This window comes from Cornus florida, unplaced genomic scaffold, assembly GCF_030987335.1.
Source record: "Cornus florida cultivar Cherokee Brave unplaced genomic scaffold, ASM3098733v1 CherokeeBrave_3.0.0_Hap2_Chr03, whole genome shotgun sequence".
Lineage (NCBI taxonomy): Eukaryota > Viridiplantae > Streptophyta > Magnoliopsida > Cornales > Cornaceae > Cornus > Cornus florida.
Window position 1 is genome coordinate 40,548,169 of NW_026775573.1, and position 72,089 is coordinate 40,620,257.

The 72,089-nt window shown below is 33.8% G+C and overlaps 3 protein-coding genes across 3 annotated transcripts; 2 read left to right on the plus strand and 1 right to left on the minus strand.

Annotated features, from left to right (window-relative positions):
• Nucleotides 1-8,978: 8,978 nt before the first annotated feature.
• LOC132298755 (aminotransferase ALD1, chloroplastic-like) lies at nucleotides 8,979-16,390 on the minus strand. The gene is made up of 10 exons (XM_059795124.1): nucleotides 16,255-16,390; nucleotides 16,102-16,148; nucleotides 15,911-15,984; nucleotides 15,317-15,433; nucleotides 11,960-12,022; nucleotides 11,554-11,658; nucleotides 11,075-11,125; nucleotides 10,210-10,530; nucleotides 9,898-10,104; nucleotides 8,979-9,469 (listed from the first exon to the last, which is right to left on the minus strand). Exons 1-10 carry the CDS (start codon nucleotides 16,317-16,319, stop codon nucleotides 9,176-9,178), a joined length of 1,344 nt encoding a protein of 447 aa, XP_059651107.1. The 5' UTR covers nucleotides 16,320-16,390; the 3' UTR covers nucleotides 8,979-9,175.
• A 9,823-nt stretch (nucleotides 16,391-26,213) lies between these two features.
• On the plus strand, nucleotides 26,214-29,314 carry LOC132301488 (laccase-14). The gene is made up of 6 exons (XM_059798738.1): nucleotides 26,214-26,303; nucleotides 26,466-26,617; nucleotides 26,682-26,926; nucleotides 27,173-27,301; nucleotides 27,801-28,745; nucleotides 29,184-29,314. The coding sequence occupies exons 1-6, from the start codon at nucleotides 26,214-26,216 to the stop codon at nucleotides 29,312-29,314; spliced, it is 1,692 nt and encodes a 563-aa protein (XP_059654721.1).
• A 21,700-nt stretch (nucleotides 29,315-51,014) lies between these two features.
• On the plus strand, nucleotides 51,015-51,560 carry LOC132301489 (uncharacterized). The gene has a single exon (XM_059798739.1). It carries the CDS (start codon nucleotides 51,015-51,017, stop codon nucleotides 51,558-51,560), a length of 546 nt encoding a protein of 181 aa, XP_059654722.1.
• Nucleotides 51,561-72,089: the final 20,529 nt, after the last annotated feature.

Consider the following 72,089-nt stretch of genomic DNA (forward strand, 5'->3'; position numbering starts at 1 on the left):
GCCAGTTAATCAGTATAATTTAAAATTTAAAACCCAATTCAGTGAAATAGTTAAACCTTTTAATAGCAAATATGTTCAGATGATAGAAGCCAGAAAAGTAAGTAGTATTACCCATGAAGGAACAGAATGGAAATTACCTAAACTTACTACTACACCTAAAAAGATTCCCGAAAATAATATGACATATGTTTCAAATAGCGGAGATGCTAGCATAAGGTTTAGTAATTATAAAAGACAAGACAATTTAGTTGATGATACTCAAGAAGACTTCTTAACTACACTAATAGAGATAGAATCTCCTGACAAAATAAATGTCCTTTATGATATATTAGAAGATGAAATTCTAGAAAAAATAATGCACGATTTTGATAACTTAGAATTTGAAACCTTGCAAGACAAGTATCCAAAACCTAAATACCAACTTATCGAAAGTATTTATTTAGGACAAGGAAATAATGATAATATTAAGAAAAATATTCTAAGAGTCGGATTAGAATCTTTCTATACAACATTAGAATTAAACACAGTCAAGGAATTAAAGGTAATAGAACATAGAGAAGGGAAAGCACCAGAAGGGTCAGAATCTCATTCAATCGACCAAGAAATGAGTGACCAAAGAAAGACTAACACCTCAGGCAGTAACACCTTAAGTGATGAATTTACTACAGGATAAAGATTAAATCCCTCACGTGAAACTTATGTCGAAAATAGAAATATACCAGATATGTACACATTAACACAATATCGTAGACAATATGATAATATACCAGCGCAAGCATCAGGATCAATATTAGACATAGCACGACACGATCCCCAAGACTGGGCAAAGGTAATCGAAAATTGGGAACAAGTTTGTATTAGGCAATCTATTTTGACCAATTTTGATAATAGAACTCAAGCCTTAACCTATTATGAAACCTTATTAAGAGGAACCATTCATGATTGGTGGCAGGCTTATAAAGTAATTTATCCAAATGATTATGCCATCTTACGTGATAATTTCACCTTTCAAGGCTTTACAAGCCTTATTAAAAAGGTTTTAATTGGTGAAGACAGATTATTAGATGACACCTTAATAAAACAAAATGAAGCTTTACGTAATTTAGAATTACTACAGATTTGTGATTTTAGATACATAAAACCCTATACCAATAAGTTTTTTTGAGTATTTTGCAGTCACTGGTAAAACAGGTGATAAAACCTTACTTGATCGATATCTTCAGAAGTTACCCGGAAGCGTAGGAACTAAAATATGGGAAAAATGGTTAGAAAACCCTAGACGGGATACTCTAACCATAGGAGATAGAATTAATTATGTATATAACATGTTAAAAGCAGAATGTCGACAACGTAAAGAGTTTAAACAAATTTAAAAATAATTTTATTATACGTGTAGACAAATAGATTTTCTACCCCAGTATGGGCGTATGCCACAGAAAAATTATAATTATAAGCATAGTAAACCTAAAAAATATAATTTGCGTAAAAGCAAAACCTACAAGAACTTTCATAATAAAAAACCCTATGTTAGAGCTAAGCCTAGGCAATTCAGAAAGTAGCCTTGGTATAAGAAACAAAAGATAAATAAAGATAAAAAGGACAACAAAGACAAGGATAATAAGGTAAACACGTTACCCACAAAAGAAAGACATTACAAATGTTTTATTTGTGGAGATCCAGGACACATTAGACCAAATTGCCCTCATCGATACAAACAGAATCCTATTAAAAGGATACAAGAAAAGATCAACATACTGGAAGCTATTGAAGAACAGATAGACGAATTATATGAACTAGAAAGTATTATGACTCTGACGAGGATAATGAAAGTATATATAGTATCGAGAGCTTAGATAGTAACTTTGATAATGATAAAGACTTTGAACAAGGGCTTTATTCATTAGAAGATTTCGTTTACACTATAAGTAATCCATCATGTCAGTATAACTTAGTTAGTTTTCAATTTTCTTCTTATAATTGTAAACAGTGTAATACATCTACTAAAAAAGGTCATTATTGTGAAAATCATTGCAAAACTTTATTATGTAATAATTGCTATGAAGATAAGTAAGAAGATATTTTAGTTGAATCTATAAATTCTATATATAAACCATCTAGTCTAATTCAATTTCCAGTAACATTAGAATTTAGAGAAAAATTAGTTCAAACTTCAGCTATGCTTGATACTGGCGCATCCAAAAGTATCATTCAAAAACATTTAGTCACAGACGAAGCTTTAGTAAAGTTAAATTATAATGTTAACATGAGCCAATATAATAATGAAAAACTTCCAATAACCCATTGTGTTCAAAACATTCCTATAGTAATTAATAATGAAAAGTTTGTTTTACCCCAGACTTATGTAGTTAATAATATTCTTAGCACCTATGATTTTATCTTATGATTAAATTTTATAAACTCACTTACCGGAGGATTTATGTATACCCCTACAGGTTTACAGTTTTTTAAGAAATGAACCTTTATTCCATCTAGAGATCCTTATATCCCTCAAAAAGATAAAGGAGCTATTACATATGTTAATACTTTACCTATGACAGAAGAAACGACTGAAAATTTATTTGATGTATCCGAATTTTTAGAAGATGTTTCTGAAGCCTTAATGTTTCTTAGTCATTTTAATGAACCAAAGATTTTCCTTAATAATAAAGCTATATTAAAAAACCCCAAGCTAAACATCGATAATCTCATAAGATTAGCTGAAACCATAGAAATTTTAGGTGAAGACCCCTAGAAACACTGGTATAAAAATAAAATTGAAGCAAAATTAAATATAATAAATCCTTTAATAACTATAAAGACACAAGATAATCCTCATACCTTAGACGATCAAGAAGAATTCCAAATTAAAGAACTGTTATTACTAAAAGTAATAAGAAGAAGTAATAGTAGACATAGGAGTTCAACTTTTATGGATAGAAATCATGCCGAAATAAAAAGAGGAAAGACTCGTATGGTTATAAATTATAAAAGATTAAACGATAATACCTATGATGATAGTTATAAAATTCCTAATAAAGATGTTTTAATAAATCGAATCCAAGATAGAAAATGGTTTTCTAAATTTGACTGTAAATCAGGATTTTGGCAAATCCGAATGGTCGATGAATCTATTGAATGGACACCGTTCACATGTCCTGAAGGACATTATGAGTGGTTTGTTATACCTTTTGGATTAAAGAATGCACCACAAGAATTTCAGCATAAAATGGATACTATATTTAATAAACACTCGAAATTCTGTTGTGTTTACATCGACGATATCTTAATCTTCAGTCAAACTAAAGAAGAGCATAGAAAACATCTTGAAATTATATTCAATGAATTTATAACACAAGAACTCATTATAAATAGTAAAAAGATGATATTAGAAAAACAAGATATTGAATTCTTAGGTTTATACATAAAAAATGGAAAGATAGAATTACAATCTCATATTGTTAAAAAGATTTTAGATTTCCCTGATAAATTAGAAGAAACCAAGGTGTTACAAGCATTTTTAGGATTATTAAACTATGGTTGTAATTTTATTCCCAAATTAGGACAATTAGTAGGACCTTTATATTCAAAACTTGGAAAACATGGTCAAAAGTATTTCAATACCCAAGATATAGAGTTAGTTAAAAAAATTAAAAATTTAGTCTCTCAGTTAGAACCTTTACAACTCCCACTTGAAAAAAGTTATAAAATTATTCAAACAGATGCATCAGCTCAAGGATGGGCAGGATTACTTCGTCAAAGACTGACAAAAGAATCTTCTCGAGATGAAGAACAAATTTGTCGCCATACTAGTGGAACTTTTAATAAAGCACAATCTATTTTACCCTCAACAAATCTAGAAATTCTAGGAGTAACCAACACTATTGAAAAATTTCAGATTTTCCTCGACAAAGAATTTCTTATACGAACAGATTGTGATAATATAGTTAATTGCACATAAAGCAAAACAACAACGGATATCTGCTAAGCAATGGATTTCATTTATTGACTGCATTACTGAAAGAGGTTTTAAACCTATATTTGAACATGTCAGAGGAAAAGATAATTATTTAGCAGATATTCTATCTCGTTTACTAATCGATTGTTAAATTTTGCAGGAATGAAAATCAAGAGCAACAATAGCTATAGCCTTATACCAGGCACATCTAATCCTCTTTTGATTATTCAAAACCCAGCTCAACAGTTCCGCGCTGGACATAATCTTTTTCCTGACCAAAAACTTATTTTGGATAATATTTGGTTTTCGAGAAACAACCCCGATAGAACCCTCGTCAGAAATCTAAACACCTTAAGCGAATATTTCGTATCATCTAATAAAGCATATCAGAACTTACAACAAGAACATGAGATGCTTATATCTCATTATAAAAATTTAAATTTAGCTTATCAAAAGAAGACAGCAAATCCCACAGAACTAACTCTTTCTGAGCAACGAACTAATGAAGATGAAAATCTTCAGAAGGTTTAATTTCTGCAGGTACAAACCAAGTATGCCAAGTTATTACTCATATTTTGTCCCACATACAGAGAAATCCTGAGACAACAAGTTAAGCTCTTTCCAGATGACATCAAAGATCTTATCCTTGAAGAAATTAAGTCAGATGGGCTCAAGGAATGGGTTGATATCCAAAATTACCTCAGATACAATAGTCCACCCAAAGGCACCCGTTATAACTATACTTTCATACGATTAATACAAACAGGCACTGACATACCAATAGCCATTATCTTGTTAGATATAGACCCCATTTTCTTTATGCCTTTTGAAATACCCAAAAAAACCATTTTCTCTACCAAAACAACTATTTGTTATTTAAGCAAGCTGTTAGAATTAGGAATGATCTATAGTGTCACCATACCCAAGGATACTCCCTTAGAATATCTAAATTCTTTATGTAATTTTCCCAACCGTTTAAACTAAGCCATTGCCTTCGAACAAAAAATAACAAAAAATTTCATGCCAGAAAGTCCAATTCTCCTTCAAATCCACAGTACTCCCCTAGAATGGGTAAAAGATGGAGCTATAATTTTGGGACAATATCAAATTTACATTCATTCTGATCCTACTGAAGTCAAAATTCTTACCTAACATGTTGATTTTGTAAATAACTTTCGCAATGAGATCGAACCAGCCACCTTTAACCATTTGGTGTACTATAAAGCTTATCGACAAATTAACCCAAGCTACAATCCTGGTTTCAGACTCTATGATCATAATATCAACATAGAAATTTTTGTTAAAGCAAGAATTCCTCATGTCATTAAGTCTCCTCCAGAGATTGAGATATCCCTAGAAGTTGAAGAAATAATAAATAAAGAAAAGATGTTGTTAGAACAGTTTAATCTTGCTTATAGAAATGAAGAAACCAGCTCACCAGACAGCACTGATGAATATCTGGCCCGCATGCACAGAGGAGATATCTCACCAGCTAACCCAACCGACAAAAATTTGGATAATATGCACGAATTTTGAGAAAAAGTAGATTCTCCACAGCCTAAAGATAAAGGCAACTTCAGCATCCAAGAAAAAGTAGATCCTCAATAGTGTCCAGTTAAAAGCAGATCCACCGAACGCAACAGCAAAAGTAGATAATTTTCAAAAGACGACGTCAACAGTTCAGCAATAATTCATGTTATCTTATCTCTAAAGCATCTTGAATTTCCATTATCCATGCAGCATCTTCAAGCTCAACCGCCGATTCATCCCTCTCTTTTGCTATAAAAAGAAGCCTCTCTGCTCATGAAAAAAATCATCTTTAGAAGCCATCAAGTCTCGAACCATCAAGCATCCAGCCTTCAGTTTCCACTGTGTTTTCTTTTGTGATTTCCTTCAGTATATTTCCTTTGTAACATATAGTGTGAGAGTGTATCCATGTATAAACAGAGTGTATCCATGTATATATTTTCCATGAAATAAATCATCCAGTTTGCTCATGTTCAACACTTTGCTTTTCTTTATTTAGTATTTTCAGTACTTTCGGACAAAAAACTTTTGTCGACAAAAAGATCAAATATATAGATTTTATTTAGCCAGGCAGTGTAAATCCTAGAATTTTCACATACTCCAACCAGTACAAGTAGCCTTAGTTTGATTTAGCAATTTCTTCTGTGAGTTGACTCAAACTGTTGGCATGTTGGCCCCGTTTTTTGCCAGTGTTTAGGCGTTTCTATAGGGCGTTATCAGAGCGTTATCAGGTTCGGCAGTCATTTCTGTGATTTAATTGTTAAATTGAAATTTGATTCTATGTTATTTTGCATGCTTCTATCTGGTCGGATCTGTCTCAATTTTGGTATCAGAGCTATACTGTTTCGTTAAATTTAATTTATATATACGATCTTTTGTCTAAAGAAGTTTATAAGTCTACTCTATAATCTTAATTTACCATAAAGAAAAGAAAAATATTAAATATTTTGTTCAAAAGACCTTGCTGTAATCTTATTTCATGATCTAAGGTTTTTGTTATATTAAAGTATTACTTTGGGTCATTTTAGTAATATAAGTTTTTTTGTGGTATAAAGCATAAAGTGGGATTCATTTTAGAGAAATATTCTCTAGGTCAATCCCTTTAGAGAAAATCAAGACTTTGTTTCCATTTTAGAGTAATATTTGGGCCTTAAGCCCATGTATTAGTAGTAATCCCAAATTATAAAATTACTATTTTACTTAGAAATTTTTTGATAAATTAAACAAAAATTAATGAAATGGGTTGATTCATAAAACAAAGCTAAAGTATACAACTTACTTTTGCGAACACATAAGATGTCAATTCGCTTCTACAAAACGCAGACCTCAAACCAGAAGACAAAAATTTCGAAGTTTTGTTCCTGATTTAAGAATTATATATAATTACTAATAAACATTTAAAACACAAAACTAAATAGATGCATGCATAGAAGTCAATGAATACAGAGCCAAGAAGTTCCTCATTAAAAACCTCATTTATCTTTAAAATTAGAAAATGTCGAATTAGAAGCTTTATTTATCTTTCGTTCAGTAGAAAAAAAAAAAAATTGGGTGGAAGAAAGAGAAAAAGAGATGAATGAGACATTTTTAGAGAAGAAATTATATCTTCTCTTTCTTTGTTTGATTAGATAAAAGAAATGAGTTAAGTTTACAATTTATTGCGTCAGTTAAAAGAGAAAGAAATAAAGAGTTTTAAATTATTTTTACTATTATACCAATCAAAATTTTTAAGTTTTTTTATAAAGGATAATAATATTTAATATAAAACTTCTATAGTTTAAGATAGTATTGTAGTTTAAAATTTTTATAATAATCCAACTTATCTTTCCTCCTCTCTTTCTCTTATATTTGAAAAAACAAAAATTTGTAAATGATGAATGATGACTTATACTTCCTATTACTCTTTTTTTTACTATCTTTTCCAAGTAAGTTTGATCTTTTCATCATATCTTCCCTCTAATCTCCGTCCAAAATTTATCCAAAAAAAAAAAAAACCAAAAAAAAAAAAGAAAATTAAGCACCTAACACCAAAATTTATCAAGCCCATTTTAATAATTGAACAAGATTAAATCATATGAAAATGAAAGAATTACTCAAAAACATCAAAGCACTTGTTGAGTACAATTCTTAGTCAAAACCCACATTTTATTTTTTTTAGTCAAACCCACTTTGACAACTCTATAGTGAATAGTCTTATATATGTGCAACCAAATTAAATTCACTTAATAACATGTGGGTATGTATATTATAAAGTGAATACAAGACTTTCTCGTCTGTGTGTGTTGACACGTACATCTATACGGATGTATCAGAATTCAGAAAGTGTAATTAATGGGAATCTTCTTCCATGGAAAATGCATGTTAAAAGAGTTTTTTATTTTCTCTTTCTAGATTTTCCAAAATTGACAGTTTTGTTGTTTTAAAACATAGTCAACTATACGACCTTTTCTTAATTTTCCCTTTGGACTTGGAAAACTGCTTTCAACAGCAATGTTGCATTGTGACAGCCAGACCAATTTAATTTTCTGATAATAATTTCCAGTTGTCATATAATTGAAAAATAAAAATCAATTTCGAAATTTACATTGTAAATAGTTTTAATTTTTGGAAAATTCTTTTTCTTTTTTGAATAAATCAATAATTAAATTAAAGGTTTGAATTAGGACAGGCTTCACGCAACAACTATGGTTATTTCTCTCCTTCCAAATATGATAAATATATCTAGTAAAACATAAGTTGAAAGTAAAATGAATTGCTCTATTTCGAACTAGGGCTCCACAAAGACGGCATCCAGTTGGCCTTAAAGTTCTCACACAAAGATTAACTTGGTAATTTTGATAATTATAATCTGTGAATATGTGTTTTAACTATCTACTTTAGTGTGTTGTATAGCTTCTTGTACAAACAAGGCTCATCAATGTTGCTCAAATCCAAAAGATCTAATTGTTTCATGAAAATCGATATTCCAACTCCGTGAAGCCTGTTTAAGTCCATGGATGAACCTCTTTGCAACTTACAACTAGATCCTCTTGGCCCATTACAATAAAACCATTTGGTTGTTCCACGAAGTCAGGTGGCACACCTCACGTTACCAACCCCAACTCGAGTCAGGTGTTTGCTAAGAGCACCGGGTACTCTGGCAAACAAAAGGACGAGGAACTCACGCGCTTCGACTAGGACACTACTAATTACATTAATGAATCTCAACTACCGCCGCCTTCGAAAAGATAGGCATTTAATGTAATAGTATCTATCCTTAAGACAAAAAGACTAAATTACCCCTATTATATCCAGTAGAGCCATCATGGCTATCCTAAGAGAAGTCTCGAGGGACTTCCTCACTCGTGTAAGGAGCTGGTCTATAAATAAGGGCCGAGGTGCCCAAGCCCAGGACAAATTCTTTTGGTTGAGGCTCCATTGTATTTTTGTACTGAGATACCATCCCTGTTAGTTAATATATAATAATATTGATTTACCTTTAAAGAACCCCCACAAGCACTAATGACTAAAAGAGCCCAACTATAGCTTCACATGAAATTTATGTGAGCTAATTAATCTTTATTGCATGATGATGATACTTTAATTATACAAGTGAAAATTTAAAAATTGGGTTCCTATTACACACCTTGCTTCATGATTTTATTTAGTACATAGTTGCAGGTGTCACAGGAAACTGGAAAATGAAACATTTGTCTATGAGAAAAGGCTTTTCAGCCTCATTGAGGCTTCCAGGATACATTCTCTGTGACCAAATGCAGCAACTCTTATATACTCTTCGCCGCCAGGGCCAAACCCACACCCCGGAACTGTGATTATGTGTGTTTTTTCAAGGATTTCATTGAACACATCCCATGATCTTGAACCTGGAAAATGTACCCAAACGTACGGCGCATTTACACCCCCATATACTTGTAATCCTAGGGAACCAAATGTGTCCATCAATATCTTTGCATTCTCTTTGTAGTAGTCGACCATAGACAGCATGGCCTGAAATTTGTTGAAGCAAAATCACAACTTATTAGAGACACATTGCTAAGGTTCACAAAAATACTCATCATCCAGTAAATAAAAAGCTAGGAAGTGAAGCTTATATGACACAGCATTTTGCTTTTCCTCATATACATAGATAGATATCTATACATGTATATTTAGCATTGTGTAGTTTTTGAAAGATTTCTTCTTGCCCTTTTGAATGAACTTTTCTAAATAAGATAAGATTGAAGCAAATGATTAGTTTAAAAACCAAATACAATTCTTGTTAGTTAAAGTCCATCTGGGGATTGTTGTTGAATCACTCAAAAACGTTTTTTATTTTAAAAACTTTTTTTAAATGTATTTTGTACAAAAAAAAAAATATATATATATATATATATATATACACACACACACACATATATATACTTCTAAAATTTTACCTTGAAACCTTCTGGAGAAAGACATGCTAGCCCACCAGCCTGAGATATGTTGGAAGCACCATTGAAGCAGGTGCACACGATGCGATTGAAGTCATTTATAATGGGGAACCCATTTGAAAATAATAGCTCCTCAGGTACCACAGTCCAACCAAGACGGACTCCGGTGAATCCAGCCATTTTAGAGTATGATGAAATTTCAATTGCTACCTATGTTACAAAACAAACTCTGATGTGTTAACCAGTACAGTAGCTAAAACTGATGAACTATAATATTTTTTAAATTATATATACACATTCATAGGATTAATTTACCTCTTTGGCCCCAGGAATTTCGTATATTGATCTAGGACTTTGGTCAGTGATGTAACTAGCATATGCAGAGTCGTAAACAATAATTGATCCGTTTTTCGTGGCAAACTCCACAAGTTGCTCTAATTGTTTCCTAGAGGCTGCATGGCCAGTTGGGTTATTTGGAGAGCAGAAGAAAATAATGTCTGTTCTTGGAATGTTTGATAAGTCGGGAAAGAAATCATTCCGAGGCCCACATTTCATGTACTCAATGTTCCAATATTTCCCTGTTTCATCTTGGAAATCACCAGCCTGACCAACTATAACACCTGAATCTATATAACCCTGTTTCATATCACATGTATTAGTTAAATCATAAATATATTAGCTATCAGGCAAGTTATGTCCGATTTTCTAAAAACAATTTTCAGTTTTTAGAGAACTGAAAATTAGAAATCTATACAGAAACTCATTTGTTAGTAGTTTTTGAATATATATATATATATATATATATATATATATATATATATATATATATCCAGAGATTGATTAGAAACTTGTACAAATATTCTTCATTAATTATGATTACAGTAGCTATATATTTAGCTACTCTCCCTGCATGCACTTAGAATTCTAGAAATATAAAGAAAATTTTCGCGTGTACGACACTCGATTGTCAGGTATCTCACATAACTATAGGGTCCATCATAGTTCTCAGTGTGTCTATGACTAAGTTTTTACTCTCACTAACTCTCGAAGCTGTCCCTAAATTTATTAGAATACATATATTTGTGCAACAATTTCTCTGTATCATGTAAATAGAAAGTAAAATTCATGAATTAGTAAGAATATGAAAAAGAAAAAGAAAAAAAAAGTTTTGGAACATCACCGGAAAGGATGGGTCCTGTACCGCAATTGACACATTGGAGCCCAGAAGCAGCTGTACATATAAAATGAAATTCATAAACAAATCATTATTCTTACATTAAATATGGAGCTTTTTAACATAAGCTGCAAATCCGCTTTTAGCATTCTCTAATATTCGATTCAAAAGTTATTTGAGTGTGTCTTAGAATTAGATGTTAGAGGATTTAAGCTCATAACAACATCTCAACTCTTCCACAACACAGGACAAGCGTTATACTACATTAGATGACTCAGATCATTTCATACACTCCTCTACAGTATGTTCATTTGATATGCATTGGTGTCGCACTGCTATATTAATTTATTAAATGAGATCGAGTACATGACATGATGGTAGTTTTTTTTGAAAAATTAAAGATTATTTTATATTATAAAGATAAAGAAAAAGAAAAAACATAGAATACCATTTGTACAAAAAATGATTGAATATATTATATATACCTGAAGGCGAGAAATATCACACTGTGAACCATCTGATATAAAAACTTCTGTTTCTTTTACTGCTAACTCTCCGTAGAATGTTTCCGCAATTGCTTTTCTTAGTGTCTGCCATATATATAGAAGTTAACTATATAAAATAATAGCATCAAATGTGAAAAGAAGGCCATCTTTTGGAAAGAAAAAAAAGCAAACATATACTGAAAACAGAGAGAAAAAAACGAAACTCGCATATTTGTCTGATGTTATGTTTGAAACCATTCAATCGAAGTATAGTTAGAAGCACATAATCTTCTAATTATAATTTCAATGCATTGATTCGAAATTTCCAAACATATTAATGGTCAATAAACTATAACACAACATGTGACATCCCATTTTAGAAAAAACAAAATATGCACCATGTTACCTTGTTTCCTTGCTCAGCTCCATATCCTTTGTATCCTTCAGGTGTCGAAAGGGCACGTGTGAACTGTAACACAACATGTGACATTCCATTTTAAAACGAAAATTCATTCGATATATTTTATTTTTTATTTTTTTATCTTATTCCTTGAAATTAATTAAGGCCAATTCATTCTCTCACTCCACCACCTCATGTTATCTCCACCAATATGAATGGTATGAAATTCATAGCATACAAAAAATGAAGAATAAGAAATAAGAAAGAATGTGATTCTAGTAGAAACTTGCATCCTAGGATAATTTCTTAAGTAATGTACAATAATTTATGAGTTTTTCCTATATACATATTGTTAAGTTTTGGGCAAATACACTAGTGAATCAAAACATATATATAAATACATAAATCACACATTGTTCTTCTTTGTCGAAAATTCTTTAATTTTTTTTTCAATTAATTTTCATCACGTTGATTTATTTTAAGGGCTAATTAATATTCCAAAAACAAAACATGTTATTTAAAAGAATGGGCAAATATTGCCTTAATTATTTTCAAGTGACTGTCAACTTTGCCTTCAGACATCAATATTTTAAGGCATATGATAGGTCATGTGATTTCCACCACATAAGGAGATCTGGATCCATATATTCACACATACATACAGTGATGTTCAAGTGCTCCCTATAAGTAGGGAGAAGTATACTCACTTTTAATTGTAACCTTAGGATTTCTATGGCCAATGAAATCTTTACACTTTTTTAAGAAACTTGTATTATTTGAATTAGTCATTAATTACCATTGAGGTAAAAGGGCTACAACGGACAAATTTATAAAAGAAAAAAAGGAAATCAATTTAATTTAATACGACCTTTGAATATTTGGTCGAAGTATCTCACCATTTACAATCTGATTAATTTGTTTGGAGTATCATATTCTTGAAAGGGCAAAGTGAGAAAAACACCTTTAATTTTTTATTTTATTTTTCGCAAATAACACCCCTATAGTTTATTTTGGATATATAACTTCGTAAAATTTGAAAAAATGAGCAAAAAATAGCTTATATTGTGTATATAAATCTGTCAAGTTTGAAAAATAAGCAAAAAAAGGGGCTTAAAGTCACTGTTAAGATATAAAATTTTTAAAACACCCTTATCTCTTTCTATAATACCCTTATAAGGGCAAATTGAGAAAAACACCCTAATATTTAAATTTTTGGCAAATAACACCCCTATCCTTTATTTTGATTATAAAAGTCCATTTAGTTTTAAAAAATGTGGTAAAAGATGGCTTATGTTATTATTTCGTTAAAAATTTATTCATGTATTGCACATGGCATTTTTAAAATATATAAAAATACCATTGTCTCTTCCGATAATGTCCTTATATATATATATATACATACTTGTCATATTTAATTAGTTATTTTTACCTATTTTTTTATTCAGTTGTAGAGTGATACTTTAATTTTTTCAACATTCAGATTTTTGTTTGCACAAAAATTGAATGTTAACAAGGTTTAGAACGTATAGGAGGCTATATACTCTATATGCATACCATAAAGGTGTTTTTTTGCCAACAACCCTATATATTATATATAAAAGAGTGACAGTTTAGTTATTTCACATTTAATTAGTTTTTTTACCTATTTTTTTATTCAGTTATAGAAGGACACTTTAGTTTTTTTTAATATTCAAATCCTCATTTGTTCCAAAATTAAATGTTAGTGACTTTTTAGAACGAATAGGGGACTTATACACATTATATGTATACTATAAAGATGTTTTTCTCTCACCCTTCCTAAAATAAAAATAAAAAAAAAAAAAGAAAAAAAAAATGTACTCCAAAAAAATTTTGACAAATAAAAATTGCAGGAAGAGTATAACAAAAAAAACATTTTTGGTTTGCTAATCTAATTAATTAAACTTTTTTGGTTTGAAAACGGGTAAGGGAAGACTTGTATAGTTGTATGAAATGTCTAGTCGTGCAAGGACAAGTCTCTGCTTTTTTACATTTTTTACCATTGTTCTGTACGAATTTCTTCAACAAAAGACAAGGACATAACCGTTTGAAATATATGATATCATAAGGATTGTTTAGTCAACATTGCATATCTGTTTTGACCAATTTTATCAAACAGAACCATCACATTTAAGTAGCTTATACCATTTTATTTTAAGGTATTTTGATATTATTTTTTATTATAACAAGGGAAACACAATGATGTGATTTGTATACTATTTCTCATTTAAAAAACATGTTAATTTAAAGAAAAATTCATAACAATTGTCTCGAATGCAGTTCATGATATTTGACTCCAATTCTTATTTCATGATTACTATTTTTGGTCATGGTGAAGAAATACTCCAATTTATAATTTCTTTTGGAACCTATTTTTCTTCTCATTTGATTTAATTATAGATATGGTATATACACTACAAATGCACCGAACCTGCCTGTACTAGACTATTCCATATTAGGTATCACTACCTCCCAATAAATAAATAATTATATATATATATATATATATATCATTTAAATGCAGTTCATTTTTGTTTTTTGTTTTTTTTAAATGCACTCGTTTTAAAAAATATAAATAAAATTAAATAACGGATTTATTGAATTATAGACAATTATTTATATGTAAAGCATAGAGCGGGTACACGAATATCATTTGATCTTACCACTAAGTGTTCAATATACTCACTTTCAAAATAATATATTGAGGTTTCAAGTCCTCTCGTGTACATGTGAGTAGACCTATTCATGAATAATATTTTAATCCGATTCCTATCCAATTATTCAGATATGAATTGAAGAAAAAAATTCATAATTCGATACCTCATCGACTATGAATTAAAGGTAGTCTGATCTCGATAATGATTTGATCCGTTGAAAATATATATATATATATATATATATATATATATATATATATATATATATTGGACTGTTATATGATGCACCATCTTATATATTAATAACTCTACTCCACATAACCTTATAATTAGACATGTTAATGGATTTAATTTTTATTGGAATTCAAAATAATTAGGATTTGGATTAGAACATTCGTTACGATAACCTATTTGCGATCCGAATATAATAATAAGTTAATTAAACAAATTGGATATAGAATTGGTTGTCCGATCCTTTGGCAGACATAAACGTGAGTTTGTGAGTCTTTTGCCAAGGAAAACAAAAATATATACGGAGTATATATTTAAACTTGATCCAGCCATTTCAAACTCTATTAGGGTGTACGGTTGAATATTTTTCCTCTTTTCCATATAAATTTCAATGGTTGAAAAGAAATATATAAATAATTGACAAATATATCAAAGATGATGAGTAGACTACACTTACATCAGCCATGCTTAGAGTTATAACGTCCGGTATAGGCTGTGTGGTATTTCCAATTCCAAGGCTTATAACTTTTGCATTTGGATATTTCTTAATGTGTTCATCCTCGCGTATTGAAATCTGTTAATCAATTGTCAACTGTCAGTACACTAACAAAGAAACAATCAATATAAAGATCGAAAACATGCTAACTGTTAACCCTAGAAAATGTAAGAGTGACTGATTGATCCAAGAATCAAATCAAAAAAAGGATATTTAGCTAGGGTTTAAAACCAAACTACTAGATGAAATCAAAAAAGGATATATAGGGTTTAGATTTCTTCAAACATATACAGAAAAATAAAACACCAATCATGAAAAATTATTGGGTATAGATCTGTAATAAATATAGAGAGTTGATCCAATCCGAAGTGATTATTCCTTACAAATTAGGGTTTAACCGAGTTTTCTCATAAATTAGTTTATAAAGTTCAACCAGACTAGCTTTTGTTCAATTTTATAATTTTTAATTTTCAAAAAATAGAAAATTGTTCCAAAAAATACTGGAATAATTATATACAGAAAATATCAAGAATATATCCAGTAAGCCACACTTACCTCAGGGAACAAATAGTTGTTTTGCAGCTTCTCCATGTTTATATTCCGGGCTACCTTTGTGCAACGACGACTGACTGCACACATTTTTACTATTGATAAACCAAATATATATATATATATATATATATATATATATATAACTACAAATAATAAAATAACAATAATAATAATTGGCTCAGTTGTTCACGTACCAATTGGTCTATTTCCCTCCTCTAGGGTTTTCAAACTGCATAAGAATCTGTAGAAAAGGATGTATATATAGTATATTGTAAGGACAAGAAGTAGATAATTAAGCAATAGCTTGAAGAAGAACTGGTTCATACTTCCTAAAATCAAGGCAATACCTGGCCCTTCTAGGCTGCAACAAAATTGTATGAGGCATGACACTGCTAGCTGAAACCTTGTGCATCTTTGGGTTAAATTTCCTTCTCTAGACTAAGTCCTCCGAAGTTTATAGAAGTTGATGCGGGATGAGTACTAGCATTTATACTACCGCAGTGTTGAGATATATATATATATATATATATATATATATATATATTTTAGTGACATTCTGCATATTTGAATAAATGAGGTGCATATATGCATCATCCTATGCGTAGACCTTTTCAAGTGTCAAATAGGGTGGCCATGCTCTCAGTCATTGGATGAAGCACGTGTCAGATCGATCAATTCGCACTGAGAAATTATCAAGTATTTCAGAATATTTTAAGTTTCAAACAGGAGGGACATGCACTTAGTCATTAGATGAAGTATGTGTCAGATCGATCAATTCGCATTGAGAAATTATCGAGTATTTCATAATTTTATAAGTTTCAAACAGGAGATACATGCACTAAGTCATTAGATGAAGCATATGTCAGATCGATTAGTTCGTACTGAGAAATATATTATTAAGTATTTCATAACTTTTCAAGTATCAAATAGGAAGGTCATGCACTCCGTCATTGGATAGAACACGTGTCAGATCAACCCGTTCGCACTGTGAAATTATTAAATACTCCGAAAGTACTGAGTAATTTGGTGCATTCATCAAATAACTAAGGAGTGATTATTCTCCGAAGGGTAATACGTATTTAGCCCCCTTGACTTTTATTGTTTTGCAATAAATCCCACTTTTCTTTTCTTTCCTTTTTTTTTATTTTTTTTTTCCTCCCTGAAAGACCCCCTCAACTAACCGATGGGGTTGCCTTTTGAAATTTTGACAAAAATACCCCAACAAAGCAAGTGAAGGGGGTGTTATGCAATTTACCCAATTGTGTGAATTTAGTTAAAAGATTCTTTTTATTTTTTTTTTCACGAATACTAATATTTAAACTTAAATTTTTATATGAATCCCTATACTTTTAATAGATAAAAACATTAAAACAATAAAATTAGAAAGTAAAATTCATAGTTTATGTAAAATAAGATATATATATAGAACAGGTCCATATTCCACAACTCTTATCTAAATTATTGATTCTCTTTTACTTGTTTTCTCTGTGATCTTCTTAATTGACTAGCGTAATGCATGGAAATTTAATTTCGTTGAGTCTACGTTGTTGACTTCAAATACCATGCACTTCCAAAATATTTAAAAGAAAGCAAGTCCAAACGTATAGTAAAAGTTACAGCACATTCCAACAACCAACGCACGTTTATGGCATCTTCTCAAAGGTTTGAATAGCCTCCTCTTAAAGAAATGTATCCAAGGGTTTCTATGAATAAGTTGAATAATAGTTAATCAAGGAGAGTCAAGCTTATGTCGGATAGATTTGCGTTTCATACTTTTTTTTTGAAAATTACATCCCAACAACTATTCACGAAATTTTATATAACAGTTAATTGACAGAGTTATATTACATCGAATTACAAATAGAGATATATTTTTATACTTTTCTTTAAAAATTACGTCTCAACAAAAATTTACAAGCCTTCAGAAAAATTCACTTAATTTTTCGCTACAGTTCTCCTCAAATTCAATGGGAAATTAATGAATCCAGACCGTATTTTTTTTCAAATTTAAGATTGAAAATGACTTGAAGAGTGGAATAATCAACCTGATGGCACTAGTCGAAACATTTCTAGCTAACCAACATGGATCTTAAAACAATGAATCAAATGGTTAGAAACTATTTTGGTCGCTTAGACTTGTTCAGGTTTAAACTGAATTATCATTAAACACTTTCTTAATGTGTATTTGTGTGTGTATGCACTTGTCCACCCTTGCTTTATAGACTTTGTGTGAGGAATAAGTTCTGAAAATACACAAATAAATTAATAAAAAAATAACAAGTAAATTTAAATTCAAAAAATTATACAAAAACATATTTGATAGTTATAAAAAATGAATATTTTTAAATAATTACCTTTTTGAAAGTAAAAAAATTGGTGGAGCAGGCCAAAGTATTTGTAAGTAACTTCCAGCCAATGTTTGTTTGTCATAGCCACGAAATAGAGTTAGAGAGCTTGTGATTGTAAGTTTGTGGCTGATAAAAATATGATTTCAACAATTATTGCTGAAATTTGGATGAGGTAATGCTAATCTAGATTCTCTCAATCAATCAATGTGTTTACTCACTTGGCAAGTAAAATTGGCCCTACCGACGTCATTAAAAAGCCTGTAAGCTCTTCCAAAAGTCTTCCTTTTCTGTGAACAAAATACAAATTAAAAAGTTTCGCTTTTCACCTATAGCACGGGCACTCTTCTCATGCATTTCCTATCAATGTTGGACACTTTTTAAATACGAACGTGCGTGTTTAAAGTTTGGACACGTGTTTGATATTTCTGTAAAATGTTCAAAATTTATTTTTTATTAAACACAGGGTAAACACGGCTTGGACACGGCGGGATATATTTTGTAATTTTTTTTAAAGATAAATGAGATACCTAATGTAATTTTTTAAAAGTTTAAAAGCAAAATTTTGAAAAAATAAAATAACAACTACAACAACAGAGTATTACACAATAAATTTATTTTCTCTCACTTCCTTTCTCAGTCTCTTCTTTTCTTTAATTATCTCTGTACATGAACAAAACATTTTTATTTTTTTAGTTACATGAACAAGACTATGTGAAAAATTGAAAGTATATATGTTTATTCATATACATATTTAACCCATTATAATTATGTCTCTTCTGTACATTTTCATTTGGAATTTGGATCAACTTTATTTTTCATTTATTTTCTATTTTGTCTTATCTATATTTTTCTTATAACAAATATGAAATTATTGAAATTGGTCATGTTATTTGTTATTGTTTTATTTGCAATTTTGTATTTATATATATATATGTTTGTTATTAAGAAAACGAATGTACAAGGTTCTAGTAATTATATTTTGAATATATATATATATATATATATATATATATAAAATTTTATAGGCATATCCCCGCCGTGTCCGTATCTTATTTTTTTAAAATTTGCCGTGTCGCTGTATTCGTGTCAGTGTTTGTACTTCATAACTTTTCACACATGAAAACAAACGCAAAAAAATACTTCTTTCGTCCCACTTTAATCATCATCTTTGAAAAATGTGATTTACAATTCGTTTCAATTTAATTGTCGCTTTCGAAAAATGTAAGGTGACAATTAAAGTGGGACGAAAGAAATACGTATCAACACTTATGATATTATACATTAACTATATAGTTTATATAAACAGTATATAATCTTAAAAATTTGTCTATATATATATATGTATGTATGTATATAGATAGATAACCTTAAAAATAAAAATTTATAAACTTTTTTTGTACTTCAGGTTCATCGGATTAATAAACTCTTTATTCAAATACAATGCAAAATAAATCATAACTCAAATATCAACTCAGATCTATTGTTACTTGTTGAAATTTGTAAGTAAAAGTTTCGGGATGTACTATTCTTACTTTTGGCCTAGTGATATTTTTTTTCTTTTCCAAGTGACATGCGAAGGGTAAAATAATAGATATAGACTAGGTTGTGATATGCGAAGGGTAAAATAATAGATATAGACTAGGTTGTGATATGCGAAGGGTAAAATAATAGATATAGACTAGATTGGTAACTTGTGTCTGCAATTTGGTTGGCTATTTTTCTCTCTTGTTCCACAAATTTCTACTAACCTACCAGAAGAAACAAAGAGAAAAAAAAAAATCCCAATTAATTTTATTTTACAAGAATTTTTTTTTAAAGCAAATGGTCTATCCAACAAAAATATGAAACCGACCATGAGTTGATTTGACCTTTTGAAATAGAAATCAAAGTCTACATTATTTAATAGATGTCAATCCAAACGTACAGTGGGTCTAATATTCCAAGAAACTACAATGAAATTCTGAGTCTCATATTATTCAAGGACTGAATTATAAAATTACTATTAATTGAAGTTTTGATAAATTAAACAAAGGTTAATGAAGTAAGTTGATTCATAAAACACAAAGTAAACAACTAACTTTGGGAACAAATATGATGTCAATTGCGTCCTACAAAACCAAAAAGTGTATAATGCCTTAAACTTACACATGGACCGTTATCAAAATTCTCCGAAAAAAATATGGATTGATCGAAAATATCACATATAAAATATTATATACTTTCTCAAAACAAAACACAGTTTTCAAACCTGAAAACAAAAAATTCATAATTTTATATTCGTTCCGTTCTATTTTAAGTGTCATCATTGAAATTTGTGACTTATAATTGAAATATTAGTGTCATCATTGAAATTTGTGGGAGGCGGAGAGAATATATATACATATGCGCAGAAGTCAATGAACACAAAACGAAGAAGTTTCAGAACAAAAAATCTTTTGGACCTCAAGTTATTTTATTGTTAACATCAGAAAATGTCCAAAATCTTTTGGACCAGATGCGAAGCCTGACCTGGCCCTGTCCAATATAATATACAGTATATAGTAAATTTATAATTTATTTTAGTATATGTGAAAAATTATATATCGTTCCCCCTCTAAAGTTTTAATTTCTATTAACCTTTTTTTTCTTTTGTTTTTAAATTCCTTTAATTTTTTTTTAAAAAAAAATCAAATTTTCATTTTTGAATCATACTCTAATTTTTTTCCTTTCAAATATATCTCAATTTTCTTTTTTGTTTTTTCCTTAAAATTCTTCTTTTTGCATATTATGTCAATGTTAGTTGATTTTTTTTTTTTTTTTTTAACTGATCATATCTCCACTACTTCTTCATAACTTACCAAGGATCATTACAAGTATATTATTCTTTCACAAGAAAGTGAAAACAAGAATAATATAAATCAAAATAAAGTGCCCTAAAGAAGAATCAAGCAAAGGTGCCAGAAAGAATGATTAAACAAAGGTGCCCAAAAGGGCAAATCAAACACAAGTGCCCAGAAGACAAGTTAAGATAAACATCAAATATTTCCATCTCTTCCTTATGGAATGATGCTCACTCGCATCCTTAAGCACTTCGAAATTCCCCTTGACACTAAAATTGACAAAAAAGGACGTCACTAATGATGATCGTCTCAGTGTCAAAATCTTGAAAAAGATGAATGCAAACAAAGACAGTAGGGAATTGGTACAAAACTCAGCAATTCCAGATCCATTACCCAGCAATTAATTGAAACATTAACCGTGTTTGGACCTCAAGTTATTTTATTGTTAAAATAAGAAAATGTCCAATTAGAAGCTTTATTTAGACTTCAATTTGAAATGGCACGGGACAAAACACAGCTCTCAAACCCGAAAATAAAATATTCGTAGTTTTATATAAGATTAAGTGCAAAAAACCCTTTTGTAGTATAGATTTTGTGCACAAATAGTCTCTCTTTTTTAAAAATGCACATTTCAATTTATAAAATTTTTTTAAAGGTGCAGATAAGTGTCTCTGCCACTTTATTATCAAAATTGAAATAAAATAAATTTTAAAATCCTAATTTACCATTTTCTTCCTATTATGCCCTTTTCTAAGGGGCTCCTGGTCGCCACATCACTGTCACAACAATTGTTGGCGGCGACTCACCACCATAGTCGCCACACCCAAAGCCACCACCCCACCCCCACACCCAATACACAAAAAAAAAAAATAATAAATAAATAAATAAAATACTTCAAGCTCCTCTTTTGTTTCAATCTGTATGCTCACTTTCATCATCAAACCCACATCTCTATATTTCCCTCTCTTCATCTCCATTTCTTGCCCTAAAAAATCAATACCCATTCTTCATCACCAATTGCATTTAAATTTATCCAAAAAAAAAAAAAAAAATGGAGAGAGAGTGAAACTGGATTTGAATCCAATAGTCTTTCTGGCGATGCACAACGTTGGTGAGCAAGGATTCTAATCAGCAGGATGCAGGACAGAATGGCTGGCAAGGACGGCGGTGCTCTGATCTTACCGGCGTTCCTCGTCGAGCTCTTCCTTGTTCACCGGAAGCTCACTATAACAGGCACTTGCTCATGGAAATCCAGACTCAGTTCCTCACTGTCCTCCGTCGTAGATTGACGCCGTGAAGAGACAATTCCCATCGGCCTTCACCGTCCTCATCACTATTGGACTCCTTGCATCGCCTTTTCTTACCACCACTGTGTCGTACCTAGAATCAGATCACCATCACCACCAACGACGCCTCCATCAACTCGATCTCACCTCCGACGCCTCCAAAGCACTATGTCGCCGTTCCGAAAGTGCCACCAACCTCACCGCCATTATCTGACTCGCGCCTCACGCGTAGATCTAACGCGCTTGTCACGCGTGCACGCATCACCTTCTTCTTTAGCAATTCCCAATCTTCTGCTTCACTGTGTCGGCAACTATAACCCTTCACCGCCGCAGAATCCACAACCATCATCGACGGTACTTCACCGTGTTAAAACAGCGTCTCTATGATTTGTTACGGCGGTACTTCCTGTGTCGAGCTGGTCGACGAGCTATATGCACTCTCCCCCTTGCCTCTGCGTGTGTGCATTTAGTTGATAGTGTTTTCTTCTTTTTGCTATTCTAAGGTCAGCAAGTTACGACGCGTGGCTACCTTAATTTTGTGGGTGAATTTAAAAATTGTCTAAAATGGTAATTTTATATTGCATGCATTTTTTAATGCTACCCCATCCGAAAAAAAAGTGTCGTTAATGGGGAATCATATGGTTACGATTATCTAAAAGTGACGGTTTTTATGGAACGAAAGAAGTATTATTTTATTTTATTGACAAGAGGGTGTTAATATCTTTTTATAAGAATAGAATGTGTTTGTATCAAATTAATAATATAGGGTGGTTTTATATTATAAATGAATTTTTTTACACTATATCGACCTTAGGTAGAAATTTTTAGCACTTAACCTATATATATATCTATATACAAAACTAACAGATACATGAACACACAGAAGTCAATCAACACAATAAATATATATATAACAAGCATTTAAAACACAAAAGTAATAGATACATGCACACACAGAAGTCAATGAACACAAAACCAAGAAGTTTCAGAACAAAAAACCTTTTGGACCTCCAGTTATTTTATTGTTAAAATCAGAAAATATCCAATTAGAAGCTTTACTTAGACCTTCAATTTGATGAAAATCCTACAAAATGACAAGTAGCAACTAACACCAAGATTTAAAAGGCCCACGCGAACCCACAATTTTAATAATAATAGAAGAAGATTAAATCATATAAAAATGTAAGAGCCCGTTAGACTCAGAAAACATCAGAGCACTTTTTGAGTTTAGTCAAACCCACAATTTTTTATTTTTCTTAGTCAAACCCACATTGACAACTCTAAATTAACATGTGGGTATGCATAATTTCAGATCGTTCACACAACACACGATGATACGTATATATTGTTGTATCAGAAAGTCAGAAAGAATAGTCAGTGAGATTGTCGGAAACTTCTTCCATGGAAAATGCTGGTTAATAGATGTTTTATATTTTTTTCTCTTGTGTTTTTTTTTTTTTTCCAAAATTGACAGTTTTGTTTTTGTAAAACATAGTCAATTATATGACCTTTTAAAAAATTTCCACTTTGGACTTGGAAAACTGCTCTCAACACCAATGTTGCACCGTGACCCAGACCAATTTAATTTTCTGAGAAAAATCAATTCAAAACTTACATTCCAAATAGTTTTATTTTTTGAATATTTGTTTCTTTTATTAATTGGTAAATCAATAATTATATAAAAGGGAAGGGACTATACAATAAGGGGGCCAAGGGCAACCCAACCCACACACTCACAAAACTACTGAGGTTGTGAGACCACTGAGGTTCCATTTGGTATGTGTTTTGTTTCACTGTTTTTATTTTTGGACTGTTACAATGTTGATTTTGGCAACAAAAACATATTTGATACGATCTTGTTTTATTTTACATATTGCTAAAACACTTCATAAACAGTAACTCAAAACCAAAACACAAAAAGTTATTTTTTCTTATTTTGACAACCGTCCGTGGTCCAAAACTATAACAGTAGCGCAATACGGGTAAAAAACAAAATGTTTAAAACATTGTTTCCAGATGTGTTTCCGATTTTTTTTTAAAACACTCCTATAACAAAAATAGTGTTTCTATTTTAATAAAAAATAAAACGTTTAAAACAAAACGTATGTCAAACAGACCCAAAGAATTCATGAATATCTATGCAAATCTATGAAGGTTTATTGGAATATGAACTAGGCCCTAAGTCTTATTGGTTATGACTAACCAAGTCCTCTAAAAGAAGAATTCCCATTCAATCTTAAGGTTTCACATTGAAGGCAATGGTATATATTTCAGTACATAGTCTCGTCTTTATATATAAGTAGGTGTCAACATTTTTGAAATGGTGCATTTTGGGTTGCGTGCAAGACGCACTCAATATTTACTCTTATGGTTGGTGTGAAAATTTTATTGAATCTTTCACTATTTTTCATTTTATTTTTCCTTTTTACCAGTTTTGAATCCTTTAATGTGGTTTAAAATTGACACAAAGCCACCAAAATAAAGATAGACTGGTTCTTTTCTTTCTTATAGAGAATAATCACTTTCTATTTGAAAATTCTCTTTCTGACCTAACTTGATATTGTAGTATGAAAATATAATTTAAAAAGTACTACGTAATACATATAAAATGTGATCTATTTCATTTTAATAATAGAAGTCTTTTTATATATTCCTAATATATATATAATGATGCAAGATAATATTATTACTATTTTGTAATTTTTTGAGTGCATATAAAAATACAATTTTGACATACATTTGTACAAAAATGGACACAAAAACGAGTATATATATATATATATATATATATATATGAGAAGAGGAATGGCCGGTAATTTCTCGATTTACTTAACCTTTCCCTCCCAATGTGGGCTACTCAAATTGAGATTTGGCCCATTACAAGTTTTTGAAAAATTGTTCTGAGGACTGAATTTAGTTTGGACTGATACACTACAGACACAAGGCGTTGTGCCTTTCGGCTTGGGCCAAATTCGGCCCAAGTAACAGAACTCTAAATATATTCCAGGTAAATTGTAAAAAAAAACTCCCCTCAATTTTCACAATTTTGTAAAAAATTCTCCTAAACTTTTATTTTTGCACAAAACGCCCAGATACTATTTCAAAAATATAGATATACAATACGGCAAAAATTTGGCAGTTTTAGACCTCAATTATCTACAATACCCTTCTTTATTGATCAAAATGATCTTGGATCAATTTTAGATTCATGGTCAAACCGTAATATTTTGGTAACATAGATATCGCCCTCCTTTTTTTTGTCAGTGACGATTTTTTTTTTTTTTTTTTTTTTTTTTGGGTAAAGTGGGTGTTAACAACATTTTAAGGGTTGAGGTAAGTTGCAACTTTCAAAAAATTGAGGGGGTTATTTACATCATTAGGCTATCTGCAAAACTGTGAAAGTTGAGGAAGGTTATGTTTGTTTGGCAGGCAACCTGCTTTAAACCTTTTTACCATATATGACTCCATCTATTAGGATTTTGTAATTTTTTTTTCAAAGTAAAAATGTTAGAGGTTAGTGGTTAGAGGGGAGGGAGAAGGTGTATGGCTCGAACACTGTGATTTTGTAAAATTTTGACCTTTTAAATTAGGAAAGTACAACCATATTAATGATGGAGATTTCATTTTAAAAAACAATATTATAAAAATTAGTGCGTTGAAATGGCGAAATTATTAGAGGGTCCTAACAATCTGTCATCTTAAATGGGATTAGGCTGGTGACCTTGAAAAGGAAAGTAAGAAATATTACAAAAGAATGAACTATATACCTCACTGTTGTACCAATAAAAAGGAAAAGTAAGAGTGTACAAAAAATAAAAACAAGGAGAAGAAAATTCTCCTTGTGAAAGCAGAGATGGTTCCTAAGATCTTTGCTCCCTTTTTGGTCTTTCATGTTCTTCTAATTGCCAATGCATATGGAAAAACCCATCACCATACTTTTGTGGTATGTGCCTGCCTTCCTCTCTCTCTCTCTCTCTCTCTCTCTCTCTCTGACACACACACACACACACACAATATCTCCCTCTCTCTCTCTCTCTCTGACACGCGCACACACACACACACAATATCTCCCTCTCTCTCTCTCTCATCATGAATGCTATTGCAGGTTAAGTCATCTCCTTACACTAGACTGTGTAGCACCAAGAACATTTTAACAGTGAATGGGAAATTCCCAGGACCAACCTTAAAAGTTCACAGAGGTGACAAAGTGATTATCAAGGTCTACAACAAGGCAAAGCATAACATCACCATTCACTGGTATGTTGTTTTACACACACACACAGACACACACACATATGTATAATGTTGGAAATTTTTTCAGGCATGGAGTAAGACAGAAAAGGAATCCATGGTCAGATGGACCTGAATACATCACTCAGTGTCCAATTCAACCAGGAAATAAGTACACTTACAAGTTTGAATTAACTACAGAAGAAGGGACAATCTGGTGGCATGCACATAGTGGATGGGCACGAGCAACAGTTCATGGCGTGATTATTGTTTATCCGAGGCGTGGACATCACTATCCCTTCCCCAAGCCTTATGCAGAGGTTCCAATCATACTAGGTACTTTTATTTTAATGTGCTAAGGTTTAATTTTGAAAATATTATCTTAGTTAAACATGGTATGAATTTCAAAAATTAGTAATAGTTTTCTCATAATTTAGTCAATGTTTTAATTCTAGCTTTAAACTGTTCGAAAAATAATGCAATCTTCTTAATAAGATGTTAATAGGACTGTGCAGGTATTAAATTAACGGGCCGTTTGGGAGTAAAATAAAATGGTGTCTAATTTACCATTGTACATGGCAGGAGAATGGTGGAAGAAAGAAGTAATGGAAATACCAGGAAATGCAAATGTAACAGGAGGAGAACCTATACTATCTGATGCATATACCATTAATGGACAACCTGGTGTCCTCTATCCATGCTCCAAAAAAGGTACATATAGGCCAAACATATATTATACCATAGGTTAATTTCATTAAAAAATGGCCGAGAGAAACCTGTTTGCTCCCGTTGCACGGTGTAACGAGAGCATTTGGACCGTCCGTATAATAGACGAGCGCATGTGTGGAAATGAACGGTCAAATGCTCTGATTGTACGGTGCAACAGGAACAGGCGAGTTGTTTTTTAAAATGTTGACATATAAGTAGGTAATCTCTATTGATCATATGTGGTCCAATCATAAATTCACAGGTTCTATAATTACAAAATCGGGAAAGTATTAAATAAGGATAACTATTTTATTTTTTTTTTTGAATAAATTCAGACACTTTATGCTTCCTTATTTCTTACTTTCCTGATTTTATAATTACAAATTACATTTGTATTTGTAGAGATCACATGCTCACTTAAGTATTGTCCAAACCAAAAGTATATTTAAGTTGCTCTAGCTAGCTCAATTTATTTATTTATTATTTTTTTTTCCTTCTATAGGTACATTCAGAGTGACAGTGGACTATGGAAAAACATATCTTCTCAGAATTATTAGTGCAGTCATGGATGAAGATCTCTTCTTTGCCATTTCTCAACACAAATTAACATTAGTAGGAACAGATGGTAGCTATACAAAGCCTCTGAAAACAGAATACATAATGATCACTCCTGGACAGTCCATGGATGTCCTATTAGAAGCAAACCAGCCTCCTAGTCTGTACCATATGGCTGCTAGGTCATATTCCAGTGCCAAAGGAGCTGGCTTCGACAACACAACAACTGCAGCTATTCTAAAGTATCGTGGCTCATATCCCCCTCCACCGTCGCCATCTTTCCCACCTCTACCACCATACAACGCGACGCAAGCATCCACTGATTTCATGAGACAACTGAGGAGTCTAGCAAGCAAACACCACCCTGCAAAAGTCCCACTAGAAATAGACACACATTTGTTTTTCACTATAAGTGTCAACCTTCTCAACTGCTCAAACAAGCCATGTACAGGTCCTCTTGGTAAGAGGTTCTCTTCTAGCATAAACAACATTAGCTTTGTGACCCCATCAATGGATGTCCTTCAAGCTTACTATTATGGAATTCATGGAGTTTTCGAGGATGATTTTCCTAGAAAACCGCCTAAGAAATTTAACTATACCGGTGATAATCTACCTGAGAATCTGCTTAACACGGCTTTTGGCACTAAGGCCCTGGTTTTGGAGTATAATGCCAGTGTTGAGCTGATCTTGCAGGGGACTAATGTGCTAGTTGGTGATAACCATCCCATTCATTTGCATGGATATAGCTTTCATGTTGTTGGTTGGGGTTTTGGGAATTTTGACCCTAGAAAGGACCCCTCAAGGTACAATCTTGTTGACCCTCCTGAGGAAACTACTGTTGGAGTTCCTAACAATGGTTGGGTTGCTATTAGATTTAGGGCTGACAATCCAGGTTAGTTTATTTAACATCTTCACTATGCTTCATGTAGCACGTTTTATTTTTTATTTTTCTCCAAAAACTTATATTAGCTGCTAATTGGAAAAGAGTTGTGATACAGAGTTTGAGAGTCAGACATATCCGACTAAGTTTATATGAGTATAAAATTATGTCATCATATTTAATGATATTATGATATCATTTTCTACTCACATAAAACAGTCGGATGCGTCCGACTTTTGATTTACTTATCATTATTCAGAGGAAAATGATAACTGAACCTAAAATATTAGTCTGCAAGTGATGCTCCTCTGATGCGGTTAAGTGAGACCTACTGTATCGAGGCCACTTTGGCCCCCTAAATCGACTTGTCTTTTAGGTCTATAATGTGCCGACTAATATTCACAATTATTATTATTTGGTAATGTAATTAAAGTTGCTAATACTGTGCAGGTGTATGGTTGATGCATTGTCATTTAGAGCGTCATCAGAGTTGGGGAATGAGTATGTTGTTTCTAGTGAAAAATGGTGCGACTCCTTCAACTCAAATGGTCCGGCCACCACTTGATTTGCCTAAATGTTGAGAGCAACATATTGTTTAATCAAATTCAATTGCTTTTGTTAAATAAATCAATTGTTCCATCATTAATGCATTACCATTATAGTTTCGAGTGGGATGGTTCGTAGAAGGAGCTGGGCAAGTTCTAATCCTTTGCAATTTCTTGAGCATCTGGGCATGAACATTTCTTGATGAAAAATAATTTGTATCTTATCAAATTGACAATTGCATCAAGTGTCTTTGATGAAGCACCACTCAAATTGTGAAAAATTCTGTTATTGTGCGCATTCTCTCCATATATGGTAGACAAAACTTGCCAGCATTAGCTTCCAAGTAAATATTTTACAGTACTTCGCTTTTTGCTTTCAGTTTGAAGATGCCCAAATTAGGAAATTTGGCCAAGAACTAGGGTTTGTGTAAAACCCATATTTCTATTGAATTCAATTCCAAACAAGTTTCGATTATGAACATTGATGGAATATGTGTTCATGACTCTCTGCATCACTTAAGCACGGTATACATACATTAGACTGCATTATATAATTTATTGAATGTTTGTCAAGAGTAGATAATTTTTCCTGAATTGTAACCCAGAGACAAAAAGAATGCTTTGGGATTAGGTGTTTGAACCACGCCATCTTGTTGGTGAGGGATCCCATTAGATGAGGTAATATATTTGGTAAGATAAGGGTAGTTAGGTCAAAATAATGAACTAAGGATGGTTAGGTCAAAAAAGGGTGGTTAGGAAATCTTGTTTGAGTGTGTTTTGAGTACTGAACTATGTTACCTCTCTATGGAAGTTGAATTGGTCTTTAATTGTTACATATGGGGTCTAATCTCCAGAGGAGTCTTAAATGCACCAAGTACAAGATCAACCAAATAATTAACAAATAAACCTCTAGACCCAACCAAGCAGCGCCACGAACTCTGTAGATTTGCTCTTAACTCTGTTCTTTCTTTTTCTGTCACTGATTTGGGACCTCTTCTACCCTCACGTGTGAGGGACGTCATTTTCTGTGACTGTTCTTTTGTTTCTTAGCTTTCTGTCCCTTTTGCTTTGCAAAAAAATAAAAAATAAAAAATTAACAAATATACTTTAAATTATGAGCATATTTCATTTTTAATTGAAGGTATAAGAATATTACAATCAAGTTCATTATTATAGGAGGTGTGGCTGTATTATTCAAACGATAAAAAGTCAGATCTTAAGTATCCCACTGTATGTTCATAAATTCAAATCCCTTTCCCCATAATCCTCCCTTAACTCAGGTAAGGAAAAAAAAAAAATTTATTATTATTAATAATCCAGGTTAGTTTATTCATCATCTTCACTATGCTTCATGTAACAAGTTTTATTATTATTTTTATTTTTTTCTCCGAAAACTTGTATTAGCTACTAATCGGGAAAGAGTTGTGATACAGAGTTCAAAAGTTAGACACAACCAATTAAATTTATGCGAATATGAAATGATGTCATAATGATTTCATCATATTTAATGATATCAAAATATTATTCTCCACTTACATAAAATAGTGGGATACATCCGACTTTTGAATTACTTATTATTATTAAGAAGAAAATGATAATTGAACCTAAAATATTAGTCGCGCAAGTGATGCCCCTCTGATGCGGTTAAGTGAGACCTGCTGTATCGAGGCTACCTTGGCCCTCTAAATGGACTTGTCTTTTAGGTCTGTAATGTTCCGACTAATATTCACAATTATTATTATTTTTTATTTTTTTATTATTAGCTAATGTAATTATTAGTAGCTAATGTAATTAAAGTTGCTAATACTGTGCAGGTGTATGGTTGATGCATTGTCATTTAGAGTGTCATCAGAGTTGGGGAATGAGTATGTTGTTTATGGTGAAAAATGGTGCGACTCCTTCAACTCAAATGGTCCGGCCACCACATGATTTGCCTAAATGTTGAGGGCGACATATTGTTTAATCAAATTCAATTGTTTTTGTTAAATAAATCAATTGTTCCATCATTTATGCATTACCATTATATAGAGTATTATCAAGTATTAGTTTAAATGTTTCAAAAAAAAAAAAAAAATTTAAATGGTCTTTTTTTTTTGGTTAAATAACTATACATTGAAAGAGAACAATTTGAATCTCACCGAATTGACAATTGTATTGAGTGTCTTTCATGGAGCACCACTCAGATTGCGAAAAATTTAGTTATTGCATTCGCTCCATATATAGTAGACAAAGTTTGCCAGCATTATCTTCCAACCAAATATTTTACAATACTTTGCTTTTTGCATTCAGTTTGAAGATGCCACAAATTAGGAAAATTTGCCACAAATTAGGAAATTTTGCCAAGAATTAGGGTTTGTGTAAAACCCACATTTCTGTCAAATTCCATTCCGAACAACTTTCGAGTATGAACATTGATGGAAGAAGATGTGTTCATGACTCTCTGCATCACTTAAGCATGGTATAGATATATTAGACTGCATCATATAATCCATTGAATGTTTGTCAAGAGTTAATAATTTTTCCTCAATTACAAACCAGAGACAGAAAGAATGCTTTGAGATTAGGTGTTTGAACCATACCATCTTGTGCCAATGTATAGTGGGGAGAGGAAGAGAGATGATTGTGATGGTGTGTTTGTGAAAATACTTTTTTTGGTTGGTGAGGGATCTCATTAGATGAGGTCATTCACTAATAAATTTGGTAAGGTAAGGATAGTTAGGTCAAAATAATGAACTAAGGGTGGTTAGGTCAAAAAAGGGTGGTAAGGTAAGGGTGGTTAGGAAATCTTGTTTGAGTGTGTGTTGAGTACTGAACAATGTTACCTCTCTATGGAAGTTGAATTGGTCTTTAATTGTTACATATGGGGGTCTAACCTCTAGAGGAGTCTTACATGCTCCAAGTAGGAGATCAACCAAATAGTTAACAAATATACTTTAAATTATGAGTATATTTCATTTTTAACTGAAGGTGTAGGAATATTACATTCAAGTTCATTATTATAAAAGATGTGACGGTATTAAAATTCATGTCTTAAGTGTCCCCACTCCATGCTCGTAGATTCGAATCATTTTTTCCATAACCCTCCCCTAACTCTTAACTCTCTAATCATTTACGAGGTAAGAAGAAAACTATATATTATTATTATTATTATTAATCCTCTAAAACAGCATTAGCATATCATGGGCTAATGAGTACATATTGAGTGAGCCGGGAATCAACTTTCACCATTTTAATTTGGTGAGAAGTGAGAACAGTTTCTTTATGCAAGTGAGACCAAATTTTTTTTTTTTTTCTCTTCCTTCTGGTGAATGGATCGGATCATATTGATTGGGTGGATTTGGTGTGTCGGGCTCACTCAATATCTTCACAAATTTTGGATATGAGATTGAGAGCAACTGCATGGTGCTGGGCCTATGGGTCAGTAACACTATTTGGATCTGTATTGTAAATAATTTTGTAGATGGGCCAGTTGCAAGTACAGTTGAACCACCATCAACGTATGGGCCAATAACTGCAAGAGAAGAAGATGATAATCAAGAAACTCAAAGTGTTAGATAATCTGGAAGCCCAACAACTTTGTTGACCCTCCTGGGGAATTTTGTTATATTCAATTGTATAATGATTTCTCAATTGCAATATAACAAATTTTACATAAATTAAAATGAAAAAATTACATTATCCACTTCTCTGCGATATTTAATTGTTCCATTTTTGCGAATACACTTGTCAGAAAGTGAATGAATATTCTGTAAATATCAAAGAGATTAAAGGTAAATTACATAAAACTCCCTTGAACTATCACTCGTTTATAACTAATCTTTGTTAACTACAAATTATTTCCTTGGACTAATGGAAATACACACTTAAGACGCAGTGTCTATGTCAAACAGCCATTACGAACATAAAATGAAGTGCCATAAATGTAATCTTCACTTACGGACGAGCAGGCATTGCATTTCCGTTCTTCAATTAAACATTATTTTTAGGAAAATAGATAATTTAAGAAATGGATAGCTTAGGGGAGAGAGAGAGAGAGAGAATGGTTAGGGTTTTTTTATTTTATTATTAATAGTTTTTTTTTTTTTTTTTTAATTTATCCAATAGAATCATGGTGGGGTATTTATATAATGATGTGAATATGATACATATGGACCAATATTCTGTTTGTTCCTCTATTTTACGCAATGGCACATGGGTATATGGTCTGTTCGTGGTCCCACGCAACACTTTGGACCAGCATCGATATATGGGCCAATAAAAACACAACAAATAGATGTAATTAAAGGACTAGATCATCAATAATAAGCCCAATTTAAGTTGGGCCTTTGATACTTGATAGATACTAAAGAAAGGGCCTGTGTGATTTATTATTTATATAATTGTATACTCGGATATTAATAGAAAGAAAATGGTACCCATAAAATAATAAAACTAAAAAGGTTTATATTGCTCGACTTAGATTTTCTATACTGAAAGAGAGGTCCCACCATTGATTCAGTTCATGCTTTAGATTGTGGTGTTATTTTGTCACAAGACAAAAGGAGGTCCCCAATTCACCATTCTCGGTCTACTACAATGGAATTAGATTTTAAACTAGGCAGGGCTTTTTGGACCCAACCCTAGTGGATAATTCATGGGGATATTGACGTAACCCTAACACCAGCCCCCGAGTAAGTCACGAACAATGTAAGAAAAGTGCGATCTTTCGAGTGTTGAATTTGGAATATCTTTCTCCAGAGCATCTATCTCACGTCTCCACTTTATTGGACCAACTTGTGAGAATTTGGGTGAGATTAGTATTGAATAATGAACATTTAACGATATTATGAGTAAGAGGGTTCCATACCGACAAATTTTGATTTGTTCTGCATTGCACCTAATTATTTCATGGATCAACATTGCCACATTAAAGAATGTTAATTAAGTACCCCCACCATCTAGCAGGTTACAAGGCTAATCAAAATTGAATAATTGTGGCATTCTGTTTTCAAAACTCAAAATCAAGTGGTTAGTAGGCTTAATATACATAATTTTCATGAGGTGACACTCCTCCAATGTCAATCAGTACATTTCTCAAGTTTTCAACCAGAAACAACCATATACTATCGCATGTGTAAACATTTCCTCTCTCTCTCCATCACTAAACCAGCTAGTACATAATTGATACTGTGTGTGTGACTGTGTGTTTGTTTGTTTCTCTGAACTGGCTATCTATCCATGTCAACCTGTCCAAGGACAGGGCCTACACATAGGAAGACAGGTAATAGAAAAGGACTCTGCATGCTTCCATCAATTTATCTGATTTTGTCAAATAAACAAATTCATTCCTTATTTAAAATAAGTACATATTCTAACATAGGTAAAATAACTCTATTTTTTTTTATAAAAACAAGAAACAATCTCTAAGCATACACACGAATGCTTCTAACTTTCTGACGACCCTGATTAACCCTTCTTCTATTCTATCGAACTCAGATTTATTCTACATAAAATAATTTATTTTAATAAATTTAAACTAAGGTACTATTCGGTAAAAATGTTATTAAATACTACAAATTCTGCATTCTCAAATTCTAAGTAACATGCAAATGTAGCATTTGGGAGCATTGCATCGGTGTTTTACATTTAGAATCGAAGAAAATTTAATACAAATTTTAAACTAAATTTTTTTCAATTTTAAATTCAGAATACCGATTCGATACTTTTGCACAAGTAATATTCAGATTATATTATTCAAACACTCATAAATATCGATAGTATATAAATGTGTGTGTGTGTCTCTGTCTGTGTGTGTGGGGTGGGGGGGGACCCTTCAAAGAGAATGTGGGACCCATAGAGTTATAGATGAGTAGGTCACGTGAAATAGAGGTGGGTCACTATTCAATGAAGTAGCTTTCATGCCAAGTTAAGACAACACCAACCACTACACTCATGGTTCACTGAAGAAGAAGAAGAAGAAGAAGAAGAAGAGAGAGAGAGAGAGAGAGAGAGAGAGAGCTACACTTTCTCTGCAAAACTTTCACATAATTGCAAACAGCAACCAACGCCACTAGACTTCCTACCAAGATCTATTTCTGAGTAACTTTTCAAAAGGTGACTTGGAAGTTAGGGCCTATCTCTGCTCTCTGTGGGCCTACTCACCCACAGTTCTGAACCTCCAATTTGTGCATTCAACGTATTTACACAATACACACACACATATATATGGATTCAGATCCTGTTATTAGTTGGCCTCCATGCATCCCACTTATAGTAATTAAAGTGCCTCTATATATATATATATATATATATATATGTTTTGGGTTGTTGGCCACTCAATTTCAGCCTTCTGTACAATATATATATTTATATTTGGTGTGTATCTAGAGTGATAATTTGATGAATCATGGATAAGTACCAAAGTTGCCCATGTGATGTTCCCATGCCTTTTTGTCATGGGATATATATAATATATATCCAAATTGCCTCTGAAACATTACCAAACTTACAATGAATATCATCCTCAACTTGTCCACCATTGTTATTATTGAAAATGGACTTTTTTTGGGTCCAATTGAGCCATAACATATAACTTGTTATGGTTAGATAAAATGAAATATACTTAAGTTTGGAGGAGGACTAAACAAGTTTTCATTTTGTTTGAATGTATAATATTTCTTGGCAGCTTCTTCACGCTCCTTGTCAATGCTTTGCTAGTGCTAGGTAGTATCAATTGTTTGGAGGAACAAATTTTTACATGTGGTAACATCAATTTTACTGTCCAAACAAATGAATCATTTTTATCTTTTTTTTTTTTTTTTGGGGGGCATTTGAAAACTTTAGGGGCATGCAATTGCCTACAAACAACGTGCATCAATGAAGTTCAAAACTCCCATTTGACGAGTCTCGAACCGGAATAAATTAATCATTTTACCTCGTCTTTTTCTTTAACTTCTTAAACACGAGAATGAGAAAGGGTCAAATAATATATATATTTTTAATTTTCTTTTTTCTCATTCTTTACATAAATGATTCTCGCATATGTATCATAAAAGCAGTCATATGGTTGTCGATTTAGATTTTCTTTTTTCTTTTTTACCCTTAGGTATTAATTGTTAATTTACCTTAATTATGCCAAATGAACATGCTTGAAATGGGGGTGTGTTATGGTTTGGGTTGTTTAATTAAGGCTCATTTGGTTGTGCCTTTAGATTTTTTTTTTGTAATGTAAATGGTTTATTTTTTATTTTTTTGTTAGGTATCATCAATTGATAATTGTGCTAAAAAAAAAAAAAAAAAAAAATTGCTAATTTACCTTAATTGTGGCAAATGAACATGGTTGCAATGTGTTGGGTTAGTTTAATTAAGGATTTGGGTTCAATTTGGGAGTAGAATAAATTAAAAAGTAAAGCCCAATTAGTTTGAAAAAGAAATGCATTATTGCAACCATTTTTAATCAAACTCTTTTCAGCAGACCCATAACCTGCCACTTTCAGTGGTTCTTTGGGGAAACAGATTTCTCTTTATGTGAGCAACCACAGCTCAAGTCACACTCCTTGTCAATGCTTTGCTTTTTCCATTTTCCTATATATATATATATATATTGCTATTTTGGGTTTGTGGTATATTAGTATAAATGCACCATAAGACAATAGTTGGTCCAACATAATTTAATCCAACTAATTAATTATGGCAATGATTTTGATTTTGGAAATTTTTTCATGAAAGACTTCAATCTAAGCATCCCTTTTAGAGTAATGCAATATTTTCAAATAAATTTTTATGAGTATTGATTTATAAACAGGTAGTTATCGATTGAATTTATGTACGTGAAATGGTGAATCTTATTATATGTTATTATGATGCTGTCATGTGGTGAGGCCTACCATCCCACTTACATAAATAATATTCGGTTCTCACCAAATTTGGTCCACAAATCATTATTCAATTTTTCTACTTCTCCAAATTTACAAAGTTCAACCGCTAAAAATTCATTCAGGATCTTTGATAAGCTAGAAGAAATGTCTAATACAATAAGAGTGGTATTATTCACATCGATTAGATAAGTCGAAAAAGCTAACCGACTAATACACCGTCATCAGATTTGTTAATGTAAAAAGCACATTAATGCATCTCAGCATGTAAATCAATCGATAAGTCTTTAATGCATTTAAGGATCAATGTGAATCAACCGGTCATCGTAAAATTACATCACTCGGCTACATCTCGGTCTCTATCTTGAATTCAAAACTACTCATACCACCACCACTTCCTCTGTAACTTAAATTCAAAACTACTCGTGCCACCACCACTTCCTCTGTAGCTTAAATTAAAACACGAATCAAATGCTAATAGAGCTGTCTAATACAATATGAGTTGTATATTTCACATCGATTAGATAAGTCAAAAAAGCTGACTGACTAATCCAGTCATAAGATGTGTTAATATGTTAATGTAGAAAGCACATTAATACATCTAAGGATGTGAATCAATCGGTCAATCTTAATGAATCTAAATTAATGAATCTAAAGACGTGAATCAATCAACTAGTCTTTTGGCCCAATCTAACTAATTATAGGATAATTATCCTAAAATTACATCACTCGACTACATCTCTTGGTTTCTATCTTGAATTCAAAACTACTCTTACGACCACCATCTCCTCTATAACTTAAATTAAAACATGAATCATTTATCAAATTGTATATTCAAAGTGTAATAGTAAATTTTCTCATCCATTTAGAAATCCAAGTAGATCACAATAAAACGTCTAGTGGTTTAAGTATTAAGCTCGATGGTCTCTATCAATCAATCGTATTCATAAATATATATTCCAAAATTCTAACTTTTTTTGAAAGATTTTCAGGGGTTCGCATCACTTAGTTTTCATGGTCCTTAAATATATAAACATCGACAGTAATGCACGCACTTCTCAACGGTGACGTTTCTGACCCACAGGGTGTGTCGCATTGTCGAGCCCAATTCATACATATATCTTGCGAATTTTGGATTTGGACAATTTTTTGTGACACACTTCCATCTATGCCTCCTTTTTGGAGTGATGTAATATTTTTCAATTAAATTTTTATGCTTCTCCAAATTTACACCATCACAAATTGAATCTAATGCAAGGGCTGAAAATTGATTTAAGACACTTTTTTTATACACTTTGTGCTGAAACATGTTAAATTTTTGTATTTTTATATATATTTTTTTACGATGTGTTTATTTTTTCATAATTTATCTTAATTTGCAACGTTTGTCGTAACAATGCTAACGTAGCACTTGCATTAATGCATTCGACTGTGAATTAGTCGGTCACTCTTTTCAATTTATTTGGTATGTGAGTTTATCTTTTTTCATAGAATAATTATTCTTTTTGAATAAATTACACTAACCTCTAATTTAATGAAACATACCGATTTCACTATTCTATCTATTTCATACTAAAAATCCTCAACATTATATACTGTTGACGCTAAAATCGGCTCCTAAGATCCGATTCTTAATTTGGATTTTGCGGGCGTGCCAGAACCAACTATATGGTTCAATTGTAAATTGTCAACTTGCAGTCTCTTAGGGATAGTTGACTTCAGGTGATTATAGGAGAAAGAGAACAAATAAACTCCCTAATGAGTTCTAAATACCTTAGTTCTAAATACCTTAGTTAAAAGGATTTTTCAATGAATAAAGTATAGTAACGTTAAGAGAATTGAAAAAAGGAGAAATAAATATAGAAAGAAATAAAAAGAAAGATTGAGAAGAGAGAGATAGAGATCGAGAGATTGAGATAGATAGATAGAGATGAAGAAAAAATAGCAAGGATGCTATTTTAGTAAAGGCTTGAGAAAGCAAACAAAATAATAATAAGATTCTGAGGGTGCTGGACCCTTATCTCAGCATGCCCTTTTGTTTAGTTATAGAAATTATTAGAAACAAACTCCTACCAATAAGTATTCTAAATACAATAAAACTATATCTCATCACTGAATTTAAATTCAAAATAAACTAATCCTAGAGATGATTATCACCATTTAACTAACATAAACTAATCGATATATATTAAAATTATATAACTAAACTTATCTAAAAGATAAATACTAGCTTTTTATCCTTATCCACTAATTAATTCAAAGGCTTCCCCAACCTTAGCATGCATTTTAATCCACGTAAACAACATAAACCCATTTTAACCCAAATTATAGCCACGTCACTGCCCAGTAATTCTGTCGAGAATGTTCCATTTCAAACCAATGCTTACTACCACGTTAATGCATATGTAATTACCAAAATGGGTGCCAACAATGCCCCCAATTTTGGTAGCCGTTTTAACCTTTCGGCTTCCAAAATTTAACTACACCCATTGTAACGAAATTGTGTATGCACTATAGATACGCTCAACACATTTGCAAATAACTATAATAGATTGCTTAATCTAAACACTAACCCTCTATATTTGACTTATTAGAGGCTTTCTTTTCCTCCATAAGTTCAAAAATAGTGGGTTGATATTTTTTTCAGATATTTTCCATTTATTGGCCTTTCATGCCCCTCACCATCCAAATCCTTTAATTTATAAGCACCTCCGTGTAACACTTGATGGACTATACATGGTCCCTTCCAAGTAGGTGACCATTTGCCATAAGTTCTATCTACCTTTCCAGGTGGAAGAATTGTTTGCCAAACCATGTCACCCTCTGCAAATGACTTGAACTTCACCCTTTTTATTATAAGCCCTCATTACCTTTGCTTTATGGACCATAAGGTGGTCTAAAGCAAGTTTCTGAACTTCATCCAAGTCTTCCAACTCGGCAAGCATAGCTTCATTGTAATCAGCAAGTATCAGATTGTGTTGTAGAGCTACCCTTGCCGATTTTACATTTAACTCCATTGGCAACACAGCATCATGGCCAAATGTCAACCGATAAGGAGTGGTTGTTGTACTTGTTCGCTTCGAATTTCTGTAAGCCCACAACGCTTCTGAAAGGGTCTCATGCCAACGCCTTGGCTTATCTTTTATCATCTTCTCAATAATTTCAATAACAACTTCATTTGAAGCCTCTACTTGGCCATTCCCTTGAGCATAATAGGGTGTTGAAGTTACCATTTTCACTTGCATATCAATGCTGAGTTGTAATACTTCTTTTGCTCGAAACACAAATCCATTATTGGCAATAATTATTTCTGGTAAGCCAAATCGGTAAAAGATATGTCACTCCAAAAACTGTATAACGGTATTATGAGTTACCGATATGTATTCCTCAGCTTCTATCCATTTGGTAAAGTAATCGGTAGCTAAAATAATCCAATGATGACCCTTTGATGAATGAGGATTAATCTTGCTGATTAGATCCATGGCCCAACCTTTGAAAGGCCATGGTTTAACTAGTAATTACATCTCTATTGCTGGAATCCACTGCATTGGACCATATTTTTGACAGTCTATACAACCTTTTGCATAAGTCATACAATCTTTTCTCATTCCAGGCCAATAATATCCATATCGGCGTATCAACCGCCTCATTTTTATGCCGGCTTGGTAAGCTCCACATATCCCTTCATGTACTTCGGCCATAATTTTCAAACCCTCAAACTTACTAATGCACTGAAATAACAAACCATCATCAGCCGATCTTCTATAACGATCTCCATCCATAAGCACATAATCGACTGCACTTCTTTTTATTCTTCGATCGGCTTCTGAAGTTGGATGTTGCAAGAACAAGATGTAAGGGATTCGCCAATCATCATCATCCAACTCGGCAACATCAGTAGCAAAGACTTCTTCCATAACTTGATTTCTTGTTTTAGCCAATGGAAGAGATCAGCGTGTAATTTTCATTATCTTTTCCTTCATACCACTCGGCACCCTGACTCCTGAAGCAGTCTGTGCTAAATCATTAGCTATTTTATTCATGGCCCTTGGTCTGTATTCTAAAGTCACATTGTGAAATTGGTTGACCAATTGGGTTGCCAACGAATGAAATGGTCTCAATTGCCAATTCAAACATCTAAAGTCTTTTGAGATTTGATTAATCATCAAACTTGAATCTCCCACAATGTGGACGTCTTTGACTGCCATTTCTAGCAGGATTTCCAAGCCGATAATCAATGCTTCATACTCGGCTTGATTATTTGAGCACCTGAAATCCAAAAAGAAGGAAAACGAAATTTGGTTCCCTATTGGGGATATTATTACTATACCAACTCCTGAGCCTTCGCTGGTACTTGACCCTCCGAACATTAAAGTTCATGGAGTCATGAATATGGATACCGAGTCAAGCTCATCAAATACTTGTGATTCAATTTCAGAAGAGGGATGATCGGCAAGAAAATCTGCCAATGCTCTTTCCTTAATTGCCTTTTGTGGAACATATGCAAAGTTGAACTCCATTAATGCTAAAGCTCACTTGCCAATCCGGCCTGTGATTAATGGCTTTGATAGTATATATTTTATAAGATCTGTTTGACAAATAATATAAACCAAAATAGGCAACATATAGACTCTTAATTTCATTGCTGAAAATACAAAGCCAAACATAATTTCTCAATCGGTGTATATCTACACTCGGCTGAGATAATATATTGCTTGTTCACTTCCTGCTTCATTCTCTTGTGCCAGCATAACTCCAATGGATTCTTCAGCAACCGATAAATATAACTTCATCGGCCATTTCTTTCTTGGTGGCATCATGACAGGAGGACTCGACAAGTATTTCTTAATCTGGTCAAATGCCCTTTGATGAGTATCATCCCATTTGAATTCTTCCATCAGCTTCAACTTGAGTAGCGGGGAAAACACATGTAACTTCCCAGCTGTATTGGCAATAAATCGCCTAAGATAATTCACTTGCCCAAGTAACCTCTGCAACTGTTTCTTGCTTCTTAGCGCACTAGCGTCAATAATTGCCTTAGCTTTATTCCTATCGATCTCTATACCCCTTAGCTTTATTGGATTCATTTTTAGCTTATGAGCCCTCATCCTCTCAAAAGATGCTTTGAGATGAAGTAAGTGCTCACTCTTTGTTGTCGATTTCACCACCACATCATCAATATATACTTCCATAAACTTACCGAGCATATCATAAAAGATAGAGTTCATAGCTCGCTAATATGTGGCTCCAGCATTTTTCAAACCCAAAGGCATTACCACCCACTCAAAAGTTCTAATCGATCCGGGACACCTAAAAGCTGTCTTTGGAATATCCTCCTCGGCTATATAAATCTGATTATAGCCTAAGTGTCCATCCATAAAAGACATAATTTCGTGCTTTGCAGCCGCATAAATCAATTAATCAGCTATCGGCATTGGATACTCATCTTTTGGGGTTGCCAAGTTTATGTTTCAGAAATCGACACATATACGTAATTTTCCATTCTTCTTTATAACAGGGACTACATTTGATAACCATTCAACATACCTTGTAGTTCGAATAAAACCAGCATCCAACAATCGTTTGATTTCCACCTTGACTTTGTCTACCACCTCTTGAGACATTCGACGAGATGGCTGTTTATATGGCTTGTAACCATCTTAAATGGGCAGCTGATGTTTCACCAGATCTCTGGATAAACCCGACATTTCCTCATAATTCCAAGCAAAACAGTCGATGTATTCCTTTAACATGCCGATAACCTCGGCTTATAATTCTGGTTCTAACAGTACACTGATATAAATTGGTCTAGGCTTTGCGTCAGTGCCTAAATTTATCTTCTTTAATGGATCCTAAGTTTCTGCTTTAAGATCATCGAGCTTAGCTTGTGCCAATTCCAAGTATTCCAACTGAATTGCATCCAAATTTTCATTATCGAATCGATCGACCTCAGTAAGATTAACCGATGGTCCTGGCTCTATTATTGCTTCTTTTTCTAGCCGTTTTTCGGCTATGTATGCTTGTAACCTAATGCAAGCGGCCCTAAAAGCCTGTTGCCGAGCTGCTTCTCTTTCAAGTTTCGTTTCCATAAACAACTTCTTCAATTATAGTAAGCCGAGAGAGTTCTACCTTCGGCTTAGAATTTTCCTACTACAACTCGCCGATTTCATGATCGGCAAGGGTCCTTCTTATGGTCGCCAATGTAGGTCTTCCATCGGCTCCTGTTCCCACAAATCGAATAGGAACACATTCTTCATCATACAAAACAGCATCTGCCGAGTACACTTTTGCCACAAATGGCTTATCATCGACATTCACTATTTTTACCTTATCTTCATCCTAAAAAATCAATATCTGGTGTAATGATGATGGGATGCATATATTTGGATGAATCCAGTTACGGCCTAATAACAAATTATAGGAAGCCATGGATTCAATAATAAAGAATACCGTAAAAGATGTCCTACCTTCAACTTCTACTTCTAAGGGAAGGATCTCTTTAGTGCTAGTTGAGCCTCCGTTGAAACCACAAATTGCTACTGTTGACCTTAAGGATTCCATCCAAGGACAATCTAGAGGTTTTGATGATAACAAACCATTAATGGTGTTTAAGGATTAATGTTTATATTGAGTGTTATAGATTATTCACATTCAAATGATGACCTCAATGAAGCACGAAAGATCATTCCAAGTATTCCATTATTCAAGATCATATCAAGGAAAGCAATGGATACAAAGAATGAAGTTGTAAAGAAGCAAATGCAAAGTCCATCCAAAGGTAGATTGGACTGCAATGAGTAAGAAAGTAACTCAAAGTAAGGAAGAAAACAAGTCTACCTAAAAGCCTACACGATCATGGACAAAGCGTGAAGAAAGGGGTAGATATGATGGTGAGTGTTTAGGATTCAATGCCAAAGTATTTATGAATCCATTGAAGCTCATCTCTATAGGACCATGCATATCATATCATCATTCATATGCTTCTATATCCATTAGCAATAGACTATGCACTTCATTCATATACAATTGACATATGTAATCTTTACTAAAAAGTGAGTTAGTTCAAGCTTGCATAAGCTTTGAAAGAACTCATCATTTGTGCTATAAATGCTAAGATCATGCACATCAATCATATAATTCATATTGGTCAACAATTAAGGCATTAGAAACCTTCACTACCATGAGTTGGTAATGGACATTAGGACCCCAGAATGCGCGTCATGAAAAACTGTGTTTTTGGCTAAGTGTGAAAAATGAATTTTTGAAATAATGATTATTTCAAAATAATTTTTCCCGGTAATAACTCTTTATACTTCAACTAGCCTAAACTGATTTTATCAGAATTTTTGACCAAGTCTACATTGGTCTACATAAGGATTCATTTTTACCAAAACTGTCGGAAATCCAAATTTGTACTAAAACTGAATTTCTACATTTTGATTTAGTTGGATTTCAATTTTCTAGTATTTTTTTTTTGAATCCAAATGAGGGGTACTTCCTTATTTACATTGTCAAAGTAAATGGACATATGTGCGCAGACTGTTTCATCTGTTAATTTAGAACAATTTATGAAGTAGCAATTCCAGTTCGGCCTACCGAAACAAAGGACCAATTCATTTCGGTCTACCGAAATAAGTTAATGAAAGAACACTACTGGGTGTTTCGGACGACCGAAACTAAGAGGCAATATGAATCAGACAACCGATTCTCACAGAATGGTTTGGAACAAAGGAGGAAGGTATTTCGGTAGACCGAAACACAATGGTATTTCATTTCGGTCTACCGAAATATAGAGTGATAGCCAATCTTGAACCATTTCAGACGACCGAAACACAATGGTGTTTCAGTTCGGTCGACCGAACCTACCCAGATTCAAATTTGAATGGCTATTTCCTCTCTGGCAGTGTGCACAACAACTATATTTTTGAATTAGCTGCTGAAACTCTATAAATAAAGTAAGGGGACTTCGGGATTAAGTGTTGCTACTATATAGAAACATCTTCTAGCATCCAAAGAGCTTTTGTTCTTCATCGCATAACATCACATATCATTAAAAGAGTATTGTGTTTCATTGTATTCATATATATATTTTGAAGTGAGCTTAAACTTTGTACTACAAATCTGTGAGAGATTATCTTGTACTGAAAATCTGATATTCAAGTCTATTGTAAAGCCTGAGAGGAGGTGTTCTCTTAGCAAAGGAAAAAGCAACTAGTTGGCTTCAAATTTGTAAGGGTTGGTGTGACCCAAAGGAAGACTAAGAGAGGTTATATCTTAGCAAAGTGAAGTAAGGAGTTGCTTCATGTAAATGTTTGCTCTCCACCCGGAAAGAGGTGCTATAGTGGATTGGGAAATCTCAAGAGGGGTCTTGAACCGAGGAGTAGGAGTTTCTGAACCTCGCTAAAATCACCGTGTGAATGTTTGCAATTTCTCTTCCCTTATCTCATTTATATTTATGCTATTAATTGCTCATGTTTATATCTTAGTTATAGCATAATTGTTAGAAGGGTTTAGTAGAATTTGTAAATCCGAAAATTGGCTATTGTTTACCAATGACTCTATTCACCCCCCTTCTAGAGTCTATACTTGGGCAACAGCTACATCAGTAGGAATAACATCTTTCATACTCTTGCCGAGTATCTTTAATATGTTTGCTGGAATAACATTCAGAACCGAGTCATTGTCTACCAAGACTCGATTAATAAGTTGACCTTCTACCCATACCTTAACATACAAAGGCCTGAGTTGTTGAGTCATTGCTAACAAATGTTTTTCAAAAACCACTTTCTCTGCCGATTCTGAAGAAAGAATTGATAAATTCTGAATCGGCTGAGTTTCGTTTTCCTTGGCTTTACTTTTATCTTCTGTGTCTCCCTTTTTTTCCAATACTTACATTCGACATCGATTGGGCCTGAAACATCGATGGTAATACAAATGCCATGTTACATGACGTCTCATCTGGGAAACTACCAAACTAAGTTTTGAACTCATTTTTTCGTCTGGGCCATATTGGCTGATGCCCCTTATCCTGTTGGTTTTTGTCTGCCGTACTGACTTGCTCAGTATACTCTTCTGTGTCCACCTTTTCAGCATTCCTTTTATCTTCAGCTTTCCTCCTCTATTCCCTACGTTTCTGAGATCGAGTTAAGACTACATTCTGATATTGTTGTGCTTTAGGGAATTTTGGATGATTAACTCGAGTCCTTCTATCTTCAGCTGAGTCTGTCCTTGGTTTCACAGTTCGCACTTTATATGAATCGGTTCCTATTTGTAGCTAAATTTCTGACTGAACTGGCGACTGCCTCTTAAAACTGGGATGCCGATTTTGGGGATGAAATTGGATAGATATATATAATTGCCGATTTTGCTTTCCTGCCTTCAAATGACTGCTGCTGGGACCAACTTGCTGAGACTCTTCCCTAGGCTTCAATGGAAAAATAAGCCTCTCAAGAATTCCTTTCTTCTTTGGTTAAACCTCCATTGGCACATCTTCCTTTGGTTTTTGCTTTCCTTTGCAATTTGGGCAACAACCATGGTCAATCAAGGCCAATTGAGCCTCCCTTAATTGTCTCTGCAGTTCTGCCATCTTTTCAGGTGTCACATTTGATGATAAGAACTCACCTGATATCATTTTAGCCTCTTGCCGATTCTCTCGTTTGGCTAAGCTTATCACATTTGTAAACGTGATTGTAAGAAATGGATTGGTATCCACCTTCATGGTCTCTGAAGTTTTCTCCGGGAATTTTAAAGTACCTTCATCAATAGCTTTCTACAATACACCTCGTAGAACAGTACAATCATTAGTAGCATGGTTCCAAGAGTTGTGATACTTACAATACTCTTTTCCTTTTAAGTCACTTGCTGATGGAATCTTGTGCCCTTTAGGCAAAGATATCATTTTATCAGCCATCAAGTGATCAAAGATTTGATCGGTTTTTGACAAGTCGAAAGAATAAATTTTCTCGGTATCGGCAGGACCTTTCCTTGCTACCGATGTTGATGTTGATGATGCATTGCCCTCCGTGGTCAGTTTAGGTTTAACCAACGCCTCACAAACGTATGGCTTTTTGATATTGACTTCTGTAACGTCCACTTCTAATTCATCTCTAACTTCTACTGAGAATACCTCATAATTAGGGTCCTTGTACCATGTACCCTTAGAAGAATTTTTCCTCTCTTTATCTTCTTTTAGTATTTCCTCATACCGAGAAGCCCTGTTTGCTAAGTCGAAGAGATCTTAAAACTCAACCCCATCAAACCTCTTGCGATGTTCAATGTCTAGACCATTCAATGCCAACTTGATGTATTCTGGTTCTGGCAAACTTACTCGGCATTTGAGTTTAGCTTTTTTGAACCTTGCAACAAAAGTCTCAACCAATTCGCTCGACAACTGAGATAATCGAGATATGTCTGCCAGCGTAGCTTCTGTTTCTGTTCGGTAGAATTGGGTATGGAAAGCCTCTTCCATCTCATCCCAATTCTGAATAGAATTGGCTGGTAAATTACTGTACCATTCAAATGCCGCCTCGGCAAGAGAGCTAGAGAATAACCTCATCTTTAACCAAGGGCTAGGACCTGCTTCTCCACATTGTGCGGTGAACCTTACAATATGCTGCATTGTAGAGAAATTCTCTTCACCACTATACATAGAAAAATCAGGATATCGATAATTTCTAGGCAACTCATGGGCATCGACATGATCAGGATAGGGCTTTTTGTATACTGGCTGAGCACGTTTGCGACCCTGTGCTACTTCGGCCTGTATTAAAGCCAAAATTTGAGCCCTATCAATCCCTGCATTTCTTCCTGAATGATCATTTGGGTGCCGCGGAATGAATAGATTAACCCACTCCCTTTGATGATCGGCATTTACTTGCCCCCCAGCAACCGCTGGAGGTATCAATGGATTAGCCCTACCTTGGTTTAGGTTGCCTACCACTTCTTACTAATCTTTCACTGGTGGAATCAGCTGCACATATGGACGCTACACATTTTGATTATGCTGATCATTCATTGGTGGCTGATACATTGGCACAGTATTTACTGCCAGTGAATCTGATAAGATTGGTGGATTCCCCATCAGTATGCTGAGTGTATGATTCGGCACATTGCCAATTGTAATACCAAGTCCTGCACTTGGCGGTACGATGCTTGTTCGAGGCCCTTGGGATATATGTATCAATGGTGCCATCATACGCTGAAATATGGACTCATTAATATGAGATGCTTCGGCTTGATCATGTCGATTTTGATTAGCAGATATACTGGTTTCGAGCTTCTGATTCATCCTTTCCATTTGAGCGTACATCATTTGATTTAATTCCCCAGTCATTGACCTCATCTTATGTATCTGAGAAACCAAAATTTGATTTCATTCCCCCACCTAGGACCTTACTTCACCCATCTGTGCTTGCTGGGCATCAATTTTCTGCATAATCGATTCCAGTACCTGACCCAAAGGAAGATCGGATGGAATAGATGAGTCGGCATCATCACCAACGCCGAGTTGCTGGTACTCTTCGTCAATATTGTCACCTGTAGCCACACTTTTCGAATTTCTTAGCTTTGGAGGCATCTTTACTATAATTTGCTCACCTGATGGGTCCCACCGGGCGTGCCAAAAATGTTGACGCTAAAATCAACTCCTAAGATCCGATTCTTAATTTGGATTTTGCGGGCATGCCAGAACCAACTATATGGTTCAATTGTAAATTGTCAACTTGCAGTCTCTTAGGGATTGAGGATACATTACGTAATATGGGCCGGTTATAGTCCACAGACGTGACATCGGGGCAAACAATTGAAATACAGCCCATACAAGAGCACCACAGAATGGGCCGAGCTCAGAGGATCCACCGAAGAAAACCAAGCCCATTGGAAAGAAGGCCCAAAACAGATAGTCCAGCAGTACTTGTAATTGTTTATAAAAAGGCAGCGAAGAGAGTGAAAAAAGGGGAGATTTATTTTCAATTGAAAATGTAATGAGATTCTGTCCAAAAAGAGAGAGAAAATTATTTGCATCTTCAATTGGCGCCATTGTGGGAAGCGTTGGAGGTTAATTCTTGTTTGATCAACGTCATGTTGATTCAGACTGATTGGTGACGACGAAACTTGATTTCTAGAAGTTTAATCCAGATCTAAGAGATTGCAGTTTGCTCTTGAGAAGTTCTTGATTCTTGATTGATTTTGAGAAATTGGCGTTAGGTTTACGCAGCTGTGATTCACTCTATCGCGGCTCGATCCAACAAGCTCAGACGCCGGAAAATCTCTGATCTATCAAAGGGAGAACATAACTCGTAAAATTTGAGTCCAGATCTGACGTGATTCGCGTCAGCGAGACTCAGATCTAACTTAGAATTTGTGATTCATGTCTTTGCTCCATTCTGGAATGATGACTGGGGGTGAGAACTCCAACACGGTAGAGAATGTCTAGCAAATTAAACTTGATGAGTTGATGAGCATGATCGAAGCTCTCAGGAGAGAGAATGCAGATCTAAGGACTGAAATGCAGCGTCAAGAAGTTCTGGTGATTCCGCGACCACTCCCGGCCGGAGAAGAATTTGTACGCACCGATGCGGCATATCACGGTGAGGAGGTAGGGAACAATTAGACAGATCTTCACCGCGAGGAGGTCCGGCCAAACGATTTGCCGCCAAATCCTTGTCGTGTTGATGATCGTGAAGGATCAACTCATGTGGATCCACGGCGTGAATAGATCAGGCGAAACGAAGCCATGACTTTCGATCCACATTAAGAAATACTCAGCCGAGAAAAAGCAATGGAGTTTGGTCACCACAAAGCTATACCGCCGTGGCACAAAGAGTTTATTGAGGAAAGATCATTTGATCCGACTTATCGGCCTTCACTGGCGATGCTCGACTATCGCAGCTCAGAAAGGAGATCTGTAGATCAGAGAGCAACAGCGGGGTTCCAGAGGGAAAATGAAGTCCTCCGTTCAGCAGCTCGGACGGTTAATTCGCCATTCACTGATGAAATTCTGAATGCTCCGAGTCCGAGGAAATTTTCTATGCCCGTTTTCATTCTGTTCGACGGAACGACCGATCCGATTGATCATGTATATCACATCTAATTGAAAATGGCTTTGAACACTGAGAATGATTCCTTGATGTGCAAGTGCTTCCCTACAAGTCTAGCTAGACCAGCGTTCAATTGGTTCAAGAACCTGTCGAGAGGCTCAGTGGATAGTTTCCGAAGCTTGTGTGATCGGTTCATAAGCCAATATTATGGAAATAAATGTCTAGCAAAGGACATTTCAAGCCTATTCACAATGAAGCAGCATTAGGACGAGCGTCTCCAAGCTTTCTTAACCAGGTTTAACCTTACTAAGAGCATGGTGATTGAATGTCATCCTTCTACAGCAATTCAAGCATTTATATTGGCCATGACTCGTGGCACTCCATTCCACACAAGCTTGGTAGTGAATACGCCGAAGACTATGGATGAACTTAATGAAAGAGCTAATGGATTTGTGCCCTTGGAAGAAGAAGAGGCAGCTAACGCTCGGAAGACATCCATCATATCAATAGAAGAGAAAACCAAAGCAAAGATCAGACAAAAGCAGGTTTAGCCACAGCCAGACCTCGTGGAAATCTAAGAAAAGGCCCAGGAAGGAAGAGCTGGTTACTCCATTGAAAGTCACCTTAGCAAGGCTGTACCAAGAAAATAAAGATAAGTTCCGATCTCCTTTACCAATTAGACAACCCCTCGAGCAGAGGGATCAGTCTAAACATTGTGCATTCCATTCTGACTTTGGCCATCAGACTAATGAATGCAGGAACTTAAGGAGACAGGTAGAGATGCTGATAGCCAGAGGGGAGTTCGCAAGTTATATTCAAGGCCCGGCGGTGGAACAGAACCGACCGATGGAGCAAGTGAAGAGGAATCAGAAGTCAAACTCCCACAACGCACAACCAGTTCGAATAATCAATGCAATTCATGGTCGGCCTGAACCTACTAAGGAGTCAAATGAACTGCTTCGAACACGTCTTCGCCAGGCACAAATGAAGAGGAGGATAGGCAGTGTAAACACTTTGCACCAACAGAGCGCATCAACACAGATAAAGTTTGACAGGACAGATCTGTTGCCTGTTCAGATCCCTCATGAGGACCCGTTAGTCGTCAGTTTGACAGTGGCCGAATGTTTGGTACGCAGAGTTCTGATTGATCCTGGAAGTAGTGTAAACGTCATGCCGAGGGACACATTTAATCGGCTCGAGATCAAGCCAGACCGGCTCAAGTCCACTGGGAATCCTTTACTAGGATTTGATGGAAAACGAGTGGAGCCCATCGGTACGGTGGAGGTAGCAGTGCATGCTACAGAGAGGGTTCTAATGGAGACTGTTGTCGTTGTCGAGATTCATCCCTCTTACAACCTTCTGATGGGCAGAGGGTGGATCCACAGAGTTTAAGGTGTTCCTTCTGCTTTGCACCAAGTAATGAGATGCCTGGGGCCAGACGGAACCAGGGTGATTGACATTCACGAGAACCAGATCGCCAACCGACCTCCTTTCTTTTGCATTTTTATCGTCTGTATACCTCATTTTTTGTAACTATGAAAATTCACTATTAATGAGATGGCTGACTTTTGATTGAACTCTTGCCATTTAATGCTCTCTGATCTGATTTTTCTCTGTATGTCAGTGGTTGGCGTTCGGCTAGCATGTAGCGCCTCGGGTTCTGGAGAAACATTGGCAAGGGTGATTCCAGTAGGAATACTAAACCAGCCATCCATTTTTGAAGAACCTGAGGGCCCAGATCCTTGACAAATGAATGTTATTCCATATGACCCAAGTTGGATTGATCCGATCATAACTTACATCCGGGATGGTACTCTACCTGAACAAAGAGATGAGGCTAGGAAAATCAAATCGAATGCTGCAAAGTACGCCATAGTGCATAACCAGTTATACAGGAGGTCTTTTTCTGGGCCGTACTTAAAGTGCGTCACCCCCACAGAGGCTCGGCAGATACTGCGTGCTATTCATGAAGGTGTGTGTGGAAATCATTCAGGGGGAAGGTCTTTAGCGCACAAAGCAATAACGCAAAGGTACTTCTGGCCGAACATGTCGCGAGATGCAGAAGAATTATCTAGAAGGTGCGATAAGTGCCAAAGGTTCGGACCACTAATCCACCAACCACCTGAGGACTTGCACGTAATGGCCACACCATGGCCTTTCGCACAATGGGGGATGGATGTGGTTGGTCTTCTGCCAACTGCAAGAGCTCAGAACAAGTATGTATTGCTGGCAACAGATTACTTTACCAAATGGGTAGAAGCAGAGCCATATACGAGCGTAATGCAAACTCATGTAAGACGCTTCATCTAGAGTAATATTATTTGCCGTTTTGGTGTCCCGAGGTTAATCGTTATGGATAATAGGACTAATTTCGACAGCAAACAAGTCAGAGAATTGCTTGAGGAATATGGAATTAATCAAAAATTGGCAGCAGTAAGTCATCCCCAGGCCAATAGACAAACAGAAATTACGAATTTAACAATTTTCGCTTATATCAAGAAGAAGCTGGAAGACAATAAAGGGAGTGGCTAGACGAACTCCCGAACATCCTATGGGCTTACAGAACGACCCCTAGACGGCCGACCGGGGAAAGCCCATTCGCCAAAGCATACGGAACCGAAGCAGTCATATCAATTGAATATTTGGTTTTGACTGTCCGAAGCTTAGCATGGAATCAGGAACAGAATGACAAAATACTGAGATTTAACCTTGATATGTTAGAGGAAAAAAGAGATGTTGCGGCAATAAGGCTTGCATCCTATCAACAGATACTGGCTAGCAGCCACAACAAAAGGGTGAAGCACAGAGATTTCGCAGTTGGCGATCTGGTTCTGAAGAAGAAGGTAGGAATGGTTAAAAAGATGATGTCACCTTGGGAAGGACCATACAGAATTGCAGAGGTCATAGGGAAGGGGGCATATATGCTAGAGACCATGGCCGGAAGGCTGGTTAACAAGCCATGGAATGCTACATCTTTAAAAAGGTATTATATGTAAAAAGTTTAAAGTTCTAATTCTGGCATTACTTACTTTCAGTCGTACAGAATTCTGAAATTTATAAAAAGCTATCTTCTTTTAAAAGAAATATATCGAGTTTATGAAAACAGCAAAGTAAGTGGTAGCTGGCACTATGAGCCGAACGCCAAAAAACTTGCCAAAAAATAAAAGAGTGAAAATGGCAAGTGGCATTTTAGCCGAGCGCCAACCACTCAGCAAAGTAAGTGGCAACTGACACTATGAGCCGAATGTCAAAAACTTGTCAAAAAATAAAATAGTGAAAGTGGCAAGTGGCATTTTAGCCGAACGCCAACCCATCAGTAAAGTAAGTGGCAACTAGAACTATAAGCCGAACGCCAAAAACTTGCCAAAAAATAAAAGAGTGAAGTGGCAAATGGCATTCTAGCCGAGCGCCAACCACTCAGCAAAGTAAGTGGCAGCTGGCACTATGAGCCGAACGCCAAAAAATAAAAGAGTGAAAGTGGCAAGTGGCATTCTAGCTGAGCACCAACCACTCAGCAAAGTAAGTGGCAGCGGCACTGTGAGACAAACGCCAAAAACTTGCCAAAAAATAAAAGAGTGAAAGTAGCAAGTGGCATTCTAGCCGAGCGCCAACCACTCAGCAAAGTAAGTGGCAGCTGGCATTATGAGCCGAACGCCAAAAACTTGCCAAAAAAAAATAAAAAAAATAAATAAATAATAAAAATAATAATAATAAAAATGTGTGGCAAAGTGGTACACTAGCCGAACGCCAACCACTGACATACAGAGAAAAATCAGATCAGATAACATTAAATGGCAAGAGTTCAATCAAAAGTCAGCCATCTCATTAATAGTGAATTTTCAGAGTTACAAAAAATGAGGTATACAGACGACAAAAATGCAAAAGGAAGGAGGTCAGTACATCAGAAAAGTTCTAACTAGAAGCATTTGCCCCGTCAGCTTCTTGTTGGTACTGAACAGTCCCCACATCACTGTTGGCTGTTCCGTCCTCACGAGGAGGAGAATCAAGCTGAATGACAGAATCATTTTGCTGAGTTCTATCCTCATTGGCATTAGAAGAGTCATTTTGCCGAGGCTTATCTTCAGCAGCAGTAGCGGAGGGAGCCACGGTGGACAGAGGAAGAACGCTTAGAGGTTGAGCAGTAGAGGGAGTAGGGATGACCCTGGAAGAAGCGATCTCTTGGCATTCATCAAATATGCCCTCAGTAGGGGTGGAGTCTGAATCGACATAAACATCCGAAGGGTCAATCCCCAGCTCTTTGTCAACCTCATCAGGGGTAGAACCGGTCTGATCTTCAGCTGGAACACGATCAGTATAACCCTCTCGGAACCCCTGAGCATATCTGAGGGCCCCAACCCTGGAAAATCGAACGTGTAGAGCCAGCAAACCACCATTTACCTTGCTGATGGTGCTGAGTAAAGCATCACGCTCGTCTAGAGCTATTTTCTCAAAGGCCATCCGAGCGGATTGCTCATCACTTAGAAGACGCTGAAGTTCTTCCTTCTCAGCCTTAAGAGATTTTCGCTCGGTATGCCAGACACTCTTGTTAAGTTGCAGAGCATCCTTTTCATCCTGAAGGGAGTCCGTCTCCTTTTTCAGAGCGTCCCTCTTGTAATGACCCGGTTATTTTCTTCCTTTTCCCTTTTTCCTCAAATTTTGCAGATAAATTTTTTCCGTTGTCTTTTATTTTCTGTGGATGGTTTTTCGTCGCTTAGTGTCATCTCGAGTGCACAGAATTGGTTTTTGAGACTCTTTCATGTGAATTGACAACTTCCTTTGAGGACCGAGTCATTTTCGCATTTTTCGTTTTTGGACACTATGCGCTATTTCGTCTTTTCCCTATTCTGTCATTTTCCCTATTTCGTCTTATCTCCGTTTGTCAGTTTTTGGCACAACCTCACTTCTTGTGCTCGGGGTTTGTTTTTGACTTCACGTATCCTTATTGTGAGTGGTTTCCACAAAATACGTATCATTACTTTTGTAAGAAAGTACTCTGGTTGCTCCCGGTGCCCATATAGGCATGGATGCATAAATCTTTGGAATTAATTTCATTTCTTGGGGTGTTTTTCATAAATATCTTTTGAAGATATTTTATTTCAGAGGCATCTAAGAAAATATCTTTTGGAAGATATTTTCATTCTGGGGCAGTTTCGCAGTTAACCCTTTTTGTAGGGGCCATTGTGCAATTAACGAAAGTTATTGCAAAATGTCTTGTCTGGAGCTTGGATCCTCGTACGGGATTCATTTTCACTTTTTGTTGACTTGTAAATTCATAGAATTCCGTTCTGGTCATTTTTCTCCAGTTTCAGAGTTTTTAGACCCGGTTGCCGCCGAACTTGTTCAGGACATAACTTTCTGTTCGAGATTCGGTTTTCAATGTCATTTCTTTCGTTGTTCATATTTTCTTATTTTGAATCTTTTTTGTTCATAGAGTTTTTCCGTTTGAGCGCGTTTGCTCAAAATCCACTTTTCCGGACCCGACGGGGCCCTTTCGGGGCACTTTTTGTAATTTACTATAAATAGGTGCCTTAAAGAAGAAAAATCAGATTTTCTTCTTCTTCCTCGTCTCCTTGCATGACCAAAGGCAGCCATGGATGCCCATGGAACTGCCATCTTCTCTCTCCTCCTTTAACCTACTTTTCCTAAGTGAAAATTCTTCGGCCTTTGCATTTGTTGCTCGACTCGTCGTGCTCTACCATAACCCCTTATTAGAAACCATTTCTGACCAAATTTTGAGTTTGGGATTTAGGCCAAGTTTGGATTTTCATGGGGCTTCTTGGAGATTCATATAGATCGTGTTATCCCCGACAAAACCTAGGAGTTTCGTCGGATTCAGAGCCGTTTCGTTTTGATGGCTTTTGAGATTTTCATCTCAAATTGAGGTAGGGGGTGTCTTAGGATTATATTTTTGTTGTATTGATGATTACATATGCTTATACAACTTGTATGCATGTTTTGTATAAATCTTGAAAATTAATTTTAATTAATTTCTTTGTAAATGATTTAATGCTCAAGGATATGTATGACTTGGAATTGAATTATAACGTGCTAGGAAATTATGCTTGGATATGTTGGTTAACATATATTAAATTTGGCTCATTTGATTAAGAATTACAACTTTTATTTAATATTTATATTTAGTGAAAGTTTAATTCACATGGTTATATCAAGCATGAAATCAAGTTGTAATGTGATATTTAAATAGGCCTTAGCATGTTCTCTAACATAGATTAAATTGAGGGCATTTGGAATTGTTTAAAAATCTAGAGGAAATTAATTAATTAGCTTGATTAATTTTGTTTTAAGTGCTTTAATCGCTTAAATTGTCATTTGATGTTATATATGTGATGACCATGACATGTCCTTCAATATATATTAAATTGAGGTTATCTGGGATTAACTTGAAATTTAGAGAATTTAACTATTTATGTCTAATTAAATTCTATTTTATTACTTCATGGATTTAATTGCATTTTGGAAGTTGTTTTTATATTTAAATCATGGATTTGGATTTGGTGTATGTTCACTTGATTACTTTTGAGTATTGGATAACATAGTTGTTACTTTTATATTTATGAGAATATGTTTTTTCTTATTGAATATATTGTTGTTATGTGTAAGGAATTGCACACTTTGTATTTGACATCTTTCATACCATAGTAGTTGTAGACTTTGAGCATGTATTGTATATGTTTCCAAAATTGGGTTGTGCTTAGTAAATGGTTGATATCTTGTATATACATGTTGATATATATACGTTGTTGCACAATTTGTTGATTTTGGAAACTTGGGGATGTCGTTGTTGGCTACGGCTAAGACTTGGTTCTAGTACGGGGGATTGTCCCTCTATATAGTCTAGTGCGCACATAGGGAGGTTACCCATGGGCTAGTAACCCTAAAGTAACTATGTTGTCGGTCTGATCCGGCGTGACGTCCGAGTATCCACTTTGTTTGATTTCGTATTTCATTTCAAGTTGATAACTAAATGATATCGTAACTTGTTGTTCTTTGTTTGATTTCCCATTTTAAGTTGCAAGATGTTAACTTTGAGAAATCATGCTTTAAGCGTTGTATTGGAAGTTCCAATATTGGTTAAATTGCATCGATATCATAATTTATATTTTAATGTTCAAATGTAGTTTAGGAATGATCCTATAGATTCACTTTGAACATAAATGTTAGGTGGCATGACTCACTCTTGTTGTTTTCGTATCTTGGATTTCAAGTTGAAGACTTTGAGAATCTATATCTTGTTACTTTGTATAACATGTTTCCATATTGTTTGAATTGTATGAACAACGTGATTATGCTAGAAATGTTTTAAGGTAGCTTAGGATGCTTCCTGAGTCTCATTTTGACATAGACGTTAGGTGGCATGAACTCCTTTGATATGTTTCACCTTAAGGTGATAAAATTGTAAAATGCTAAGTTGATGCATGCTTATCTCCTACGAGTAGCTTTATGTTACTCACCCCTACAATACTGGGGCATATTTCAGGTACATGACTCAAGACTTGAAGATTTCATTACCTTGGATCGTTTGGTAGCTTTATGTATCAAACTTGTATTCTTTGATTCTATGTATGTAAAGTGTACATAAATACACTCCTTTTAATGCATTTTACATGTATGACATGAGGCCAAGGGCCATTAACTTGAAAGGTTACAAGTATGTTTCCTCTAAAACTCAAGTATTGTCATTGTAGCTTATTTGTGAGAAATGGAGGCTTTGTATGCTAAAACTTGTTAATGGAATGTAAAGAGGCTTTAGGCCATGTTGGTACATCTATTTTATCATATTGCATGCACTTGCATACTCACTTTGGCAAACAACACCATCCTTGATTAGGGATGGCAATTTGACCTGCCCCGGCGGTTACCCGCCCCACCCCGCCCCGTTTTTGGCGGTTTTAGGGAACCGTTTTGCTTATTTGGGTGGGGATGGTTTGATGTAATAAAAACCCACGTGGGTTTGGTGCGGGGGTGGGGGGAGGTTGCCCCGCCCCGCCCCGCCCCGTTTAGATAGCAAATTACTTAAGTATTTTTATTTCATTAATATATATATATTTCCCACTATATATTAAGTACCATATATAACAATATTAAAATAACAAATGAATTTCATTAAAAGGAAAGTTGCAATGGTGAAGAATTGAAGATGAGGGGAAAAAAAAAACGAGCAAATCTATTTCAACAATAAAAAAATTATGGTCTTAAACGGGGCGGGGTGGGTACCCGCAGAGGTAAAAATGTTAAACGGTTACGGGGATGGGGTGGAAAGTTCCCCCATTTTTGCGGTTTTGGGTGGGGACGGGGGCGGGATTTTTAAACGGTTGCGGGGGTGGGGGAGGGTACACCTGCCCAAACCCGCCCCTGTTGCCATCTCTGTCCTTGATGAAACAAAAACTTTAAGTAGCATTTTTAGGGAGTTTTACCCTATTTTGTTCCAGGGGCATTTCGGGTATTTCACAATGCGTGTTTTTCATTTTTCCTTAAGAGTTACGTAGAAAACTCAATTTTGAGGGGGGTTTCTTTTTGTGTTTTTCCAAAAAATGCCATCTTGGCCCTCAAAAATCTATATTTGTCCGAAAAATCCTTGTTGCCAGGTTTTGCAGATTTTTAGTACAAATGTACTTGGTACTATTCATCGACTTTTTTTTGAAAAGTGTGACGACCGATCCAAAACTTCCGGGGTCTTGTGGGTGTATTTTACAATTGCATTTTTAATTTAGGCAATTTAAAAACCTCCCGAAACCCTATTTCCTTTCCTTGGGCAGCAGTTCGGAGAAATTTTTATCCCCTTGACCAGATTTTCTTGGGGGCATTCTGGACATTTTATAATGCATTTTTTTTGTTTCCGTTCACGAATGGGGTAGGAAACTCTATTTTAGGGCGGGTTTCTTCTTTAAGTTTTTCCAGAAATGTCCATTTGGATACCCGTTTTTACTCTCAGTTGCAGCAATAGTGGGCTGTCCTCGTCGGGCCTCCACGACATCATTTTTGTTTTTGACCTTTCTCCTTCGTCCGAACTCCGAATAATGAAATTCTTGAGTCCATTATGTTTAATTTTTCATTGTCTTCCCAATGGTGTGCTCGATAGCACTTGAATCCACTTTTACAAAATGACATTTTGCCCCTAGGTTCCTTTTTGTCCGTTTTGAAACGACACTTATGCATTTGTTTTCCTTTGGGTTCCATGACCTCATTGAGGGTCATATTAGTATCTTAGAGACGCATTGTATCTCTAGAGACCGTTGTTTCACCTTTCGCTTTCACATTTCGAATCCGTTATCGGGTCATCTTTTGGTCATCACTGACGCACTAGGTTTACAAAACTTGGGCCGTCACACCTCTCCTTCTCAACTTTGTTGAGCTGAACCATCAGCCCGGTATTCTGAGCACCTAAAGCATCGTTCTCCTTGTTAGCTGCACCAAGGTTGTCAGAGAGCATACGAACCTCGGCATTTACCAGTTCAACCAGTTTTTGCATGGCCATCATCCCGTACAGAGTCTGTAGAGATATACACGACAACTGATTAAGACAAGCAGATGGTCAGAAGAAATCAAATGTAAAGACTAAGTAAAGATTCATTGACTGAGGGACAGAAGTTACCTCCATGGCAGATAAGGGGAACCGGCTGAACACTTCCTTCTGAGACAGACCCTTGGCTACCTCAATATCCTTAGGAGTCCACATGCTCCTGTAGTATACCATAGCGGTCTAACCGTCCTTGAACATGGTCTCGTCCGGCTTTACAGACGATCCGTCCGTTCGAATAAAGCGAGGGTTCCATGGTGCTGTTACAGAGGCAGATGCATTGACAGAGGTATGCCCAGATGGGGTAGAAGGCCTAGTCAGAGATGCACGGACACACTCGGCCCAGAAGGCCTAACCCTCTATGACAGAGGAACATCATCAAGGCTGAGAGCATTATCAGGCTGATGCCTTTTTCCTCTCGTCTTTTCCCGAGCGGTAGCAGTAGCAGAGCTGGGAAGGTTGCTGACAGAAGGGGTCATGTTCGGATTGACAATCGTAGTGTTGGAGATCGGGTCGGTAGCCATCACGTTCAGATCGTTGGAAGGAGTGGTATCAGAAATAGTGGCAGAGGAAGATACTAAAACTGGAGAAGAAGTTGCTGTAGGGGCAACAACGGTCCTGTGGGCAGCTTTCCTCCTACCGAAGGAAGGGATCTGGAGCTGACTCATTGTCTTACCAAGGGCTGAGAGAGCAAGAAGGTTGTTTGAGGTAAGGAGATCCGAGCAAGAGGGAATGTTGGTCAGAACGTACTGCTTCAAATAATTATTCCTATCCCTGCAAACACCGTAGCTTAAATCATCACAAGGAATGCCTAAGGAACGGCATAAAAAAGTACAAAAGCGAGGAATGCAAATCTCGCAAGGACAGTCACTCTTATGGGTTTTGTATTTTTTATATGAAGAGACAGAGCACTTTCCAAAAGCGCTCGGGATAGGGATATCCTCTGCAGTTGGAGAAAACCAGGCTACCCTAATCCCAATTATATTTTTCCTCCAACCCTTCTCAGATTTGATTTTATCTTTGCAGATGGACCTCTTCTTAATTGGGTAGAAGTGGTAAAACGGTTCATCAGTTCGGATTTTGCTAACCTTGTAACAGAGGAGAAGATTTACGAGATCCAGATCTAGACCTCTGTCACGGTTCAGAAGCAACATAACAAATAAAACCTTAAGGAAATTTGGGTTTACTTGCAAAGGGGAAAGTTTCAGTTTATTAAAAACATAGTTAAAGAAGGGATGCAGAGGGAACCTAAGGAGGTTAAGATGAATGTGGGAAAATAGAACCTCGCTGGGAAGAAGGCCAGCACCAGTTCTAATATCCACCTCTTTAGGGCAATTTCTAATTTGTATATCGTCAGGAAGGTGAAGTCTCATGCGAAGAACATCTAGATCTATAGTCATAGTGAGAATGAATGAAGATTTTAAGGGAGAAAAAGAGGTCTTCTGAAAGAGAAAGGCAAACAAAACTAACCTCAGAGAGTGAAAATGTCAAAGAGTACTGCAAGGTCGCTGGAAAAAAGAACTTTTGCAAGAAATCGTCGGAGAAGATTTGAACAACAGTAAAGTAAGATGGAACATCTATGAGGCTTATAAAGACAAGGTGGGCCCGAAGGCTGAGGAGTCAGGAAAGCGAGGAGTTTTTTGAATCTCAAAGCACCGACCTCCAAATCTAACCGTCCATTCTTCCATGCGATCTTCTCGAGCCGTCAAGTCATGATTAGCAACCTCTAATAATTACCCCCTAATTTATTAGGGAGTAATCATGGGGGTAGTTGAGGATACAATAAGTAATATGGGTCGGTTATAGTCCGCAGACGTGGCATCAGGGCAAATAATTGAAATACAGCCCATACAAGAGCACCACAGAATGGGCCGAGCTCGGAGGATCCACTAAAGAAGACCAAGCCCATTAGAAAGAAGGCCCAAAACTGATAGTCCAGTAGCACTTGTAATTCCTATAAAAAGGCAGCGAAGAGAGTGAAAAAAGGGGAGATTTATTTTCAATTGAAAATGTAATGAGATTCTGTCCAAAGAGAGAGAGAGAAAATTCTTTACATCTTCAGGGATAGTTGACTTCAGGCGATTATAGGAGAAAGAGAATAAATAAACTCCCTAATGAGTTATAAATGCCTTAATTAAAAGGACTTTTAAATGAATAAATTATAGTAACGTTAAGAGAATAGAAAAAGGGAGAAACAGATATAGAAAGAAATAGAAAGAAAGATTGAGAAGAGAGATAGAGATAGATAGATAGAGATGAAGAAGAAATAGCAATGATGCTATTTTAGTAAAGGCTTGAGAAAGCAAATAAAATAATAATAAGATTATGAGGGTGCTGGACTCTTATCTCAGCATGCCCTTTTGTTTATTTATAGAAATTATTAGAAACAAACTCCTACCAATAAGTATTCTAATTACAATAAAACTCTATCTCATTACTGAATTTAAAAATAAACTAATCCTAGAGATAATTATCACAATTTAACTAACATAAACTAATCGATATATATTAAAATTATATAACTAAACTTATCTAAAAGATAAATACTAGCTTTTGATCCTTATCCACTAATCAATTCAAAGGCTTCTCCAACCTTAGCATGCATTTTAATTCACGTAAACAACATAAAGCCATTTCAGCCCAAATTATAGCCACATCACTGCCCAGTAATTCTACCGAGAATGTTCCATTTCAAACCAACGCTTATTGCCACGTTAATATCTATGTAATTACCAAAATGGGTGTCAACTTATACTTAATTATAACAATGACTAGCTTTCGAGCCTATAACCCTAATCTAGACAAAATTCGAACCATAATATCACAGTTCAAAACTACTCAAGCCACCGATTCCACCACCACCTCCTCTATAGCTAATACTACGTATAAGGTTAACTAAAATGGTTGAGTGATTAAATAATTAATACAAAAATCATATATTAATCTCTATATTAGAGTGTAATAATACATGTCCTCATCCATTTAGACAGCTAAGTAGACCACAATAAAATGTTTAAATTATCAAGTATTAAGCTCAATGGTCTGTATCATTCAATCATATATGCAAGACTATATATATATATATATATATATATATATATATATAAATAAATTCGAAAATTCTAACTTTTCTGAAAGAAACTTCATGGGTTCGTATTACTTAGCTTTCATGGTCCATAAACTAATGTAATAGTATCAAAATTAATGCACGCACTTCTTAACGTGACGTATCCGTCCCACGCGAGGTGTCTCATTGTCTATTCCAATTAAATTCATACATATTATCATCTTGGAATCATTTACGTCACTCTCACTCTTACCCATTAGTTTTATGATTTTATGTGACCACAACACACAAATTGGACAATATGCATGTTTATATATATATATATATCATGGTATGTCATATCAGCCGTTGAGTTACGTATTGTCTATTTTATAATTCCTTTTTAATGATTCAATACTATTATACAGTTTATGATTAGATCAATTCAATCAATTAATACCGATATTTGTTCGAATCTGTTACACTGCGAACATCGAACGATACTGCAACTACGAACCATTATATATATATATATATATACACACACACACATAAACTATTAGCAATTTAGTTTAGTTATTTGAAACCCTAAAATTATATATGAATATGTAGTTTTAGAGGGTTTATCATATCATGACTTCGGAATGATTTGTTTTGCCCACCAAATGTGTCGCATTGTCCAACCCAAATCATGCACATTGCACTCTAGGGATCGTAAAAGGCACTCTCTCACTTTAGCAAATAGGAGTAATTGAAATGAAGTATGTATGTATAGATATATACACACACACACATACTATTTGCTAATCAAGTTTGACTATTTTAAAGTAAAATTGGTGAATATATATCATTATATATGATGACTTTGGAATGACTTGCTTTGAAAGCATTCTCACTAGATCAATAAAGTGATTATTCCATTATCCTAATTAATGTGTAGATGGAATCTACAAATCAAGCATTATCCAATTGAAATCTGCCAAAATGATGACTCAGTCTCAACTACAACAAATATGGACGTGGAGGTAACGCCCCAGGGGCGGAGCCACCACTGGCTCGGGGCGGCTGCCTCCGGGCGGAACTCTTCTCCCTATTTTATTATTATTTTTTTTTCGTGAAACTCTTTTGTTTATATTTTTGTATTCTAAAACCATCTCTAACTCTTTTTAAAAATTTATTCTTCTTACACTCATGCATGATAATATGTGAGGTGAACTTTTTTTCTCTGTTTATTCTTTTTTTTTTTTCTTCAAATTTATTATTATAATTTTATGAACTTAATGTTTGTAATAACAGACATATTATTAATTTAAGAAGAAACTTATACTGTTAAATGTGCCCCTAAAATAAATTTCAATGTGATAACACCACGTCATATATATATATATATATGTATGTATGTATGTGTGTGTGTGTGTATTTATGTAAATATATTAAGATTGTCTTCACACGAGGATTAGCTAGACAAACCGTGTGACTAAAAAATGTCTCTCCACCTGCATTTTAGAAACTGTCTCTCTTCTTAAATTAATTTACAATAGAATATAGTCTATTGAGCACTTGTTGGAGGAAGTAGTTCTCATTATAAAACTCACGTGAAACCACCTCATTGAGGGATGAGCTTTCATATTCATGCATTAATTAATATTATCTAAAATATTCCTCTAAATTATAAAAAAATATATATATATTAATAATAAAAATAAACTTCTATTACTACTTGTGTATTCCTCTAAATCATGCCATTATCACTATCATTTATAAATAAATACAAACCATCCTAAGATCGAATAAATTAAATAATATAATTGTATTAGGTAGTTCGATGACAAGATTAATATTAACATGAATTTTGAAGTGACATTGCACTAATTTGTCGGTGGTATATTTATAAGTTGTCTATTGAGTCTAAAAATGCCAAGATTAAATACCTATTGTATTAGGTAATTTATGTTCTGGCATGTACATAATCAAAACTTCATTTTTGGTGTATGAGAATTTTTATGAAATTTTTTCATTTGCTTCTCTTCTATGAAAGTTTTATTTTTTCGGAATAATATCATCGATTCACCTACGTGAAAATAAATAAATAAATAGATATACCTTAATTATATTTTATGCTTGATGACTAGATGAGCTTATTCGATTCTTAAACTTTAAATTTAGACTAATTAACTTAGTAGAAGACGACTTATATGACTGCCTTTAACTGGAAAAAGAGAAAGTTGTTATGCCTGTTCACTTTTAGTTTAAATTTTATTATTTGATTATCTTCGAAACACTATTTTCTCTCTCATTTTCATATTTATATGTAACACTTTCCACATCATACTAGGAGAAATAGAGAATAAATTAATGTGGTCCCTTTTTCTTTGCGGCAACAACATAACGTGTTGAAAAAATTGAAGATGATACTACTAGATAACAATTCTTATTGTTGAATAAATATAGTTAAATAACAAATTTTATTTGATATCAATTAATTTTAAAATGACATCTGAAGTTCTTCTTCTCTTCCCGGTGGTTGGCTAGTATGCCATCATTTCAAACTTTGTTATGATTCGACATCGATCTAACATAAGATCAGTGGGACAGCTCCTACTGAATTTTTTATATTTTTATTTTATATGTTAATTTTTTTAGAATTTGTTAAAATGTCCCTACCAAAATTATAATTCGTTCTCATTGGGCTTTTTTTTTTTTTTTTTCTTTTAATTTCAAATGTTTAAGAATTTATGAATATGAAGATACCTACACTAAAATTACAATTCGCCTGCACTAACTTTGTGTGTTTTTTTTGTTTTTTGCATTTTATACTTTAAATTTTTAAATTTTTTTTTTGAAGAAAATTCTATTGAAATTACAAAAATAAACCTACTATATAAGTTTACTCTCACAAATTAAAATACCGCCCCTTCACAAAATTTCCTTGATCCTCATTGGTTATGAGTATTAGTTTCTTTTGTATTATATTGTATTATTGTTGATGACTTGTAGAATAAAACAACACATGCAGAAAAAAGATGCATACCAATTAAATTAGAAACCAAAAATTTGAAATTAATGTATATAATTTTATCTATTGTGATGTATGGTAAGTTATATATGGGTGTGTGTGTGTATTACTAATAATTTTGTCGATATGGTCTGGTCCTCTTGAACCCTAAACCAAAAAAAGAACCCCAATTGAAACTAAAAGTGAACAGGCATAACAACTTTAATTTTTGAACCTTAATTAAATGGTTTCATCACAAAATTAGACTAAACCGTACAATTTTGGTCTAATTTAACACTTGGAATGTTTTTTTTTGTGCAACCCCTACTAATGAATATTATGTGTAATTGTTAAATGTGTCTTCAAAAGACTAAAGTTTCTGGTCAGTTCAATTTTATGACATTAGTTTTCTGTTTTATGGGATTTCAAAATAAGAATACTGTAAACATATTTGTTTGATTTACAATTTCTGAATATTCAGTTAGAAAAAAAGGACAATTTTCAAATGATTGTCTTTTATAATACTCTTAAATTTTTTGTTTTTTGTTTTTTGTTTTCTGGGTTCATAAAAAAAAAAAAAAAAAAAAAAAAAAAAAAAAAAAAAAATTAGAAATTAAACCAAGCATGTCTGAAAATATCTATTTTAATAATTTGCATAAAATCTTATAGAATTTTCACTAATTTATACGTCAAATTTTTGTACTGTATGTCAGAAGACCTTTCTTTTTACAATTGATCTGAAAAATATTTGGAAGTCCCAATAAATTATACGCAATTAACCCCCAAAGTAAAAAGTAAAAGGTCAAAATTGTGTGGTCAAAATGGACAAGAACTCCCCTTCTAGAAGATGATCCTTTTTTATTTATTTTATTTATTTTTTTTGTATTTTTCTTTCTCCGTCCAAAGAGGAGTTACCTCATATCTTACAACGAGACTAAACCACCTCAGGACACATAAGTCACCGTATATCGAATAAAATCGGATAAATTTAACATTCAGCTAAATTATAACTTAACTTGTGTGAGTACTCCCAGCCACGAGCCCATGCCCCCACTGGATTTTATATTTTTATATTTTATATTTTAAATTTTTTTTAAAATATAAAGATGGCTACACTAAAATTATAATTCGTCTCTATTGATTTTTTTTTTATACATTTTATACTTTAAATTTTTAAGAATTTATGAATATACCCCCACTAAAATTATAATTCACCCCCATTGAAATTTTTTATTTTTGCATTTTACACTCAAATTTTTGAGAATTTATGAAAATACCACACTAAAATTACAAAAATATACTCACTCTATTAATTTGCCCCCACAAATTTAAAGCTGCCCCCTTCACAAATTTTTCTCAATCCGTCATTGAGTACTCCCACAAAAATTATTTATAAAAAAATGGACAAGACCCTAGTAGCATTTATTTTTATATTATTTATATGTAAATTCATATCAATAGGACATTTATATAGTTTATGGACTTGGATTCTCTAAGTTAAAACTCCTCTGATTTATTATAAGTTGAATTTTTTACAGAATGATATATCTATGGCTTATGTTAAATCACTTCAATTAATTTAATATAAGTTAGGAAATTACATCATTTTAAGACAGGAAAACCTTTAAAATACCAAAAACCTTTAAAATACCTTAATGACGTTAACTCTCTCTCTCCTCTTCTCTGTAATAAGATCGCTTGGTAACTCTATTTATTTTAGTAATTTATTATTATTATTATTATTATTATTATTATTATTATTTTGTGAGTTAAGCAGCTTGTTATCAAGCCTTAAAAATCATTTTTACCCTAAATAAAAGAATGTCTTCAATGTTCCACTTAATTATGATTTACATGGGTAATTTTATTCTTAAAATAATCCATGTTGTAAAGAGAAAAAAAATAATAATAAAAAAATAATAAAATAAAATTCTAGGTAGACTAGGTTCGATTCTCACAAGGTGTAAAAACAATTAAGGTTAAAAGATATGTATGTTTTGTGGGTTATTTACACATACAACATTTAAAGTTTATAAACCATCCAAAAATTTAATATATTTATCGTGTGAGTTGATTCTTCATTACAAAATAATAATAAATAAACACCATATTTATTATTATTATTATAAATTACCAAAATAAACAGAGTTACCAATCGATCTTATTGAGAGAAGAGGAGATAGAGAATTAACGTCGTCAAGTTATTCTAAAAGTTTTCTTATTTTAAAACCATGCAATTTCTTAATTTTTATTAAATTAACTGAAGTAATTTAACATAAGGCATAACTATGTTTTAAATGACACAAGTTATTTTTATAAAAAATTTAACTTATGATAACTTAGATGAGTTTTAATTTTGAGGATTCAAGCCCATTTATATACAAGTGTAATACATTTATATATGGAATTTATTAAAGAGGAGAATGAAATATCCAATAATGAAAAAAAAAAAACACAGAAGAAGAAGAAGAAGAAGAAGAAGAAGAAGGAACAAAAAAAGATCACAGGTCACGACACAAACACAACACATATTGTGGAATACAAACAATTGCATTGCACCTATTAAGCTGCCAACCGTAGGGGAGTCGCATCATATGACTTACCTGCCCACTTGACTCTCACATAACCAGCCCCACACTCTCCTCCTCCGTCTTTGTGGGCCCCAATGTACAACAAGCTCAGCTTATTATTGCGAGCGTGGCGGCGCGTGCTCATTAACTCGAGCCAAATATCCATCCCTCTTTTTCTCTCTCTCTATATATATATACAGTTATATACATACATTTATGATTTGAAATTGTATTTGTTTTTTATTTGGGAAGATAAATTGTATTTATTCCATGTAAAAGATTTTACAGCTGTGAGTCACGCCACCGCCCTATCACGGGCTCCTAGCTCCTCATGCCATATTTGAAAAGTTTCAAAAAGTTATTCTTCTGCTTGGATCTCCATTAAACTTTATATTAATAATTTTTTACCCTATCTAACTTTATAAATTTATATGTCGGTATAGAGATTGAAACAATAACTTGTTAGTTTGAATTCGATAATCAATTAGCTTAATAAATTAGTTAGTTTAATAAATTAGTTATAAATTTGTTCGATTCAATTTGAATATGATCTGTTGACAAGTCTAATACTAACATAAAAATAAATAAAAATTCATATTATTCTCGTTATAATGAATGGAATTAGTAATTTGACATTTGGAATGAGAAGTTTGTTGTTTTTGTTAGAAGAAATTTTTATTTTATTCTAATAATCCATGATGTATTTAAAGATTAAATCAGAATCACATTTTAAATATATATATATATATATATATATATATATTGACAGGTCTAATACCAACATAAAAATAAATAAAAATTCATCTTATTCTCGTTATAATGAATGGAATTGGTAATTTGACATTTGGAATGAGAAGTTTGTTGTTTTTGTTAGAAGAAATTTTTATTTTATTCTAATAATCCATGATGTATTTAAAGATTAAATCAGATATATTATTTTATTTTTCAGTGCTGGTCGAAGGCGATTGTAAATCAGTTCAGCTTCTTATCCCTTCAGACTATGAAGCACGGACACTCTTCCTAGGGATCTCGCACCGATGTTGGACACTTTTCGGATACAGACATGCTTGTCCGAGGCCCGGACACGTGTCCGACACTTTTGTGAAGTGTCCAAAAATTATTTTTTATTGGATACGGTGTGGACATGGCTCGGACACGCGGGGGACACGGTTCGGACACGACGGGGTATATTTTGTATTTTTTTTTTAAAGATAAATGGGATAACTAATGTAATTTTTTAGAAGTTTAAAAGTAAAATTTTGAAAAAATAAAATAACAACTACAGACAAGAGTACTACACAATAAATTTATTTTGTCTCACTTCCTCTCTCAATCTCTCCTCTTCTTTAATTATCTCTGTACATGAACAAAATATATATATTTTTTATTTTTAAAATTACATGAACAGGGCTTTGTGAAAGACTGAAAGTATATATATTTATTCATGCACATATTTAGCCCATTATAATTATGTCTCTTCTGCATATCTTCGTTTAGAATTTGGATCAACTTTATTTTTTCATTTATTTTTTATTTTGTCTAATCTATGTTTTTCTTATAACAAAGATGAAATTATTAAAATTGGTCATGTTATTTGTTGTTATTTTATTTGCAATTTTATATTTATATATACACCTGTTTGTTATTAAAAAAATGAATGTGCAAGATTCTAGTAATTATATTTTGAATATATATATATATATATATATATATATATATATATTATTTTATAGGCGTATCCTCACCGAATCCGTGTTCTATTTTTTTGAAATTTGCCATGTCGCCGTATCCGTGTCGTGTCTTACCCGTATTTCGTATCAGTATCCGTGCTTTATAGCCTTCAGAGGCTTCTATGTTGATGATTTTTTAGGACATTTCATTTCTTCTCTTGGCTTGCCCAGGCTCTTCATTAGCTTGGACTCCTCGTACAGGAAATAAGGTGGCTCATTTAATTGGTAAAAAAGCTCTTGTAACTGAATGTGGTGATGTGGAGTGGAGCATATGACCCCTGTAATTGTTAGATGCTTTCTCCCAAATTCTGTTTCTTCTCCTTTGGTTTAATCTATGAGTGTTGTTTTGATAAAAAAAAAGGAAAAGAAGATATACGTAGAAAAGATATGAAAGAATATAATATGGTAAGTAGTCCATGTATGGATTATGTGTTTATTAAAATATTCCCAAAAGTCCACAACACATAGTGTATTTGATTATTATTATTATTTTTAATAAATTTTATTTTGGAAGGGTATTTGATTGAGTAGGTGTATTGTCTATCTTCCATTTTAACCCAATTGAATCAGTATGTGCTATTATATTTGCATTGATAATACCATGGGATACAATTAAGAGTTTATTATAAGCATGATCGGCGGTCACGTGGTATAAGTTGTGGTGTAACGAATTCGAACGAATATCAGTGTAAATTGATCAAATTAATGATGTAAATTGATCGAATTAATTAATTCATGAAAGTGTGTAAATCCTTAAAAAATGATTATGAACCAACCCGAAACGTCACATATCAACCGTTATAGCGAATTATGATTACAAGTAATCATAAGTGACAAAGATGCTAGAAAATAATTGAATAACAAACCTTTTTAAACAATATGTTGCCCTTTTTCAATTATGAAGCTTTTTTTTAATCTTTCTCAATTTTTATTTTTATTTATTTTTGCTATAATAGTTGCGAATTGTCTAAATTTATTTCATAGGTTCAACTTTAAATTTAAATGTTATTGGGCTATATTTGGTTATATGAAATTAGAGTCTTGAAATTTAAAAAAACAACTCAAAAAATTGAATTAAAATTTTCTCCAATTCTATTTTTAAAGGTGAAATTCCAAATAACCAAACATGTTTTGAGAGCTTTTTGAACAATTGGTTCTTAGTAAATTATTCATCAAAATTTTAAATTTCCTTTTATTAATAAAATTTTTTATTTTTATTTTTAGGGAAGTTAAACAACTTTCAATTATTTATTGAAGTTAAGAAAAAATAGAAAAATAGGGACGTCAAAAAGCTACCCACGCCAGTCATCTTTATCGAGGTCAACAAATTCACCCTCACGCTTATAACCTAAATATTAAAATCTTTTACCAATAAAGTTAATAATCCTTAAATAATCCTGTGTCCATTATTTATAATGGAAGTATTACATTAATTAATGTGATAAAATGTTTTATTTTCAATGGACTTATACCTTTTATTAAGAACTATGAATATTCATGTTACATATTAAATACACTTAATTGATAGTAATTGAATAATTATTTAATTTGTTCACGTACTAAATTGAGTAATTAAATATCATCTAAGATAATACTATAGTTATAAATTCATATGTAGTGAAATAAATTGATTGAGTTTATGAAGCAACCTAAATTCATCCTAAATTCACTTAAATGAGAAATTACTATTAGACCAAACCAACTGTGGACCGATCTGTTGAATTTACATTAAATTAGCCGACTTGAATTGGTTGGTATGGAGCCGAAAATCAGCCGATTTAGACAATCTTTTTAAATGTTATTTCGGTTTTAAAAATAGATAATTATTTATAGCCGAACATATTAATTTTGTGTTATAACCAGTACTATAAGGACATATCTGTCATGTTGCACACCTAAGGCATGACATAACATCCTAATAACTCCAAATTTGTTTAAGTTTCTATATGTAGTAAAATAAAAAAATCAAACCGAAAAATAATAAATACACTCCACTTATTAAAAAATGCACTTTTTTTTATTTATTTATATTTTTTAAAATT

What these genes read in the sequence shown, in the direction of transcription:
- LOC132298755 (XM_059795124.1), bottom strand. Translation starts at nt 16,319, where the DNA reads ATGCACAAGGTTTCAGCTAGCAGTGTCATGCCTCATACAATTTTGTTG. An exon ending in GGAGGGAAATAGACCAATTG is followed by an intron (nt 15,985 to 16,101) that starts GTACGTGAACAA and finishes AAATGTGTGCAG; the next exon opens with TCAGTCGTCGTTGCACAAAG. An exon ending in TTTCTCCAGAAGGTTTCAAG is followed by an intron (nt 9,470 to 9,897) that starts GTAAAATTTTAG and finishes AACAAATTTCAG; the next exon opens with GCCATGCTGTCTATGGTCGA.
- LOC132301488 (XM_059798738.1), top strand. Translation starts at nt 26,214, where the DNA reads ATGGTTCCTAAGATCTTTGCTCCCTTTTTGGTCTTTCATGTTCTTCTA. An exon ending in AGAGGTTCCAATCATACTAG is followed by an intron (nt 26,927 to 27,172) that starts GTACTTTTATTT and finishes TGTACATGGCAG; the next exon opens with GAGAATGGTGGAAGAAAGAA. An exon ending in ATTTAGGGCTGACAATCCAG is followed by an intron (nt 28,746 to 29,183) that starts GTTAGTTTATTT and finishes AATACTGTGCAG; the next exon opens with GTGTATGGTTGATGCATTGT.
- LOC132301489 (XM_059798739.1), top strand. Translation starts at nt 51,015, where the DNA reads ATGGAGCAAGTGAAGAGGAATCAGAAGTCAAACTCCCACAACGCACAA.